The following is a 72,089-nucleotide window of genomic DNA, read 5'->3' as shown; positions in this document are numbered from 1 at the left end:
AGAAGAATTTTTCCTTTCCATAGCACTGTAAAAGCTTTACAGAAGCTCCTTCAGATTTTATGGGTGAAACTCTGAGTAGTGGGTACTTAATGTAAGTCACCCTAGACAGTGTTTAGTGGCTGTATTTCAAAGGAAGACAAATACTGATGATTCTGCTGAGGATTTCATGAACTATGTATGAATCTGTGCAGAGCACAGGTTTAGGTGCTCAGTTCCATCAGAGAACTCAGAAACAAAGTGATTCTTTCAGGAATGCTGCAAGAATATAAAGGGTTCATGCACAACTTGTGACTGACAAGCCAATACGTGAATTAAAATAAATGGAGATACAGTAAACCTTGGTGGAACAGATTAGTGTCAGGTAATCTTACTTTAAAACGCCATGACTAGTATCAATACACTGTTTGGATTAAGACATGATTTTTTTTAATATGCAGAGTGATGTCTGTATGTTTGTGGCTTTTTGAAGAAGATGAATAACAAGAAGAAAAGAGAGAAGAGAGAGGAAGAGGAAGGCAAAGTTGAAGTATCCTGCAATTGCATTGTGACCAGATATCTAAACTATAATGTTTCCTGCTTAAGGATTAAAAAATCCCCACTGTAGACTGTGGTGAAAGGCTACTATATGATTCTGATTTGGTAGGAGATACAAATAACAGTGTAGACAAATCTACACTGGATAGTATCACAACTAGTATCACAACTAAATAATGAGTGGAAATCAACTGGAAAGCAAACATATCTTACAAACAAATACATTTGGGGAAACATAATCTGAAACACATTAAATTCAACAGGAATGAATCACACTGAAAATGGAAAAGGACTATTTGCAGGGAAACAGCAATACCGAAAGGACTTCTGTAATAAAGGAGAGATATATTCTTTGTGTCAGCAAAGGCTTGATATGCGTACTTATACAAGATAGGCACTGTAAAGGGAGAACACAGCAAGATGGAAGTGGGGAGAGTCTCATGAAGGCTTACTACATTCATGAGATGTCTTTATGGGGGACATCTGCTCATCTGTCTACTGAATAAAGAAAGGATATCAACAGTCTGAAAAAATGAAAGACTAGAAAATCTAAAATTTTCTAAAATTTCTAAAATTTCTAAAATCTAAATTGTCTTCATCCCATTAATATCAGTAGTCTTCTGAAATCAATAACACAAATATCATGAGCAAGCCAGGCACAGTTAGACCTGTAAGGAGTATTTGTAAGTTAAACTTAGATTTTTTAGGTAATATGCTTTACTGAGTCACTGGACTGGGACTCAGAAATACTACTGATAATATTTCCAACTTCCTGCCTACAAAATCTTGAACATGCTCATTTCTCTGTGCACTTCCATCCCTTTTCTTTCTTATATGTTTAATTTGGAAGCCCTTTGAGACAGAAACTTATTCTGGCTGTGCAAACACGCATAGGCAAGGATAAAGGGACGTGGTTTTAAATGGAATTTTCTAGGTACAGTTAGCGCACGTCAATAAATCTTGAATATAAGCTTTTAAATATTAATTTGCAATATAGGTTACTTACCTATCATCAGTCAGGTCTAAACTCCATTCCTGTTAATTTGGGTCTTTTGGTTTTAGTCACAGAAATACAGTTTGAGAATCATGATGTTCATCCAAGAGGGATATTTTGTGATTGCCTGGGTTTGAGTAAAACACTGTAACTGTTCCACTTAGCCATAGCTGTAACTTTCCACTATAATTTTGTCTAATATTCTATTATCAGTTTGCTTATATAAATGAAATAGTATGCTAGTAGTAATGCCCTATCAATAATTACACAGAAACCAAACTTTCCCAGGAAGTTTATGAAGTGTAAGATTCTGTTAGGAATGTCCCTAAAATATTCCACTAATGCAATTCAAGTAAAACTTTTAAACCAGAATTACCACGTGGCCTTGGACAGCTGTGGTTAGCACAATGCGGCACAAAATACTGAATCCTGAAGGAGAAGATTGCTTTGTCAGCCAACTGTACAAAGCGTGAATTTCCACAGAGGCCCAACAATATACTGGATAATGGAAGATTAATCTTTCAGAACTGCAAGCCAACATATGCAGTCAGCATGCAGACTAGCATATATGTTGTAAGCACTGCAAAAGGAAAGAATTTTCAAAAAGCCTGTCCTTGGTTCTTTAAACACCATTTTTTGGGTAAAATCTTTTTGCAGCTTTTCTATCAAACAAGTTCGAGAAACATGTTGCAACTGGCATTTACAATGTCACTCACCATTGACAGCCACCTGATCAAATGGTGGATATTTGAAGATGCTTTTACTAAATGTCTCATGACACATTGAAATTGCATTGTTTGGGTGATGACAACTTTAGAAAAGTCAAGTTATCTTTTTAGTTATATTTGCAGTTTCAGTGAGTTTCTCTGGTAGTTGCTTAATTACCAAACAAAGTGGGCCATCTACTCCTTACTTGGAGTTATGCTGGGGCTCACACCCCACCAAAACCTCATTTAGGTCTGTTTTCTTCTCCTCTACCCGAAAATGACCCCATTAGTTCACAGAGCCTTACCCTTTCTGCACTAACTTTTCATCTGACCCAACTCCATCTAATCCAAGTTATGAGCTTGTCTCCACACCTCGCCTTCTAGCATTTCTCATTTCCACTTAAACAAAACATTTCCTAAACTGAACTGCTGGGGAGGGATTCTTTGTGCCATGCAAGAAGGCTGGAAGAGCATCAAAGGGCCCCAAACTATTGTATCTGATGAGCGATCTATTCCAGTGTTTAATCATCTTGAAGTTGGGAAGTCTTTCCTCATGTTTGAACTGAATTTCCCCTGCTGCAGTTTAAGCACATTATATTTTTTCTTGATCACCAATAAACATGAAGAGCAATTCCTTTCTACGCTTTTCACAGCAGTCTGAAGGTACTTAAAGGCTGCTCTTGTGTCTACCCTCAGATCCCTTTTCCCTAGACTAAACAATCCTCATCCTTTCAGTCTCAGGTCAGATTCTCTAGACTTCTCATCATCTTTGCTGCTTTGCTCTGGTTCATAGCTTTCTTAAAATGGGCAGCCCGACCTGAGCATGATGTTCCAGATGAGGTTTTGCCAGAGCTAGCTGGGAGAATTACGATGCACAATTCAAAGGTATGTCTTGAACACGTTATCGCATCCTTCATTATGATCTAAATCTCCTTGCCCTTTCGCTCACAAACGCCATCTAGCTGTTTGTTCTCCATCTTTCAAACCTGCAAGTAATTATTTTAAAGTGTACTACTTTGTGTTTGTCTTTACTGAAACAGAAGTTATTTATTTAGTATTTTATTATTAAAATATTTTTTTAGTCATCCAAGGCACTAGTAAAAACCACATAAATGCTGATTCACAAAAAGTTGTTTCTAAAGATGTATTTGTTATAATCATGTATTTTGACAGACAGGCATTAATAACTATCTTTTGAGTACAATTTTCTGACCAGTTTTCCATTCACCATGTATTAGATTTGCTTTACCATACATCCCCATGTGGCTTACCGTTTACTATTTCTCCAGTATCCACAAGGCCAATAGCCGATTTACAGAAGGAAGTTAGATTAGCGTGATGTAACTTGTTCTAGAATCACTGAATCATCTAGGTTGGAACAGATCTTCAGGATCATCAAGTCCAACCATCCACCTGACCTACTGAGTCCCATCACCAAACCATGTCCCTTAGTGCTACGTCCACGTGTCTCTTAAATACCTGCAGGGATGTTCAGTCTAAATTTGTTCTGGTATTCACTTATCAGCCTGCAGAGTTCTAGTATTTACAAAGACATTTTTAAAACCTGTTTTGATATTCTTCCAAGACACGAAGTTCAGCCAACCTATCTCTTTTTCAAAGAGCAACATCATGGTCCTTTTCTGTCAGACCGTGGAGCACAACCCAAGGCCCCCTTTGAGGACTTTTCTCGGCTTCCCTTGTTATAAGTCTTGGCAGCACCAGTACCACAGGTGGTGGCACAGGGGCACACTGCTACATGTTTTATGCAGACAGAAAACACATCACAGAAAATACACTTCATATTCCTGAGTTGCCCAGCTACGACTGAGCATACCTGAGAAGGCTGGACTACCCTGTCACTTGTATTCATAACCTAAGGGTCCTTCAAAGTTCCTCCACAGGTGCAGTGATCCTAACGAGAAGACCACTGCACATCGAGTTGCTGGTGAGCAGGCTCAGATGCTGCACGTGCCCCTTGCATGCAGAATAGGTGCGGCTGGCTACTTTTAGAAGAGAGGCCTGCAGGCAGCTCCTGCTTGGAGGTGGTGATGATGCCACCTGCGTGGCCTTGCCTAGATCTAAAACTGCAGTAACAAGTTCTCATGTGAACATCCTTTTATTTGACAGTAGAAATGATGAATAGAACTTTTTTTCTTTTATGAAATACAAGTAAGAGCTTGAATGACCTAAATGGGGACACCTTTCTATGGCTAGGATCTGTGCAGTGTGCTGTGCCCTGACTGGAGGCCTGGTCAATACTGCACAGCTAATGTTCCCAGCATGTGAATTGAGATAATATTACTTACACTATCCTCCTCTTTATAGCATTACCTCAGATAAATGGCATTTTAAGCAATAATTTATAGTGTCTGATTGTCTTTCCCAAGGGGATCCTAACAAACCAGCATCTCCCGGTGCAAAATACCGTGTACCAAGACAATATCCAAGTGCAAGTCATTTGTCCCTGTGCAGATGCTTAATGTCTCTTGTCTTACCCAGTTTTCTAACTCCCCAGCATGTCAGAATACATCTTTTATTGTGGTTTTGAGGCTACAGAGTAGCCTATCTTAGTTTAAGGATAACCCCAATAGTGGAGCAGACTAAGGCATTTATTTACCCCTTCACATGTCAAGGCCAGGCTGGATGCGGCTCTGGGCAGCCTGCTCTAGAGGTTGGCAACCCTGCCCAGAGCAGGGGGGTTGAAACTAGATGATCTTTAAGGTCCTTTTCAACCCAGGCCATTCTATGATTCCATGATTGATTCTATGATTTATTCATTTGCCCTTCTTCACAGATCCTCAGAGAGAGCAGAATGTTCTCTGTCTTAAGTTATAATTTATCCTCTTCAGTTTTGCATCCTTTCATAGGGGATTTCCCAGTTCTTCTTGTGTTTTTTGGTGGGGTTTGGTTCCAGGCTTTCCTAATCAAAGACTACTGAATTATCTATTAAGGGTATAAAATTTCAAATGTATGAGAAATATATTAATTAGTGTGCTAAGTTCTTTGCTACAACTATGTGCATGTGTAATGTGTTCCCATTGGCCTTGTTCTGTCATTTTTGTGTTGACAGAAAAAAGAAATTGAGCAACTGCACCTCTTCATTTGCAATCATTAAACTGCTCAGCTTTATGTCTGTATTGACATTGAGTGTCTAAAAAATGCAGACAAGGATTTGACGGATTGCTTGCAAAGGCAAGGCAACCTTTTCCAGTGCCCAGTACTGCAGGTTAGAAAATATACTCACCTGCATAAGGACTGCATGACCAGAATTATTGTATACCTGACTTAGCCTGTTGCCAAAATAACTCATCCTGCCTTACAATAAGCTGCATTAGGAAATCCTTAGAATGTTTAAAAAAAATTAAAACTGATACGAATCTGGTTTATAGACCTATCTAACACAAGCCACCAAATAGGAAGAACAGACATACATAACCCTATCTCTGTCGTTCGCATCAGCAGAAAATTGCATGCACAAGTAGAGTCTGTGAATGAGCCAGGTTCCTTCAGCCACCCTCTTCTCATGGGTTTGGGAAACTGTAGGATTGTTTGTTTCCAGAAATCTATAACAACATCTGCTTTATAAAAATTTTTTTCTTTTTTTTTCTCATTTTAATCACTTTCATTGCTTCTGCGAGAACTAGCAACCCAAACAACTAGCTGATTGAGCTTCCAAAGCTAAAACATATGAGTGAAAGGATCCTTCAGTGGCTTGTTGAAATTTGTTTTAAATATGTTGCAGAATGGCTCTTGAACCTTGCCTTCCTTGCCAGGCTTCTCGGAAGACTTCCTTGGGAGCATCTACCAGATTCTGGGAAGAGTGGTAATACCAATGGCAAAGGAGGGACTAAACATGAGAGGCAAGAGAAAAAGGGCAATGAAATGAGATCCAGGAGAGACAGGGAAGGCAATGACTATATCTAGACAGAGCTTCCTTTAAGCAACTGAACTCATGTTTTGGGATTAAGTACTAAAAAGCATGCTCATATCTTTTATCTTCTCACTAATCCATCAAGATAGCAACTGGCAGAGCTAAAAGTCCACTTCCCCGGCCTTTTGTGCCTTTTTTGTAATTCTTGACCTGTCTTTCTAATGGTCCTTTAAAAAGGTAAGGTGTAATTTCCAGAGAGATATACGCAGCATACTTCAAGTAATCCCCCCTTGCCCCCCCCCCCCAAAAAAAAAGAGACCACAGCACTGCTGCAGAACATGAATTGATATGAGAATAGACTACTTGGAAGCACATTTGCTCATGATTCTTGCTGATCTCAGGTTCGAGGACAAGGTGATGGGATGAGGGAAGCTCCAAGCTTTCCAAGCTGTTAATTTATTGTCTGTGAGCAATGCCAACAACTACGTGCCTGTGAGACTTCCACATGAATAAAGCATGATCGAGAGACACTCCCGATTCTCTCATTTTTTTCTCTGTGTAAGTATGAGAGTCCTGTTCTTGAGTGCTAATACAGTTTTTCCAGAGAGTCAGTGCACAAGCAGGGGCTCAAGAGCTAGAATAGACATTATAGGGGGTGCAGAACGATTTAAGACTTAGAGGCTGAGCCATCAACAACAACAAGCCAAGCTGGACAAAGAAAAAACGATGTTGCGGAAAGAAAGACAGAAAGACACAAAAAGAGAAGAAGGTGATGAGAGAGGAGCACTGAAGAAAATGCAAGTCATGAATATTCATGTGACTAAAGCAAATGCCTGGTGGTTCACACTTATGGGATCTATTGAAAGAAAGCTCTCCTAATGACCAACCTATCCTCTCCCCCCTTGTATCTGTGCAGATTCCCAGTGCTTTAATTCCCATTATACCACTTACCTGTATTACAGGCACGCCAAAGGGCTTTGAACAGTTGCAAGGAAAGTATCTGATGTGTGCCAAATATTATCATTATTAGAGGAGACTAAATGTCAAAGAGAATACTCATCCTTTTCCATTAGACAGTGTCCCTGCAAGTGCTCTGTGATCACGTCAGACTCACAAAAGACTCGCCCCACGGCCCGTCATTTCAACTGGCCTACAGCAGCTTTGTGGTTAAGGCACTCCAGCTCATCTCTGTCGCTGACTTCTCACAAAGCACAAATTTCTCAGTGCCTTAACTCCTCATTTGTAGAAAAGGAATGTTCTGAACAGGCACATCAGAAAGACCAGCCTATTTGTGATGTGCTCACGCAGTCCATGTAGTGTTGTACTTAGGGGGGAAAACTTCTGACCCTAAGCAACATCTCTGTGAGGCAGGCAAAACAGATTCTCAACCCTCTACTCCTGTCAAGTGCCTACATTCCCCATTACCAGCACAGATGATATCTGTATCTAAAATTTCATGGAAGTGCATTAGAAAAAACGTGGACAAGATTAACAAATACCACAGGCTGAAGTAATACACACAATTATCTTGTTGGAAAAGAAAAAATAAACACAATTATCTGAATAAAACCAGAACTTGCAATACTGAGATAGGAGGCATACCAATTTTGATTTGAACGAGTTACCAATTCAGCGCTCGTATATCTACTTAAGCTGTCAAAACATTACATGCTGTGGAATATATTATATATATTAGATGGGTCAGATTTAGGCCACTTCCTTCCCACATACAAAATAGGAGGTGGTTAAGTAGTGCACAGATTTTAAGCTTGTTCATGGCCTCCCATAATCCTACTCTCAGCAAGTCCTGTAGTAGGAGCCAAAAGAGGAACAGAAGGAATCAGAAGGAATAATTTACATTTTTCGTTATTACTGTCTATCATCCTGATGTTCTCAATGCTTTCCTCTGACAGAAGTCCTTAAACAGCCAGGAGTGCTGTGGAGCAGATGACTTAATCATTCGACCACGTGTCACGCTCTCCAGATGTTGCCTGAGATTCTCATGGACTTACTACACGCTGTTGCAGTCTTTCTGCCACTCTGTGACCCCGCACGCCAGAAGTATTAGGATCTGATCTACTGATCTGTAATCTGCAGACCAGCCGGCTCCTGTACGCGATGCTGGGAAGCAAATGCGAATTACATCTCAGCAGAGCTCAGTATTGAAAATAAGAATATAAGATATACCCTACTGTGCTGGACCAGTATTCTGCCCCCACCAGCGGCCGCAGGAAATGATAACTGGGAGAGCTTGCACTGTTGGCCACGATCCCCCTACTACTGCTCCTGTGTCCGCAGTCACCGGTTAAGCAATTCCTGCCTGGTTTTCCAGGCACTTCCAATTCCTTTTAGCATCTGCTGTCTGCCTCCAAAATTTGTGGCAACAAATGTCAGAACTTGACTGCCTGCTGTGTGAAAAAACATATACCTCCACCTGTTTTAAACCCATTTCCTACTAGTTTTAATGGGTGACACCTAGTTTTATACTGAGGGATTTGGTGAGTTAACAGCTCCACATCCACCTAATTGAATGCCTTCACATTTCTAACTGATCATTCCCCACCCAAAATCAAAGACTTAGACCTTTAAGTCTCTCCTTGCAATGCAGCTGCTTGAGAATCTCCATAATTTCTCATCTTTTTCTGCACCTTTTCAAATGTTACTCTGACTTTTGCAATGTGAGATCAAACTGCACACAGTACCCAAGACGTGAGTACAAGATTTTGTACTGCAGCAAAATGGTGCTTTCTGTTACGTTCTCAATGCCCTTTCTGATGATACTTGACTTGTGTGTGTGTGTGTGCATACTCTGGGGCTGATATTGTATCTTAAGGTGATGATTTCAGAGTATTGCCAGTGATGTCTGCAAGATCTCTTCCCTGAGCTGTACCTGCCAATTTCAAGCTCAGCATCCTACAAGCACACTTTAGACTATTTTTCTAAGATGAATTACTTCACTTTTTTAATTATTATTATTTTTTTAATGCTGAAGCTAATTAGACCTTTTTTTTGTCCACTCAGCTTTGTGAGGTCTTTCTAGGAACAGGCCCACCAAAAGGCACATTCCTCAACTGGAACATGCAACTGCAACTGCATGAGATCCCTCTTGTCACTGGGCCACTTCCAGCCCACAAAGCACTTTGCAAACACCCTGCAAAGATGTGACTCAGCACACAGGAGCATCGCTGCTACCTGAACAGTGGCTCTGAGGTGCTGGGAGACCAGGAAGTTGAAAACTGCACGCCTAGAAGGGATTGCTTATTTGCATGATGGTAAAACTGGTCTTCAGCCATTGCTGGAATGACTAAAACATAAAATGCTTGCATTTGCATCTAAGTAGTTATGAATTCATCTTTAGGATCAGAAAAGGAAAGAGTTTGCTTATCTGAACAGCTATGAGGACTCTGCAGCCTAGTGAGGAGTTCACATCCCTTCTCCTTCACTGGCTTCTATGCATTGACAGCTGGTCTGTCAGCTCCTTTGACCATCTGGTTTGTTTATTCAGTCCTTTGGGATGTATCTTTCATGTCAGGCTATTCCTGCCTCAGGGGCATCAGAAACACCAATCCCCCTGCTATGTCCAAGAGGAGTGAGAACACAGAAAACTAAAGAAAGCATCCTGGTTTTTGTAGTGTAGTACCAGGCAGGCAAATTAATTTAATGTCTAATGACAAAGCCAGACTGCCTCCCTGTTTTCAAAATTTCCCCAATATAAAATGGATTAGGCAATGACAAGTAGCAAATAAAGATCTGCCATGGGCCAGGGAAGACCTAAAGTCTGAATGTAGAGGGAATGTCTTGTGTTGTCTGTAAGCCTCCATCGAAGGGCTGTCATGAGTCAGAGAAGTGGACACCTTCAAATCTAAGAGCTAAAACTGTAGTATACAAACCAGTTCTTCTGATGGGCTGTGCTTTATGTGCTGCACAAAACTTGCTTCCATTTGTCTGTGCTTTGTTTCCAAAGCTTTTACTGAAACGATATGCTTCAGAATAATAATTCAGACAGACATACTTTGCAAACTATCTTTCAGTATTCAGTTCTGTACCTGAAAGACAGTTCAATCTTCTAGTGCTCTCCTACAATGTGAAAATTATTGGCTCATCATCTTCTTGGTGTTTGTCTTTAATTAAAAAAAACAAAAACACCACCATCACCACCACTACCACCACGACCGAAACACACAGACAAAAACCCCTACGAGAAAAATACACCATAAAAGACAGATCATACGTTCTGCCTCAGGTGGCCACTCCTAGAATGCCTCTTGCAGGATGACGTAGTCCATATCCTAAATTAGCTTTCCTTGGAAAAAAGGAGCTGCTTCCCCCGAGAGCCTGCCTCCACATGCCAGGAGCTTTCACTGAAACCTTTCTCAGCAGGACTGCCACCTGCTTCCAGGGCAGGCCCCTCAGGCAAACATCCGTCCTCCTAGAGGACAGCAGGCACCTAATCACAATTCCTGCAGCAACGAACAGGGAGAGGCTGACGGCTGGGCTGTTCAGCCTGGAGAAGGGAAGGCTCAGGGGGGGTCTTCTCAGTGTGAGTAACCCTATGATGGTGGGGAGGAAAGAAAACAGAGCCAGACTTCTCAGTGGTGCCCCATGGAAGGAAAAAACACAATGGGCACGTGTTGAAATACAGGAAATTCCATTTAAACATTAGAAAAAGCTTGCTTTTTTTTTTTTTTTTTAATTGTAAGTGTGAAACACAGGAGCAGGTTGCTGATGCAGGCTGTGGAGTCTCTCTGCCCTTGGAGATAATTCAAAACCCAACTGGACATGAGCCTGAGCAACCTGCTTCAGCTCTAGCTGGTAGGGCTGGAACTAGACAGGCAGTTCCTTCCAATCTCAGCCCTTCTGTGTGCTTTTCTGTGAACATCCACAGGTTTGAAAACGCTAACCTCACCGTTCTGCTTTCTTGCAGATTTGCCACAGGATACAAGGGTTTGAATGCAACTCTCGAGTGGGCATTTTTGGGATAGGATGGGTTTACACTGAGACAAGTCAGGAGAAGAAGAGTAATAAACTTGAAAGACATAATTATAATTTATGTTTGGACATCTGGCTCTGTCACGTGCTGTAGGGCTGACTCTCCATTAGGAAGTGAAAGGCAAAATCCACCTGAACCAGAACAATTAAAGAACATGACTCAGAAAAGAACTGGCGTCTGTATGTGCATACGGATTTTGGTGGAACTTGCTTAAGAACTTTGCTGAATCAGGACTGAAATCCGGTGATACTAACAGGGACTTCACCTTTGTAGGGTGACCTACTTAATTACACTAATACCTTATAAGAGATTTATTCCTCTCCTGAGGTATGCATTTTTTCTCTGGTGTTTTAGGAAAGCCTATGACAGCCACTATGATGTGTTAAGTGAACTGCTAAAGATTCAAAATAGTCCCAGACAACAAAGAACGCTTTTTCTTTAATGTGCTTTAGAGGAGTAAAGTAAATATATCTGGAAATTTAAGAGCACCAGCCGAAGTGTTTATGAAGTTGTACATGAGCTATTTGGTTGTAACAGCATTTAATTGTAATTCAGTGATCTTATTCACAACCTTTTTGTCTTTTTTATGACTTGTTTCTTATAGAACTAAGCAATTTACAGCACTGTGCCACTATAGGTTAGAGTGTCATGCTACAAAACAAGATCTACCTTTTGCTGTTTCATATGAAGGACCGTTTTCTCAGATAGTTTTAGGAATTGTTTTCCACGAGTACTGACAAATATCAGCCTCATTTACCCATCTTGAAGGAACATAAAGATTTTAGGCTGAGGGAAGTTCCTCTGAAGAGACTGCAATTGCAAACTATAGCTGTCAGCTACTCACTTCCAGAAGAATGAGGAGATGTAACCACGGTACAACTACTGCTAATAAACATGCCAGAGCTTCCTCCTCCCATCAGATAGCGTTGAAAACAGCTGCCCTTCTAGCATGCCCAAGGTTAGATGTGTTCAGCACCTGTTGCAGCAAAATGTGGTAACTGTTGAGCATGTTTTTCTAAAGCAGGTGTTGAACAACCCTGACCCTATTCGCATGAGCTGGACAAATGGACAATTGTTTTTCCTCAACAGAGAGTGCTTGTGTGATCATGACATACAGTCATCTCTGTGATTTTAAGAAAGCCTAAGAGCAATATCTGTTGTTTGCAGCTTAAAGTTTGAGAGCCATTTCAATAAATTGGGAACCAGCCCTGAACTGAACACCTTCTCCAACTTAAACTTGAACTTTAACAGGGTTGTGATTGATTAATTTAGATGATGTCTCCTGCTAGCTCTTATGCTCTCTACTGCAGCTCGTTTTTTCAGCCATCTGGAAACCTGTAGCTGACCTCTCCCTTAAACATCTCCAGATGCACTTGTTTTCAACCTCAGCTACTTCTGAAATCTTTGGCACCCTAACCCCTGTAACACCATTCAGCACAGAGACATTGCTTTCTGTAAGCTCTTTCCTGGACATTTATATTGGACAGGCTTTCCTTACTTCATACCAGGTCCATCAGGAAGTGCAAGTGAATTTGTCCCATTTTATAATGTGTTGGTAGTGTGATAGATAAAAACATACTGAGTAAGAAGATGTATCAGGGTAGATGTTTTTCTTCTGATTTAGGCCTTCGTTCCTCCCAAATTTTAATCATATTACCCTTTTCCACAGGGAAAATATACCATTCTATATAAAGTCTTTCAACTGAAGTTAATAACAGTGTTGTTCACAAGGCTTGGCCCTTTTATTTTTATTTTTGTGATTTTCAGCTGCTTGGCTTCAATGGACCGAACAATTTCAACTTGCATTTACAGAGAATCAAATTGTACTAGGAGAAAAAACAACAACAAAAAAAACACCTTTCAAAGCCCACAGTTGTATGTAATCATGGAATATTAATACTGTAACACATTTTCAAATCATTAAAAGACATTAGAATTTATATGCAAGTATGAAATTAGAAGAGCTGCAAAGTGTACAGCAGTGTATAGTAACGTTCATGTACAGATGTAATAAAAATACAGCTAAAGAGAAATGATTCTAAGATATTAAAAGAATAGAAACTCTGTTGCCAAAGCAAATAGTATTTTATGGAGTAAAACTAATTAATGCTCTCTTATTCTTATTCTTGTGTTCTCCATGCCCATAAGTAGCCACTTGAGATACACAAAGTAATTTTAATTTCTTTTATTAATTTCATGTATGTCCTCTGTGAGCCATATCTAAAAATCAGTTCCTTCAGAAAATTGGTTATCATGAGAAAGAAATTGCTGTTGTATTTTTCAGTAAGATGGGGTTTGAAGCTCGTTCAATATATGGGTTCTCTGTTCCTAGGATTTATCAAGCTGTATATCACATGAAAAACTGAAATTATTTCCTACTTTCCTTCTGTTCAGAAGCAAAGGGAGGAAAACAGCCTCATGCTTTGTATACTAACTTGGAATTAGGAATATCTATTTTCAGTTCCAAGTTTTGGGACTGGAAGACTCTTTTCTGCCACTGACTGATTTCATTCTAGTGTCTCAGTTCTTTGTTTCTAAATAGTAAATATACATAGATCAGGAAAATAAATAAATACAAGCCTGCATTGACTGTAATATGTTGACCACAGTCTTTGCAGGCAGTTTCTTAAGTGCTGACTCTAACACTTGTACATCCAATGCTGAATGTCTGCACACTGATATGTTGTCTGACTTTATCTCAGTATTAAGCAGCAGAGGTAAAACAAACCAACATTTTCATATTCTTAGCTCTATGAACATAATAAAATATTTTAACCTTGTTTTTCTCTTATTGAGCTTTTTTTCAGTATTGCTACACTGTTATAACAACCCAATGTGCTACGATTGGGTTAACATCGCTGATAGCTGATTGCATGTTGTGGTAAGAAAAAGATGAAAACGAAAACTTCTCAAGCAGCCTGCTCTGCTGGGCTGCTCCCACAAAGTGGTGGCTGCTGATTACATTCACAGCAATGCAGCCCCTGAATGGAGGTTTTTCTTTACCAGGCAATCCCCCTTGCTCTCTCCCTTTGCACCAGCTGGCGCACACAACTGGCAGACACAGCAACTTCTCTGCCCCAGCCAGTGCTCCCACTTCTGCAAGGGGTGAATTCAATATAGCATGTGCAAAATAAATACCTGCTTGATTTCACTCTTAACACTTGTGGACTGGAAAATATTACTATGCTGCCCCAAGAAAAACATATGTATTAGTCCTGCTTTTGCCCATTTTTTTTTTATTTTTTATTTTTGGCATCAAAACTGACTGTTTTGGAAGGCGGCTAATTTCTCTTTCATGATGTAGAACTAATTAAGAGGAACAACATTTCAAGTAGACTTGAAGTAGCCTACAAAAGGAAAGCACTGTATCTGTTAGTGTGGTGGATGCTGCTAATTTGTCATACAAGTTAGCTTGTTTCTTTCCTGGGAAAGTACCCTCTTTTTCCAGTACGTGGTTTTTACACACACATTGTGGTTCGCAGACGCATCGTGGTCTTCCTCCAGACGGTAGGAGCCAGGCTGCCGCACAGGCAGTCAGTCCACTCACCCTCCTCGTCCTCTCCTACCACATGGGCAGCGTGCCCTGGGCCTGGCCTTGCCACCAGACCTCCTCCGTTCAGGTCCAAGACCTGCACTCTCAGGGAGCAGCACCTCATACGTGGTGGCACCGAGGTCAGCCAGTTCTCATCTGTGGACCACACGAGCACCTCACATGGAAAATGTTTTAGTTGGTGGTAGAAAGGATAATACTTACGTATCCTTACAAAGCTAACTTGACCTCATGTGCTGCTGGGTGCATTTTTACTGTGAAACCACCTAACGTGTGGTCAGGTGGGGCTGAAGAGCAGTGCCATCAGTTCAGGACAGAAGTCAGTGGATCTTTTTACTAAGAAAAGAGGTTCTCAGAGCAAGAGGCTGTTCTGACCTTTCTTGCTCCACTACCGGACAATTCACTGACGTGTTAGTGAGGGTCTCCACCAGATATCAGTCCTAGCCCTTCAACGAAATGAACCTGTTCCTAACTCCCCAATAGGTCAGCGCTGAGCTCCCTCCTTCATCGCAGTGAAAATAGCCTTTTTTTTTCCCTGACTAAGGCATGCTTAGGACTCCTCCTGGGCATCTCTCTGAGAGGAAGTCCAGCTTCCATCCTAGCTGAAAAATTAGTCTTGGAAAAAAAAATCTTGACAGGATGAAATATGCAGATTTTTTTCCCATCTTTTGAAATTTGTGGCTGAAGGCTCATAAAGGGTCAGTCACCTCCACACAGATGGTCTCAGTGGTCACAGATGATGTTAAAACCTGTTAAGCCCCTGTAAGGCAGAGCAGCACAGTACGATCTGAATCTCCATCACAGCTCAGATGGTACTAGTGACCTCCCCTGTAGGAGGTTTTCATCTCTGCAATTGCAGAGCTGCCATCTGGACTTCATTCACCCTTTTTAATTGCACTACGCAAATATGGATACTTTCAGGCATGAGACTGCTCTGTCCTGAGAAAAAGAGTCCTTCGGTCTTGATCGATTTAAGGGACACCAGGGCACTTCTCCAGTTGTGCCGTGGTATGTTGGCGGTACTGCATGCAGTCACATACTTTGTAAACATGTGCTCAGATAAGCACTCAAAGAAAAAAAAAGACATTACTGGTAACTGGAATTTTTTCAAGCTCTGTTATCTGTGGGTGTACTTGCATCTTTCTCCTCAACATCTCTCTCCTGGGTCCCTGAAAATGTGCAGGATTTATGAAGGCAGGAGAGGCTTGGGGCCATAGCACTGCTAACAAGCATAGCCTTGCTTCTCGGGAGGGCAGGTGAGGGGGTGGAGGCACTGAACGCTGCTGCAGGTGCTGTTAGAGCAGAAAAATACACATGGCTGTGCCAAGCTGCAGGTACACAGGGTATCCTGATGCAGTGCAGCTACTGGTGAGCAGCTCCCCTGTTCTGGAAAAAGAGTCCAGCGCCACAAAGGTGATGTTGTGGACACCCCAGAAGTGCTCCTCGGGGTGCTGAGCTGCTGCCAGAAGCGCTCCTGGAGTGACTGCAAGCTGTGATGGGGCTCTCTCCAACAGGAGCATTCACTCCACTGTTTGCCAGCCTCTTTACAGCTCTGTGGTCTGAAATTACTCCAGTGTAGGTGAAGCTTTGCGTAACCTTCATTTTGCAATATAACATTTTGTTCCATTACAGCTTTATTATCAAGCCACAGGTTTTGTGTTTAGCTTGCATGAAGAATTTTGTACAGCAGTATGCTTAATGAATGTCAGCTACCTTTGAACTAAAGATTTATGTAAATAGCAGGCATAAGAGCTGCTTTGAAAATACAAGAAAAATAATTACCTAGAGGGGGACACGTAGAATTCTGCTCAAAAACAAAATAACCAAGAAATTAAAGTGCTGAAACTAAGGTCTCTCACAAGCATACAGCATCAAGTATTTGCTTTATTATTACTACATAAAGGACTTATAAAGGAAGCCTCAGTCAGAGCCTCAGCCAGTCCAAACTGGACCAGAAGCACGAGTTTAGGGAAGGCAGAAAGCATTTTCCATCTACTAACCTACACAACTCCTGCTACCCTAACAATTTAAACTGATAGAGCACCTGGTCCCTTCTGAGTCTCCATCTTATTAGAAACACATTGACTCTGATGGCTGCCTGGGAAGCCAAAAACCACATTCATCACTGGGGTATCTCATCTGACATCAGTGAGATCAGACTTTGGCTTTTATCCTCCAAACAGTGCACAATTTTTACACAGGAACTGTATGAAAATTAACCTTCAGTGCTGCACTAATTCTGTAGTATTTGGAGAAAGGCACAGAACGTCGCTCTTTGTTCAATACTTCTCTTAAAAGCATCCTTCATAGCATCAGCTATCTTCATGTGAAAAGCTTTCTGTCCACTGGTACAGAAGAAGGGAAAGTAGAGTTGCTGCTGCTTCAGCCTTGCTGCTTCAGCCTTGGGATGAAGGCAGTGCTCGTGGCACTGAGAGCCCGCAACAGGCACAGAATCGCCAGACCAGGCAGGCAGCAAGCTAGTTAAGAACAAAGACGCAGGAGACATGCGTAAGCCCCTCTTCCCAAAAAATACCTGTGCAGAGGTATGGAAACAGCCAGTATTCCTTAGCGGCGGCTGAGCTGTTAGTTTGCAGCAGCTGATAGGGCCAGGCCGTGCCGCCACGTGCTGTCAGGAACGCCGCGGCCTGGAGAACAGAAGAATGGAAACTCACTATATATTATTCGTTTTGTATGCTCTGATTTTGTTTTGGTTTCAGCTGCTGAATAGAAATAAGAAGACGGGAAGAAGTTCTGTTTAATGGACAGAAAGTGCATGAATCAAGAGGAGACGATGGAAAAAATAATTGTATAGGTGCTGATTGGGTAAAACTACTCTCTCCTCTTTTTTTTTTTTTAATCTAAAGATCTTTCAGAGAACCTTAATTATTAAGAGCCACTTTAAAATGAGGCAAAGGATTACTTTAGTAGGCTTTTTACAGCTACATTTTCATTTTAGCTGGATTTCAGATGAGAAATTATTTTTGTATTTGTAATATTTTAATGGTATTTTGCTAATTCTCTGTGGTATCAAAGTGCCTATAGTGCATTATTTGTCTCCTATGCTATGCTAAAATTCCGGTCTGTATGCATCAGAGATTTCAGTCACAGACTGTATTTTTAATACCCGATGCAGATGGCTTTTAGGTGTTTGCACTTTGAAAAGGTGGCTCTGATGAAGAAAGAGCTTAATTTTCGAAATGAACTTCCCTCTAAAAATCTTCTTAAGTGCCTTGAATCAGGCTAATCAGCCTCTTTCAAAAATTTAGGCTAGTACTGCCAATAAATTAAATCAGAGATTTCTATCTCAAACACAGGATAAAACCGCAAATGCTGGACATCCCTCTCCTTGTGCTTGTGTTTGTGCATGTGTGTGCATGCGTATATATATTGCTTAGACCAAAGTTACTGAGTTTTTCACAGCAAAGTCTCTTTAGCCACTTAATCATTTCTGTTGTTCCACAGACTGGGGGAGATATTTGCAGGGAGCTCTGCGCAAGTTGACTTTTACATAATTATCAAAAATCAGTTTTCTGGAATTTTTCTTGTGCGATAAGCATTGTTTAGAAAGTAGTTTTATGTCTATAAATAATTGGCTTTTATTTAACCTTCCTTTTCAATGGCATTTTTTTAAAAAGAAAAAACAAAGAAAACAAGGACACATTGGTAGAATTGATGGTATTTATGACAGATCTTTAAAAAATATTTTCATAAATGATTGAATAACGATACAAAGATTTAGATCCTGCACTCTAATTTGAGCTTACTGTAACGATCTTATCTATAAATGATTAGCAGGTTTATGGGATAGGAAAAAAAATGGATTTTGGGGGGGGTTTCAGTACGAATCATGCCCAGAACATGTTCTTTGGCATCCTGAAAACCAAAATAGAACAGGAATGTGTTTCTTAATATGAAATATTAATCTAAATTGGAGCATGTTCACCCTCTGGGGGTTCTATTCTGATTTTTAGTGATTGCCAAGTATCTTTATAGATGACTGATTTGGTGAGTCCTCTACCCAGCATTCAGCAGTGTAAGCACTAGAAATATGTAGTTGCGTAACATCACAGAGATGGGCTTTTGCCAATAAGACATGAGCACAAATTGCAAATAAGAAAAAAAAGATTTTTTTGCCTTGTTCTATGAAGAATGTAACTTATCACAAACCTTTTCTCCCACCACCACGTGCCATCCTAAACACAGGTAAACAGCCTAAAATAAAACAAGAAGCTGTCTTATCTTGTCTAAACGGTGTAAATTTGGAGCAACAGCCATTGTTGCCTTCTCTTCTTTCTTTATGATTTTGGAAATGGAAAACTGAGAGACTTGCACAGTTGAACAACTGCCTACAAAGCCTGAGGCACACAGCTCATTACCGCACTAATACTCTGGCCACTTCTCACAAGGCAGTCACTTGAGAAAGCCATCCATAGGTATGGAGCCAGATTGGTTTTTAAAGGAAGCAGAACCAAAGTTTCTGTTTGGCTTAAAAAAATCGGTACTGTTAAAGAAAAAAGTGCTACTTTATACTCAGATACTAGGAGCTTGACTGCTAGTAATATCAACAGTCTTAGATCACAGCCAAAAAGCAATAATTAAAATTTATGTTAACCTTATAGGTCTACTTTGTAGAGTAGGTACAACATATGTTAGCTCCTTATTCATGGATTTGGGATCATGCTCCTCCTATCCCTTTTTTTCAGGAAGCTATTAGCAGAAGTCCCTCTTAGGACTTTTAAAGCAATGAGGAGAGGTTCTGTGTTATGGCAGAGAGAAAGGAGCAGTTTACATGCCTGTGTTCAAATACTATGACAAAACATTGGTTTGCATATTACTATATTTTAAAAACAGAGCCTGTTTCTTACGTGAGACAAGGTACACGATATCTGACACAAATGTATATAACGATTACTGTAACTATACATGGAGCATAAGGAATTGCTCTGAGTGAAATCACTGACAGAAGCCTTAGTAGGTGCTAAGCCTTTTAGGCTTAGTGAAATTATAAGATATATAAAGGTTAAGAAGCTAATGTAAAACAAAAAATAGCATTTCGTTATGCTTTAATTTGGAAAAACATGTTGGTTTCTGTCAGTTTATATCTACAATTTTAGTTGCCTTAAGGTCTGAAAGAAGACTTTTTGAAAGCTAGTCCAAAAAAATAGGATTCCTTGTTAGAAATAATGAAAAATTCTGTATGTATATATGCAGACGAGAACACAGATGCCTTTATCTTTCCTAAATTGAGTGAAGGAAAGCTCAAATGGTGAATGAAGTAATTTTGGCAATTCCATGAAAGCTTGCAGTACACAGGCAGATCTGTCAGAGGCAGCGCCCTCAGCAACAATACTGGAGGGATAATTGGTAAGTGGTTATCCAAGAAACACTGGAAAAGACCACCAAGGCAAAAAAAATTGAAATCCTGCCATCACTCTATCACTTGCTCATATATGGATTGAACCCATTTAACACCAAAGTAGTTGGGCCTACAAGCTGCAGAGGAGCAGCGACTGCTTTATTTGCATGTGATCCGTAAAATCCCGTTTTAATTTACTAAGAATACACATCAGGATAGCACTTCAACATGCACAAAATAAGGTATTAACTGCAGGACTTTATGGTTGGGAGTCCTGTGGTTTATGGGCTCCATTAATTTCTTTGTGGGTTGACAAATGACTGTGGTGTGGAGCAACTTCTAATAACTCAGAACCTCCTCAGACTCCATTCGTTCTGTCCCTCTCTTACCAGCTCTTCGGTGTCTTTTAATCCTGTTACCAATTTAAAGCCAGCTACGATGCTGATGTTAAACAAAGCACAAATTACTTTACAGAGCCAGTTCTTGTTGACGCAGAAGGAACATTTCTCTGTTTCTGCTGGCAAGACTTGCAATGGCATTTCGCGGTTTTGGCGTGTTTCTCATCGGTAAAGGAAAGTTGCTTTACTTTGAAGCCATATATAGTACTGGTGGTACGTGATGACGCTTGTAAATAGCCACGCGAAAAGCAGACAAAAGTTAAGCTGCACCGACAGCTGTAAAATTCTCCTTCTCGCTTCAGGGCATGATAATTCTCAGTTCCTTAGGGAAAGGTCATCCTGTTGGCATGCCTTCTTAGGACACTTACACGCCATTCCTAAAAGGTTTCGGTTGCACAAGGCACAAACCAGGCTCTCTGCAGTGACAGATACCTCTGGGAGGTCTATCAGATACCTCCACAAGAGTGCAGCCCTGCTCACTGGGCACTAACCTTACAGAAACTTATATTGATCGGGCAGTAGAACGATCAGGCTGTCACCACTCACAGCTCCGTCAATAATGATGTGACTCTTTCTGGACCAAGGCTTTTCAATGCATTTTCCTGTAGTTGCTGCATATAAAATGCTGGGAATAGGATTTTCTGACCAGGGGAAAAAGTCTGTCTGAACTTAAAAAAATGCTGGAAAGGAATTTGCTCCAACTTTCTCCCCTCCTAGTATATATACAGAGTATTAATCTTCAGACAGGCAGAGGATGATAACTGGTGTGAGCAGGCATGCACTACAATCAACAATGATATAATTTCATTCCAGTTCTAACATTTAAAAACATTATCCCTTCCAAGTATCATCAATCAAGCCCTTGCTTAGGAAATACCAAATTAGTTGCTGTTGCTAAAAGGCCATCGATAGATTTTTATATTTAGGGGAACTATTCCACTATCCTTTTTTGCTCAGACTTGATTTCTGGCTATTATCTTTTCAACAGGAATGTTACAAAGGGCTTGCTCAGCACATCTCTATCTTCAGACTCGAGAGGGAAGGGAACCATCTGCAGAGCGTAAAGTATCCTTGGCACGACCGCGATCCTACAGGCAGCTGCTCTCCCGGCCGTGAGAGGGGGAGCTGGTTTCAGTGCCTCTGATTTCCCCGTGAATTATGTGAAGTTCATGTGGTTCAAACCAGTGACTGGGGTATTTTTGCATGTAAATAATCTCATTAAGTTTTGATCAGTAACTCGATAACTTTGTGGTTTTCTAAATGGTCCAGTGGGGAAAAAATAAATGGCTTTCATACCAAGAATGAATGAATAACAATAGGAGATGATTCTTCAGTTAGGAACTGAATTATTTAAATTTACCTTGCTGAGTTACTTCACTGGGCTCAGTGTAGCTTAGCAAGGAGAGGAGAGGAAAGGGAGGATTTGAGCCCATTTTCCCTCAGACCCGATCTACAGTTTATATACTTACACAGCCTACAGTCATTCTCTTTCACTTGTCATTTTACAGTTTACTTTTTTGTATAGATAACATTACTGTGTTTGCACAGATTGGGTTTCAGGCAGTTTCACTGCACATTCTGTGGCCTCCTACACTGTAGCATCCTGCAGTAAGCACCACGTGTCTGCACATCAGAGGAAAGAATCAATTAAATACAGACAAGGCATCACCATTTCAAAGTGTGGTCCTGTGCATAAGTAGCAGAAAACTCAATGAATATTTGAACAATTTTGTAAGATGAGTGCAATAGGCATGCGTGAGCAGCTGGTTAACCACTTCATGAAACGGCTGCTCCACTAAACTGATCTGAAATCACCACAATTTTCTCCAAAAACGTCCGATACCTGTTGCAAGCTACCTTTTTTGTGGCCTTATCGAAATGTTGAGAATCCAGTGGGCCACAGATTGCATCATATTTTTCTACATTAATGCTTCAGTCTGGTTTTATACTTACAGTCTAGTTTTATACTTACAGTCTAATTCAACACCTGTTTTCAAAGGAGAGAGCTTGAGGGACCCGAATAGGCAGTGAATATACAGAAACCCTAGAAAGTTCTTTACAGCAGCACTCACGTTAATCATACTCTTATTTCATTTAAGCATTGCAGTTTATTATCGTGTTGTGGTATAAAGCCACTAGTTAAGAAAGATTTGCAACATTCTTAGGAAATATATAGAAACTAAAAAATATCCACTAAACTCAAATGCAAATTAATTTTCCTGGGGCAATGAATCCAATTGATAGCAAAATCATAATCAGAAGCAGTACAGACACCTGCCTAAATCTCAAGGCTATAATAAAACTCTTTTGTCCCCAAATGCCTTTCTAAGTCAGTTTGTTCATCTATAACACTGAGGATTACTTTACAAAGCAAGGATTATATTGTGCCTTGTGTCTCTCTTCCTGTAATTGTGCCACTTAATACTGGTGTGTGCTCACATGCGTTTGGTGAGTGCTTTCCTGAAGGAGTGGTTTAGTGTGAATAGGTTCACGCAGAAAGTAAGTGTCAGTCACTGCAATCCAAGGTATAACCTAACTAGATTAGGAAGATAAATGGAAAACTTCTAATACATTTGGATGCATTTATATTGAAACTTCAGTGTATTTGTGCACAACAGGGTCATCTTTGGAGGAACTAACATGGGCATCCAGAAGAGGATTAGCTTTGCAGCAGCAGGTACCAGGGTAAAAAAAAAAAAAGTTGCTTTTACTATTTCTATAATATGCAAGTTGCTTTGCTATTTCTGTAATATGCAAAGAGTCTACAGTCCTGTAGGACTGTGATAGGATATGGATCACCTCATCCCTTTCTCCCCGCTTGACAGGTTAAGACAAGATGGGATTTCATTTTTTGGTTTATTTTGGGTTTGGAATTTAAAAAAATGTTCATCTACGCTTCTCTTCTGCATAGATAACACTTTTTGTCTACTCTTCTCCCCTTTGTCCCAATGTCTTCACATCCCTCCTTTCCCTTAGCATTCCCAAAATGTTTTTTTTCATTCTCTGTTCCTATTTCTTTCTGCTTTCATCAACAGTTAATTCAAGTCTCAAGTCAACTCTTCCTTCTTTCCCTGTTCCTCATATTTATGGACATTTGCTCCATCTCTAACCTCCCATACCTGTCCCTACTTTTTCCTGTTTTCTATTATACCAATTTTAACCTCACCTTCATAGCCCTCCCCCTTTCCTACACTTTTTCTTCCTGGTTCTACTGTCTTTGAAATCTCCCTTCCTCCTCTGAAATAGTGAATGGTTTCTGTTTCTTATTTTCAGTTTCCTTTTCCTTATCTGACATTGTTTCCCTGGTTCTCCCTTCTTTTAAGCTGTCTTTAGGCTGTCACGTCTATTCTGCCCCACTCTTCCTTGCTCTCACTTCTGGTTCTCCCTTCCATCCTTCCAAAAAGCTGCTCATCTCACACTCTTTCTGTGTGGCTGTCATCTCCTGTCAGTTCTGGTACGCATTGTGTGCTCTCACAACTGGCACATGTGGAAACTCAGACATTCTGTAGAGATTGCTGTGACTTGTTGCAGAGAACAGGCACAGGAAAGAGAGTGCAGCTTGTCCAGTGGATAAAAGACCTGGGCTGGATGTGACAGCTTGATTTAGTAACCGAGAAGAACAGGAACACATCCCATGAACGCACTGGTATGTTAGTGCTTTATTTCCCTGTCCTGCACAGTTTTGTCAACGTGTCAGTATTAAAGAATTTCCTAAGCCACCATCCTTACTCCAATCCTGCAAAATTTCAGAACAGAATCTAAGCCAGGTGCACACTGAAACAGTGCAGTAGGTGTCCTCATGCTTCCTATCCGTGAATTATGCTTCTGAATGACTGCTTGTTTGTGTAGAGCGATAGGTTTCCGAACCTTAAGTTGACAGATTTCTCTAGTGAGACCAACTATTACACTCATTGTTCTGACAAGCAATTTTTTTCAAACTTTCTGGCAGTCCTTAACTAAAGCGATTCAAGAAATATTGACCTCTTGGCGAAGCATCTAAGGTACATCCTTAAAAACAAAGACAATCTGAAGGCAGGGTATCTTTGCCTTTTGTTTTAAGGACTACATTGTACCAACTCGTACATCAGACTCTGCACATTGACAAGCCAGCCTTAGCCTGCGCAGTTTCCTTCTTTTGGCAGGAGCTTTTGCCTGCAGAAGACTTACTTAAATACAAAATACCTAATTTTGAATTACCGTATTTAAAGAATAATTCTGTTTCTCTTCTTTGATGAATGTATTTCCCTGGCGACAGGTCTGTGAGCATTCTATAAAAAGAAACGCAAAAGTGTGCATAGTCTCACCTAGTGATGTCCTTTTGTTAGTTAATACGGACAACGTATTCTGCCCATCTTTAACACATCTAGCAGAAAGCTGGAATTGCCACACAATGGCTTGGAAACACTGATATAAATAGTGGGTACAATTGTCCATGTTCTGCAGTAGGTGAAACTATTGCTTGTTATTTTGTGTCCTCAAAATATATTTAACACCACCTGCCAATTTTAAAAGTGGATTCCAGTTGTCCTAGCAAGGGAGACTTTTCTCAGCTGCTGGGACCTTCAAAAGTGAAGCACTTCCCTGCTGTACAGGACTGCCAGAACTGTTCTTCCCTGAAGCTGCTTCCTGGCTGAAGTTCTCATTCTAACAGATCTGTGGAGCATATTATGAGAAGAAAGGTCAGATAAGCACTGATACATTTTTCTAGTGTGCTTGAATGTACCACTAATAACTATGAGATTGTAACCTGGTGAGCCAGACTTTGTGTAGCTGCCAGATACCGGGAAGTTTGTCCTGTTCAACTTTTGTTTCATCTAATTCTTCTCTCTAGTTTTTAATGTAATCAACGTTGCTTTCTTTAACATAATCTTGTTCCACGTATTGTTAGTGAAGCTGGCTGCTCCAAAGAGATGTAAACGAACTTCTGACCTCTGGAGGTGAAAGAGGAAGGTGAAAGAAGGGAGTAAAAGGTATGTGGCCTGTAGCACTCAGCAGAAGATCAGAAACCAGAACGTTGCCAAGATGCTGGCTAGTTGCTACATAAAACAAGTCAAAAAAGTAGGGGACATGTCAGCCACAGGACCGGATACTGGCAGGTGTCAAGAGGAATTCTCTTTTACAGTGTCAACAGTTTTGTTTTACTTTGTAAAACTTTTTTACTTTTTTACTTTCCCTGCTGTACTGCAAGCAGCATTCTTAAAAACACATTTCCAAATGATATAAAGACTCACAGCTGGAGGTGGTTATTTCAATAAAATGTATTTCACTTAATTTGGACACACAGTTGGGACAGAAGCTTTATTGAAAAAGCTTTTAGAGAATTAATTCACGATAGTACATAGAAATGTCTGGGACTTAATTAGGACAGTAGTCACAAGTTTTCCTTAATGAGGTGTATTTGGCCACTGCCATGGACTCACATGGTGTTTAACCAGGTGTTAAATATATGTGAAACACTAAACTTCAATCTTTTCATAGAAACCTTGCCAAACGAAGATTTAAAAAAGACCAATAAATGAAATACAAGATTATTATTCTTATTTCCTTTAGCATTTCACTTCATTCTGAGCCTGATGCTCCTTTTTGTGTGGGTTTTAGTGCCAGGGCCAGGAAACAGAACAGATTTCCATTCATGTATGTGAATGTCAACACTATAAAAATGATAATTTCCTGAATAAGCAAGGAACCTGGAGGACAGCAGGCTTCCAGATCCTGAAAGGTCACGTGTACCATTTCGTTTATGTTTTTCTAACTGCAATGTCCCTTCAAAATGCTCTGGAGCCCAGGTACAGGGACTGAATTATTCAAAATTACTGAAACAGCATTGAAATAGCTTTTTTCTAGCAGTAGATGTCTTGGAGAGAGGGCAGCTTTGTATGAAGTAAAGTCAGCCCATAATTTCTTCCCCTGGTACCCAAAGGACAGGGACACTTTTGTTTGAGAGAGCTAGAAATAATCTTTTAAAACACAAAGTAGTACCGAAGAATGTGAGAAATGGGGCTTTTCCCTTCTTACTTATCTTGAGGAAGATACAAAACTTCAAAGGTCAACTTATTTTTTGCTCCTCACTTTGATACTCTCAGCTCCACAGAAACTTGCTCTACTGATTTAGAAGAGCGTTGGAATGAGGAGCTCCAGTTCTTTGCAGAGCAACGACCCTGAGAACAAATGTTTTCCTAATTCAGCTGCGACCAGAACTCAGGTAACCGGAGGAGAGAGCCATCAGTCACGGGATGCTTTGATATTTATCCTGCTTTGAAGTCTGGAAAATCTTCTTCTTGCAATAGTGGAAGAGAGAAAAAGGGAGCAAGCTTGTATGCGCTGTCTTCGCATGCACTCAGCTTTTCCAGGGACTGGAGAAAACAGCAAGCATTATTCTGGCCTGCTCTGTCGCCACATGAAGCTGAACTGTGTTTCTTGGGGGGTATAACTTGGGCAATTCCCTGGGGCATTGGGCTATAAACAGAGGAAAAGCAGGAAGCAGCTAGAGACACCAGCAGAGGACAGAGACCTGATCTCTACCCCTCTTCCAGGTGAAGCCAACTCTCTCCCCATAGCCATCATGGTATATCCATAGAAGAGCTTTCCATACACGTGACTAGGGGCCAGACTCAGCCATCTTTTTTTATTTTTCTAAGTTAGATCTGCAGCCTTCATCTCAGTTCATGTATAGAAAACATGACCCTTATAATGCCTTTCAAGCCAATACACAAAGCAGTTATATTTGGACAGCAGCATAACTGGAGAAATGTCCAACAAAGCATGTCAATAGAAGAACTCTAGCATATTTCCTATTTTAACAGTATGTAATTTGAGTGTTTGTTCTCTTGAGTGCCTTCAAATTATGCCAATTTCTGGAGATTAGAGTCTAGGCTAAGCACTCTCCATGAACAGATATACAGTGGATCTCTGTTTTAGTTGGAATAGCGTTTATATATGAACTGATTGCTTATTGCCTGAAAGAGCTATTCAGCTGGCTATAAAAATTGTGGTTTTGACATGGGAATGTTCTTGTGGCATTGTTTTACATAGCAGTGGTTGTATCTGAAACTTTAGATTCTCTTTGGACGCTTCAGCTGTGATGTGGTTTGAACTGGAGTACCCAAGACTTCTTTGATTCCCTACCAAGGGAAAAGTGAAACACTATTGCATGTTTTTGATGTCCAGAGACGTCTATGTTACTTTCTCTGCAGGATCGTCTTGTTACGTTGCAAGTATATTACCTTCCTGACAAGTAACACAGATTAATGCATTTTCTGGTGCGGGAAACCTAATTAAAAGAGTCGAATTTACAAACTTGGACTCAGTCTAAATCACTCACTGGAAAACATTTCTCTTTTCAGACAGAGCGGTGACTAAAGCTTAGTAAAAAAGTCTTTCATTAATCCCGTTTCATATACTGACTCAAAATGTAATCATGGGCATATCCCAAGACCTCATCTGCTTCAGGCAATCCGGCTAGAAATTAGGTTAAAAAATGAAGCATTGTGGAGTGCTGCGTACCATATCCAGCCTGAGCGTTCTTTGAACAACAACTTCAAAATTCTTCAAACCTGTAGATAAAATGAGGATGTATAACTAAAAAAATGTTGATGTGCACGGGTGGATTACCGCACTCCTTACAAAGCAAAGCTGTCTCCTGAGAGAAGAAAGGCAGCCCCTCATTTACATGAGCATCTACAACTGCAAAAAGACTAATGAAAAAGATGTAACAAAAGACTCTGCATTTTATAGCCTGGAACAGATGGACAAATCATAAAAAACAATTCATGATTTAATTCTTCTGACAAATAGACGGGTTGCTGATTCAGGGAGACCAATGGGGCGCAACTGCTGCTGCAGATTATGTTCAAAGGCAGCGAGCATTTCTCAGACTTACTCACCATTCCTTGCTGACAAATTAGCTTGATTTCAGCTAATTGGGAATTTTCTATTTATAAGGGTTCACCTCACATCTAATTAGAACTTTGTATGGAAGGAAATTTTGGTGTCTATTTTTAGCTGAATTTGTACATTTGCATTACATTTTAATTAGACATTTTTGAGCCGTGCATGAGCAGCAGTTGCAAAAAAAGGATGATCTGGATTTTTAAAGTACAGTGTGAAAAACATGGAGCTGCTAAACTCCATTTCTGACTGTTCTTACATGTATTTTGGGAAAGTTTCTTTTGGAGTTTTGTGCAAATTCTACAGAATTTGGCCTAGTAATGTCTGTCTTCAGTAAGAACAACAACGTAACCACGGTCTGGTCCTAGCCTGTCACAGCACAACCCACCTCTACAAACAAAGACCTACAATGTCAACTCCTGTACCCCGTACGAGTATTGACTTTAACTTTGCTTAGTCAAGAACATTATAAAAACAAAACTGAAAAAAAAATGCAGAGACATTAGAATGAAAAGGCTCAGTTGTTTAAAAATGACTTGGGTCCTATGTGACCATTTAAAAAAAGCTCTTACAGTCATATTTTTAAAAATAAAATAGCTCTACTGTGCAACTTTTGCTTTCTTCCAACAGAATCGTGTTGTGTTGAATTTCAGGGCTGACCCTGGAAAGCATCTTAGGTGGCAAAGCAAAGATCAAGGCCAATGTCAAATTTTTCTAATTTATATTTCTCCAATGCTTTCAGAGTCTGGAGGCACGACAAAGTCTGACTGGATTGTGGGTATTATATTCCCACATATGTCTCATGAAGAAATTTCTTGGGACCAAGAAAATCACAGAAGGAAAAATCCCTTATTCTTTTTGGCTTAGTGTAAGATATGCATATGTGAAGTGTAACTCAGGCAAGGCTTTTCAACATCTCTTGTTTCAGACTGCTATTTGTGACTGTGGCAGGTATCCCTGAATAATGAAATTGCTATCAGCAAATGGCCCTCTTCTCCAGGATCACATGAATGTCACTATACAGTGCTGAAAGAAGAAAATCAGGTCGTATTTCAGATAAAGAGAGAATGAAAGCTGGAAATGGTTTTGTATTTTTCCCCCATATTTTCTTTTCCACTCCCAGTCATATCTGCATGGCTGATGGTTAACAGGGTGCTTTGCTTCTATGTGTGAAAGCATTTGTTATTGCTTGCTCACCGCTTTCCATAGCAACACAATGTCTCTGTTTAAGATCCAGTGGAGATGAGCAAACAGAAGAGCCTTTAAGAAGCAGTTTGTGAAAGAAGATAAATTAAACTTAACTCTTTAACTGTGCAGTCAGTATTTATTATGGTATTGTGAAATGTCTTGCTGAGGCCAGAATGCCCTCCATCTTTAAGCATAAGAATAGCCATATTGGGCCAGATCCACTGTCCCCTTAGCACAGAAAGCTGTCTCTGCCAGGACTGGGTAGTGGATTCCTACAGAAGACCACAAAAGCAGGACAGGAATGACATGAGAAATCCTCTGCTATACTATACTCTTTCTGCCCTCCCTCAGTTCCTTCAAGCTGCAGCTGAGGAACTTCCTTGACTAAAGGAGGTGTCTATGCTTTTTTTTTTTTAGATGCGGGTATGTATGAAGTGGTTAGACTGCAAAGAATTCGATCCTTTATTCTCTTCACTAACAGCAAGAAACAAATCGTAGTCTCTCTGGTTGCACACTGCACTCAAGAGATATGTTAAGAACAAAAATGCACAAATCAGAGACTACTTGAAAGGTCCAAATAATTTACTGAACTTTTTAAAACCACAGAGTCAATAAAAAGGTATATAGCTTTAAAATATCTACCCCGAAGACCACATTTTGTTTCAAAAGAATTAGAAGAGCAAGTGAATAGTAAATTAAGACTCAAGTCAGGTTGTGAAAGATGAATATACTAGAAACACACTCAGCACATGGAAAAGGCTAAAAAACCTTGGTGAGAGCAAACACAACAAAGGATTTGTGCCCCAGCCTGGAAACTGAAATACGTCCAGGACAACATGCATATGTATTGCTCCTATAGTAGTATTTGTAGAAGCAGCAGCCATTTACAAGCAGAAATTCCTTAGAATCCTTTTCTCTACCACATACTACATTACCCACCTGGTGACAGCAATCATAGCTATGAACAACAGATAGGTAAAAAGTGTTAACTGGGCACACTTTCCTGTCACTGCAGCAGATTTTTAATTACCAGACTGTTCACTAGCACTGCCAACTCTCGTAATTGTAACTGTAAGCCCTTCTGTATATGAGGGGTGCTTTAAGCCCCTTAAGTCCTGGAGTCATTTGATACATCATAATGTCACTTTTACCTCCCTTTCCCTTATGTTTATATCCCCAGGATTACCCAGAAAACCTTGGCGACAGATACTCTGAAGCTTAAGAACATAACTGAACAAATAAAAAGAACCACCAATTTTCAACTCCCATGATTACCAAGTCAATTCTAGTTGACATGAATCTTGGTCAGGGGGACCTGACAGCATCTGCCAGAGCTGTTTGCTGCGACAGCCCCAGCTCAGCATCAACCTGGTCTTTCTTTTCCATATCTGTCCAGCCAAGGATGCTGTCATTACTTATACAATAGAAAACATCCTCAAGTTATCATTTAAGTTATCACTTACTCTTCAATTCAGTCAAAAAAAATAGCCAATACTTTGAAAATGACATTTATAGTAAATGTTAGTAAATCCCTGACTGCTCACCAGTAGCTCTTGGGTTTATAATGTTCATTTTCTATTCAATAGAGATAAATTTGGATTTAAAGCAACATGCTCCAGTATTTCTATTTTTAAAAATTGTTAGAAACCATATGGAGCTGGTTTGCAAATACTACTGAAACACGCACTGTGAGAGCAGCAGCAGTCTGGTGAAAAGGCCACTAAGTACATCAGGAAATAAGGAAGGGTAAAGACTGAATTTTACAAGCAAAAGCATATCTTTTTGTCAACCTTATCTGAATTGGCACAAGAATACCATTTTCTCTCTTTTCTGGTTTTAGTCAACATTACTTTCATGTTTTATTTCATCACCAGACACTCACAACAGAGTAGCAGCCATTTTACACATGACTTAGCGCTACTGTACTGTATCAAAGTATTTACGAAATATATTATAATTATGATTTTTCCTCTGCTACAGCAAAATCGTGGTTATGGACACTTTTAAATGTGATTATTCAATACGCCTAATGACAGAATTACATATATATATATAAAGTAACTCTGATTTTTTATTATTTTTTTTTTTTACCTCAAAAACATTAAGTGAATGGTAGCAACAGACTGATACAGAATAAGTAACAGCACCAAACAGAGCATGGAGAAAATAAAAATGCCTGGGAATGCAGCTCTTCAATTAAACACACCACAGCAGCAGAACAAAATCAATAGACACACTGACAAAGCACACTAAAATTTGTGTAAATAATTTCTGGTTTTCTCAATCTAATTTGATGGTTCAGCATATACACGGCTATTACAGACAGTTATTATGCCCAAGGGGTGCCTGTGCTGTGCAGGGCCACGCAGGCCAGTCCGCCACTGTCCCTCACTGCCCCCATAGCTAGTGAATAGTCACAGCATTTAAAAGGAGGTGAAGGAAAGGGGAATGTAGCGTGAATTCAAAACAGATTAAAAATAAAAAATCTTAAAGCTCTCACCAAAAGGATATCCCTGCATGGGCTCCTGCTTCTCCTTCTGAGGCTGCCAGGGCCTCCAGCTTCTTTCTTCTCCCTCAGCCAGGGGCTTGCTGCAGGCAGCGGGCAACCCCTAGATCCAGGCAGGCCCAGCCCAAACCTTCCAGAGCCTCGGTGGCACCACCCTGCCTTCCCCTCAGCTGCCTCTCTTAGCCAGACTGCTTCACAGCTGTCCCTGCTTGGCCTCAGTATTTAGGATGGGGCAAGTGATAAATACAGGCCCTCACTGAAACACAACCACAAAAGTAGGAGCTCTGAGAGGAAGTCCTCTGCTCTCCGTATCTCCTAGCTGCAGGCAGGCCTCCAGCAGCCTGAGCTCCTGCCACCATGCTGCCTCCTGGATCCCTGACAGACTTTTGTCCCTTTGTCTAAAGGTATTGCAAATATTTATGACCCTCTGGTTAGAACTGAAGTGTATGGTTTCAAAATGCTCAGCAGGCTGATCTAAAGCTTCTTGCTGCCAAATGGAGTATGTGCATCCACCTGCCTCGGCTTCTCTCCTTACCCTCAGGATGGTGCTGGCCCTGCCAGAGCCCTTCCTATGTGCCAATTCTATTAGCAAAAAACAGGGGAAAAAAAAACAAACACCAAACCCTGCAATGAAAAATTTGAATATCTCCTTGCCATATTAATGAGTGAAATTCGATCACAGAAGGGTCCAAAATGTGCCAGAGCTCGTGTGAGAAAGGAAGTCAGCAGGTGAGAGCAGGAGGGATGGTTTGAGGAAGGAGGGGAGATCGAGTCTTTTTTGTCCACATTTAATTTATTGGATTTCAATCTTTGTTTTATTTTAACTCTAAAACCCAAGTGTATGAGAAAGGAGGAAGCAGTCTGGCATTGTCAGCCCTTTCCCCTCAGTTACTGGTAGCTGCCAGTGGAGTGCTGCCGCCATTTTGGGGCCTGCTCACACTGACACGTCCAAGCAGCCAGCACTGTGATCCTCACTGCTCACACGAGCTATCAGCAACGAGTTTCCTCCTTTCTATGACAAAAAAAAAAATTCCTCTGTGCAAGCCAATGTGCTTATACAAATGCCTGCAGCTTTTCTGAAGTGGAATGTGAATATTTTTCCTGAAAATCACGCAAACGTGAGTAAAAGGCTGTGCAAAATAAAGCATTATAATTTGCATGTGGATTGATCTGATAACATGTTCCTGTTGGCATAATCTTGGCAAGTTCTCTTGGGTGTGATTAAAATTTAGAAAGTAATGAAACATACCTTTTTATTCTTCTCTTGGAAAACCAGAGAGCCAATCTATTGCTTTCTGGCCTGAATTCTATCCCTCTTCTAATCCCCTAGACAGAATAGTTTTTGTCAATGCTGAAGGTAGATTGAGCAGTTCCTACTATCAAGATACAGGCATAACAAAATGCAGTGGTTGAAGTTTAAGTCAGCAAATTTTAAACAGGAAAAATAAAACATTTTTAACACTTATAGAAATAACTACAGGAGCAGTTTACCACAGGTGTGGAAAACTCAGCATATTTTGCACTCCTTAAATTTGAATTAGCTCTCTTTATAAAAAGATGTTTTCTAATGAAGTTTTTGGGGTAACCATGGAAATTGCTGGATAGCATAGGCACTAGGTTAGGTCCAGCCAGGCCATTGTGATCGTTCCTGTTTTACTACAAAGCATGATTATCATCCTCAGATTCTGTCAGACCATAGGCTGATAGCCTTCCAGACAAGCAGTACATCTTCTAACAAAGCTGACTTGAAAGCTGAGTCAAGAGTGTTCCTTCCCTCATTACACTGAGGATCAGATGCCCCAAGAGCCTGCAGAGAGCTGCGAGTTTGAAGGATACTCTACAATTTACTTAGTGGCAAATACATCTAGCTCACCTTACATGACTACTGATTTTAGAGAAAATAAAGAACACAGGGTAAGGCAAGTGGTGTACAGTCATGCATCTTTGCTTTCCTGTTTTATTTAGTCACAAAGGGTATTTGGAATATCTATTTTTTTGCCAATATTGGCAATTTCCCCAATGTACAATGAAACAGATGTCATTGATTTTAATTTCACTAAGCACGTTCACTATAATCATCCACTAGCAGAGTATATATTGGAAAAAAAAAAGAAACATAACTTCAAAATAACCTGACAAGTGTCTAATCCTATTAACACTTGACTTGAATAGTTGCATTTGGTTTGGGATATTTCTTTTGTTTAATGTCCAGCTAATAATAAATGTTGAGGAGGATAATTTGATACCAAACAAACAGGAAAAAATAATTAGCTACAAATGCCAATACATAATATGAAACTATATAAGATTGCTTAGCAACAGTAATGCAGTTAAATCAATACTCTGGTATCAGTGCTATGCATTTTGAGATGACAAGCTTTGCTATTTTCCAGACCCTTCCACCTTATAGCTGCTCATTAATTACCTTCATTTGTCAGCTGGCAGTACAAACAGGGTACAAATGTTTAGTCTGCTGCTTGTGTTAATATCTACGAGTTGCAGTAGACAGAAGTTTTCCAGAACTCTGCCATATAACCACCCTATGAAATTTCTTAGCTCTGATGTTTGCTAGCACTACTAGCTTGTTTTCTTTTTCTTACAAATGAAATCACAGAAGAAAATGTCTGAAGCTAACACTATTTTGTTTGTATTCTTAACAAAGTCATTTCATAGCAAAGCAGAAATTCCTCTTCAACATCAGTTTTAGATGTGCTTGCTTACAAGTTACATTTAAGTGTTCAGTTTTAGGGCCAGACTGATTTACACAGCGGCATATTTGCATAAGCCACCTTGTATTCCCACCTCATGAATAATAGTGTAGGAAGAAGTGGAGGTAAAATCGTGTCCACAAAGCTTGCATGTCCTGTAGTCTTCCCAGGCAGAGAAGCAACAGAAGAATGAGGCAAAGAAGCATGCTGAGTGTTACTGCTGTGCTCCCACCAAGTGAAACAAACTCGATCCTAGGCATTGGCTCACTCAGTCACTTGTTGGGGCAGAAAGAGAGCCAGAGTATAAACATATATATGTAGAAGAGTTTTGCATTAAGCCTGGCATTGGACCAGGCTTCCTCACTGCTATGTAAGCCAGCCATGCATCATCAACACTTTGTCTAGAGATAGCATATCATTGCTTTTCTGAAGTACTTTTCTGAAGTACCATATTGAGGGAAATAGTAGCTCAAGGCAACAGGTAGGACCCTGTGTCTAGGCTTCTACCACTGCTTCATTAGGAGGTACCCGAAGCCAGTTTGTTGACCTGGCCAGGACTATAATCTTATCCATACTCCTCAGACTGGAGCTGTTCTATGAGCAGTGGCATCACCTGCTCTTAATGCTGCTTTGTGTGGAGCTTTTGTTTTTTTAAGCAGCTAGGAAGTTACTGAATAGATACAGGTGGGATTCAGCCCTGCTCCTTAAGAGGTTTTCCCAGAGCATGACAGCATGAATTTTTTGATTTACACTTGCTTTCTCAAGCTGTTTTTGCACTGCAGCTGCACAAAAGCTGTAATTCAATGACCTACTAACATTTTCCACATAAAAAGCCAGCAACATGTTAGCATAGTTCCTCGTATTGCAGTAGGCTGACATGGATGTAACAGACAGATCTCAGATAACCTGGGCTTACAATGTTTTATGGATGTGTTTATTTTTACCTAGCATCAATAGAGTTCTCGCACAGTTGAAATGAAACACAAGTTAATATTTTCAGGACTGTTGTTGAAGCCAGGTCCCATAAAGCTATATGGTCTGCAGGGAAGAGGGAATGTAAGCAGCTTCTGCTATCTATCCATGTGGAAAAACCTACTTCACTTTGTTTGCGAGAACTGCTGAAGACGGTAATAATGCCAGGTTACTTGCCTCTGTATGTTAATGGAATATACTGAAGATCTTTGTCTTCGGTGTTGTTGCTTCCAGCGCTTGCTGAGGCAGCCTGCAGGTTTATACAGCTGATCTTTCCTCTTTTATTTTATACGGATTCTTTTTGTCAATATAAACACAGATCAAAGCTAAAATGTTTTAAAAATGAAGCTAGAGACAAAAGACAGCAGCTGGTCCCCAGAGGGAGGGCTCCAGGTCGGAGAGACTGGGGAATTTCCTCCTTGTCTTTCAAAGGCTGTTGCTAAGGAGACCACTTTTGCCTCAGGAAGCCTGTGGGATGGTCCAGTTGACATATATGCAACACTTCTGCTCCTAAGGCAAAAGAGAAGAACAAGCTGTGGAGTCTTTTGTCAGGACAGAGCACAGAACTCCATTTGCAATGCCGTTTTCAACTACTATACTTGCTATTAAGAAGAGGCAGCAACCTCACGCCATTTTTTTTCCCTTTCCTTCGCAGTCATCTTCACTGCAGATGAGAAGAAAATGGCAAAGAAGATGGATCCTTCCTAGCAGCAGAAATCCAAGTAGAGCACAAGCTTTTCATCAGAATGGCTCTCCAGCTAGGCATAACCCTACCATTGCTATTTCAGCAGATAATCATTCTAAAATTGACACCATCTGTATATTCTCTAACAGTATTCTCCACCACTAACAGTAGGTAGTACAGATGAACCTGAGCTGGCTTTACTCCAGATAGTGCTACTGCATTACTAAATAGTTTCGGTGGTGATTTTAAGTAACACAAATAACTGACTTACTTAAGAACTTAAAATTACTATTTTTACATTTAACCTTCCAGCATTCCCAGCTTTGATAATTTTGTTTTTTTTTCACATTGACTTTTGTACCAACAAATTTGACATTCACATCAGTTGCGCAACATCAGCAGGAAAACTGAGGTCAGAAGACCTCAATTGTCCCATCTATTGTTTCCCTGTGACGATCTTTCTGCCAGATAAATTAATCTTGAAGGACATTTCCTAAAATGGAAGAAAAATAAGTTTCCACTGGATTATTAAGAATTAAAAGGTCATTCAAATCTGATATATATACTTTAAACAGTTTTACTGTTACTACTGTTTTGATTAGAAGTTTTACCAAAATAGTTGTATACAGGAAAGGCTGTTGGGTGGACACCCATATGTAAATGCATTACACTGAAATAGCTATTGCAGCTTCTAGAACAAGCTGTTTTTGGATAAGCATGTTCATCTGCAGTAAGGAACTTCTGTAAAACTGCGTAGCAGTAAAACTAATGCGGGTAGACCCCTCTAGCGATCTGTGGCTCATCTAGTAATTCCCTTTCCCTGCTCCCTGAACCTAACTTTATAAAACTGTTGTACAATACAGAGGGTAGCCATGCAATTTTCATCAATGATCTTCACTGTCTTACAAGGTAGAGTCAAAGTTATATTTTTCACTTGGCACCTGCTGCTTTAAATCAAAGATATAAAGTGGCTTGCAATAGGTATTTGAATGTCACAGATCTTTGACATTTAAGGAAAGTTTAAGCTTTTTAAGTAGGTGAATGGTAAAAGAGGATCCAGGAAGTCTTATTTCTTTTCAGTTAATTTAAGCTCTTTTATTTCAGTATAATAGACACATCGATACTCAAATATTCTTTAACACTCGATCTACAGAGAAGTAAAAGTAAGAATGGAGTATGGCAAGATAATGTAGAACCAACATGCTTTATTTCAATCATCTATTTATAATTCTTTGAAGAGAGATGAAAATAACTTATCTAAATAACCATTTTCATAAAACAAATACATGTATTGGTTTTATTTATATTTACATTTTACATTTTACATGAAGTTACATCTGTTTACTAGTTCTATTAGTGCAGTGTAGGCATTATTAATCTTGGTCTAAAAAGGAGGCGTAAACTATTTTATACCTTGATTCCTTTATGGTCTTTTGCTTTGCACTATTGTACTTTGAGAGAAGAAAACCAAAATATTGGAGGTGTAATAAGAAGGGTGTCAAACTGTGAAAAATGTGCCACCTCCTTACCAGCTACTATGCCTACCTCTGAGAAGGAGCAGCTTCCAGAGCTGGCAGGTGAGTGAGAGCTGGTGACAGCTGGAGAAAAAAGTAAGGCATCTTCTCTGTGGGGGTGGCTAGTTTCCCAAGCTCCAAAACTGTAGCAAGAAAACCAGGAAAAACTCTTCAAATGACTTAATGTAACAACATTTGCATGTCTTTTGTCTCTTGTAAAGTAAGAGGTAATTTTCCTCTTTATTTTCTGTTGTTACTTTTTATTCTGGGGGGAGGTATGATCATGTTCTGCAATACATTGTATTTTTATGGAGCATTGTTTCATAAAATCATCACCTCCTCAATGCTAAGCTAGGAGGAAAGAATGAAATTTCATTGTCATGTCACTTAGATCTATCACCAATCAACTCTGGTTTCTTCTCAGTTAATTACTCATCTCATCCTAAACTATTTATATCTTAGAAATACTTGCTTTATGTTTCACACTCAGAAGAAATGCAACCATAACAAATTGAAAACAAAAGGAAAAGCCCAAAGTTGCTTCAAAATGACTGAACATGAAGTTATTCTTCTGAAAACCCATGAGTTTTCTGATAAATTATGAACACTTAGCAAAGGAAAAAGCCTAAATCATCAGAGATTTAACTGCAGGCTTTCTGTGCTGAAACTTTTTCCTTTTTAAAGGTTTATAGTGAAAGCACTGTTTTGTTCACGATGCATTAGTTCTTACAACTTGTAGAAATGATTTTGGAAGGTAACATATTTTAAATAAGAGTTTCCAGTCATTTTTCCACATTATTTCTGCGCTTGTGGGTCTGTGCTTGCAGCCAGTAATATACAACAATGGCTTCGTTTCTTTCAAAGGTGGTATGTTTTACATTCTGAGTATGTTACTCAGTTTCTTTAGTGTAGTCTGGAGAACTTCTGCAATACATGAAGCTAGGGGCTTCCCACCACTAAATCAAATTGACTCATTAAGTTGTTTCCCGCACGTTTAAAGTTCCTAACACCTTAGCTGTTCCTGTGTTTTAAATGTGTGGGGAACTTTCTTTGCTAACATAATGTAATTTCAGCTGAGCTGTGACAATTTTCAGCAGCTGAGGACCTCTTACTCAGTTGTCACATATTGCTATAATTCACATTCTCTGCAATAATATTTGCATTACAACTATTAAAATCTGTTAGAAAATAAACCTTGTGCAGATTTTTTGGCTTTGCCAAAAAGAATAACAAATAGAAGCAGTGATACTATACCTTATGGTTAACATCCAGGCTATCTGGGCCCCAGGAAAGCCGATGAGGGTTTTGCCATTACTTTAAATGACACAAGCATTTCACCTGATTTTGAAACTAGATCTGTCTAAATACACTCAAGATTTTTTTTTTCCTCTTCACAAAGGCATGAAAAAATAAGATGAATTTTCTCAGAAAATGAGAATCAGCACGAAAGAACATATCCACACTACACATTCATAGTCACTGTTTCTAGGAGGGATGAATGAGGGCCACCTCTGTGGTATGCTTCCATTTCTCCCAGTCCTGAAGAAGACCCTCAGTGGTGGTTCAGCTCTGTCAGATTCCAGACTTCCAGACATCACAGAACTGGGAGACCCTGCAGCATCTTATCAATAAAGGGTGAGATGCATGAAAAACCTTGGAGATTTCATGCCACCATTCATGCCATAGTTCAGTTCCATCTTCTTACATGAGGATTTACTGGTGGCAGCAGCTTTGTGCTCCGTAACAGACCAGCAGAGAACCAACTGTGGCTGCAGGAGGGTAGGCAGCAAGGCAGCATGCAGTGCTAATAGTGGGTGGGTAGGATCCGCGTCTATGGGGTTTTCCTTTCAAATGCACACAGCATGACCCTCTAGCTTTCTACCAAAGCCAAATCAGTTGCTGGATTGAGAACAGCCAGCTGGAAGTGATGGGGACACAAAGTTGGCCTTGTAGCTAGAGGAATACCTGTGGAAAAAACATCTAATTCACACAAGTGCTTAATAACTCTTAGGTTCTTTCAAGAATTTCAGTGCTATTAGGTATCCATATAATGTCTGCTTGTGCCTAAGACTGAACTTCCCAGTCAGAAGCAGGCCTGACCACAGTGATCTGCAAGTTCAGGAATACAGGACTATGTTACTGTAACACTTAGCTAGGAATAAGAACAGGTAGGGTAATGTAGCCCCTAACAGGTTCACTGCATGGCAGGCTTTCTGCTTAGCAACAAAAGTCAGCACTGGCATCTTGCTTTGCTGTCATAGCAGCTTCCCATCCTGTGCAGGATGTGGGGAATTGGTAATGCTGATCCAGACCCCAGACTCTACCAGAGTCTTCCAGTACAGACTGGAAAGTCCGGGTTCTGGAGGAATCACTTTTCAGAAACTGCATGATCATCCACGTACAGGGAGGATGAACTTAAACTGGAATGTTTGCAGAAAGGAGCTGAGAGGGTCATTAGGGAATGAAAGGCCTTTTAAGAGATTTAAGTAGAGCAGCTTGTTTAGTCTAGCAAAATGAAGATCGAGGGAGAAAATGAATGCTGTCGACAAATATACTGCTGAAGAGGGGTAAACACTAGGAGGAAAAGCTATTTAGGGTGAAAGACAGCACTGGCACAAGGGTACAAACTGACCCGTAATGATTTTTGTCTGGAAAAACAAGGAAAAGATTGCTCTAAGAGTGAAATGCTGGAGTTATGACAGCAGCAGTGGAAACAAAGAGTTTAAGATGGAGCTTGACATATCTATAAAAGGGACTATATAACGTGACTAGCTGTGATGTGGGAGATTGGTCTTGATAACTGTGATACTTTAATGCAGTTTTATCTTTTTAAGACCTAGTCTCCAAACAAACATGTACTGAAATAACTCCATCCATTGCCTCTCCAGCTGCGAGCAGGACCTTCACACAGCAGCTGCATTCCACGAGAACAATGAAACGAGTCCAGGCTCCCTCACGAGCAAGAGAGACAGGGACTTGGCTTTGCTACAGTGGGAATGTCTTACTTGTAGAACTAGGGATAATCTTCAGAACTCACTGCATTCGTGACTAAATATAAAAATAATTTGCTTGATTTCCTACAGTAAGCTTTATAGGCACATAGTCACATTCAGACTTTATTGGCTTTTTACTTATTGCTACTGATATATACAATATATATACAGTTACATATATATTGGGGAAAGAGAGCAAGTGGGGAAAAGGTGTGGTCATGATTGTCGTTACTGCTATAAAATGATCATGTTTTAAACTATTTTTGAGAAGCATGGGCAGGTGTCTTAACTTTAATGAAGGATTCTTCACCATTTCCTTTGAGCAGCTTCTTCTAGGATATATGCTCTTAGACATCTTAGGAACTTAGAAAAATAATTTCAGAGCTATTTGAGTTTTGCTGTGCTGTATTAATAAATAACTTGGTAAAAAGAGACTTTGCCTTTACATATGAGCAAGCTTATGACTGTTCCTAGAATTTGGTGTTGTACAACACCCAGAGACTGTACATAACTGCCCAGACTCTCTTCATGGCCTTGAGTTCTCATGCTATTGATGCCATTTCTTCTAAAAATCTATTCAGAATAGATCAAAAAAGTGTCTAAAGACAGTCTGCCTTTTTTCTGCCCTATTACTGAAGAGAGACCCCGAGTTCCCCACAGGGCTGCAGCATTTCCATGCACAGCAGAGAGGCCTTCCTTGGATGGCCTTGGTCTGTCTTAAAATGACTGACTCCTCTTCACAGTTCTTAACCAGAGAGTTAGAAGTAAAGCATTCGAGCCAAGTCTCTTTACAATCAGGTTTAGATTTGCTTTTTTAAAATTCCTCACTGCATTTTGTCTGATGAGAAGAAACTGTTCATCTAGTACAGTAAGTGCTTGCAGGCGGCCTATAAAAGTATCAGTTATTCTCTCTTTCAGCATATTCAGCTAGTGGGTAATCTTACCCAAAGATCTGAACTATTTATTTATAAAACGCAATAAAAAATGATCTCTGGTGTAAAGCAGTTACTGTAGGGAGGATTTGGGCCAGTTGGATCTAGCACTGCAAATAAGAGAAGGGGAAAACAATCCTATAAATGGATGAGATTGAAAAGATTTATGAGATCATCTTGAAATTCCCCCAAGATAAATATCAGGAATAAGTTACCACAGAAAACAAGTGGTGACTATCCACAATTTCAAGAGATACCTGCTTGTTTCTGAGGAATATTGAATTATATTATTCCAGAGTAGGATCCTGTCATGGTTATTTTTCAGATCCGTGGTCTAAACTAGGCTGATTGGGAAGCTTCCAAGGCCACCTTCGTATTACTGGAAATGGAATTGGTGATTCTGTGGAGGATTTCCCAACTTAGTATTAATTTCTGCATACATCTGTTAGTCTCTACAGTGGCCAAGGGTTGATGGCCAGAAGAAGGTCTCTCAATACTTTGTTGTGGCCTTGTTGCCTGGGACTGGGAGGAGGAGGAAGGGGCCAAACCCAGAACCACTGGAGTAATATAAACTCATATAGCTTCCTGCAGAGAGCTCTATTTTCTGTTTATTTTCTGACAAGCACTCAGACCTATGAGGCAATTTTAAAGTGAAAATTCTTCATTTATTCCACAGGAACTAAGCCCTGCTTCACTATAAAAATGATTCAAAGAATATTCAACAAGAAAACTTCATGGAATACCATGGACTTCACTTTTCCTCAGGTCAGATCTACAGCTTTCAGTTTCTTAAGCAATTTTACAGTAAAGAAATCCTAAATTTATCAAGATTAATTGGTACTCTCCAAATCCCTAACATACATGTAAATGGTTACAGCTTTATGGTTGGATTTGAGATCTCTTTGTTTCTTTTCTTCTTTAACTAGCCCAGACATTACTGAGTAATGAACATACATGAAATCCTATTTAAACCAACATCTTACTTTGTGGAAAGAAGGAAATCCACAAAACTGTGTCATTTTTTTTTCAAGGTATTCTTTTGCAGTTGGAGTGATGAACACTTGGTTTATTCAAATCGAGTATCTAAGCAGATTTCCCAGTGACACAGTTTTCTAACTAACTGAGAAAAAACTTTTTAAATTTTTGAACTCTCCTACATCATATGCACATTTGTAACTAGAAAACCACTTTAACTGGACAGGAAAATAAGTACAAAAGAAAGGCAGATTAAATCAAGAAATGTGTCTGAATGGAATATTCGATGAGTTTTTGAAAGAAAATGTTGGAGTTCAATATTTCAGGTTAATGCATGTCCTTCCTACTCTGACTCCATCCTGTGCAGACTTTTTGCATACACAAATGAAAAGATTTGGTTGATCTGAAAAGGTGGCATGTATCAGGTAATGATTTTAATATAAATTACTGTTGGTAGGAAATACAATGCATATGAACAAGCAGGTATAGAATGCAAACAATAGTATATATCTGCCTCCCTTGAATGAAGACTAATGGAAGTTTGTCTCATCAATAGATTTTGCCCTAAAAGGAAACAGTTTACAGAACCCAAAAAATAGCCATGCACAAGCCCAATTGTACATATCTCTGCCTGACAATGATCAAGTTTTTATGAGATAGTTGAAGTGATATCTTTTAGACATTTCCTAAAAAGGAAGAGATAGAATTGTCCACAGAAGATTAAAAGATGTGTTAAGAAATAACGAACAAACAGTCCAAAATTGGACTGCATAGTATTTAAATTTATTTGAACTTAGCACACATCTGAATCTCAAAACACTACATTGAATTCAGCATCAATTTACACTTCACCTGACTTCATAGACTGCAGTGTGGAATACAACATAGTACACTATTAGCTTGTCTTTTTGCCACAAACACAAGTTTGTTTGCCACAAACTTGATGAAAATAAGCAGCTAGGGAGCAGAGAAAGACCCTTGTGTAGTACACCTGTATGCATCAAATGCAAAAAAGGCTGTATCATGAAAGGAGCCTTCTGAGGCTAAGACCTAAGGCAATCCACACAACAGGATTTCCCCCTTGTCCCAAAGACATAGAAGTTCTTAGAAACAATGATGCATTAGCAGTTCTGCTTTATTTCTATAATTGTGCATACTTATATCTTACTATTCCCATAAAGTTATAGACTGAGTTTTATCCTATATCGGAAAAAGATGCATTACCCAGTGGGTCAGCCACTAATTTATGTTCTTTTCTCAGATTTACCCCGTCATGATGCATTTTCTAGCATGCCAAGGGCTAAACAGTTATGATTTAATGTAGTAAGGAAGCTTTCAGATTGCACCTTGCAAATCCAAGTTAACAGGGGAGAGAGGGAGTTATTAGGGTTTTTAAATCCAAATTCAGTTTCCATAACTGCAGGAGGAGAACTACAAATGGAAAAGTGTGTAATTTATATTTTGCTTCCTGTCACGTTATACGATACACAGAAAGCAAGACACAATGGAAACACTCATTTGAGTGACGACTTGCAAGGTGCATGGTCCAGCACACATCCATTTTCCATTGTTATGTTCAGTTTTCAGGAGAAGGAACTGGACATATGGCCTTGAGTTGTGCCAGGGAAGGTTTAGATTGGATACCAGAAAGAGTTTCTTCATGGGGAGGGTGGACAAACTTTGGGAACGGGCTGCCCAGGCAAGTGGTGGAGTCATCGTCCCTGGAGGTATTTAAGAGATGCGTAAACGTGGCACTAAGGGACATGGTTTGGTGATAGGACTTGGTAGGTCTGGCTCATGGTTGAACTTGATGATCTGGGAGATCGATTCCAACCTAGGTGTTTCTGTGATCGTATGATACAAGCTAGGCATGCCCTAGCTAGGTCTTCGTGTTGTTCCACTGAAGGAGCTTAGCCTCAGCGTGCGCCTCCATAAGCTCAGTGCCAACACGGTCTGAACGAATGAATTGCTGAGGTAAGTGGAAAAGCCTACGGGGGTCTAAGCTGACATGAAGGCACGGAGACTTAGTAAGCAGCAGCACTTAGTAATCCTGCAGACAGAGGCACAGCCACACATTGGGCTTCAGCCATTACTTGTCACATGAGGTGCAAAGTGCAAGTGCACTTGCTATGACTCCTCCACTCTGGTAAAATGATCTGGTAAAAGAATGCTACCCCCTATGCAGACTACTTATAGTTTTCCTCCTTTAAATCAATAACAGGAGGGAAGGAAAATATCCTTTGATTACTGCCACATCAGGGAGCAATCCACAATATTGACAGCATAAAATATTTTTCATGATGCGGCAAAGATTAAAGAAAGATGTCTGTTTCTCTTGCTTGCTTGCTCTAGGAATAGTATCAGATACTCTGTGGCTACAGGGTGGTTTAAGGTTACAAATATCTCTGGGGTTGAGTGTCTCATGCTACATTTAGGACTTAACCAGGTAGGTGTTTCATGGTGGTCTGGTCACACCTGTTCACACTTAACTGGATCTGCACAGATTTGACCTCTCTGCTGACATGTCATGGCACAGTGAATCTCTGTCTGTTGCTGGCCATGTGTTACATTATTTCTTGAACTGTGGTGACAGCCAGGTTGTACTAAGTGCTTTGCAGACATAGGAAAAGACAGTCCTTGCCCCACAGCAGAGTTCTGAAAAGATAATAAGGAAACAAATAAATTAGAAGCCTTGCTGACAATCCCTGAATATTAGATTTCCTGAAGTCATCACTTGCCCTCTTTTCCAAGTCATGTAATCATATTGCCTTATGACTGATTGTATTTCAAGCTGAGAGTAAAGCCTAGATTTTTTTCTTCAAATGCTGTTTGGGAGCATTTTTTACATGGAGTTTTACATGGGTGTTTAAAGCAAAGGTGATTTTGAGGCATCTATCACTAAAAAAATATAAAATTTATTGAGCATACATATTTACAATACCATGTTGTATATAGTGTAGTAAAGCATCCTTAGTTTCATGTAACAGTACTTCTTAGATAAACCACCTCATGCCTTGTAGGCTAAGCGCTGTCCTCGGAACAATTTACCTACATTTTCTTTCATCTGAGTAGACAGAACAGACAAAAGTTGATAGAAGTACAGTGTTATCTTTCTTATTCTAGAGATGGAAGACTCAGCACTATGGAGAGATTAAATGATTTGCCAAAGTTCAGGCCCACAGCTGAAGTCTCTGCTGGAGCCAAGAGAGCCTAGAAGTTCATGTTAGTGCTGTGGTCACAAAGGAACCTTTCCCTTTCCGTTTTTTTTCCTTCCTATTAGGTAGATTTTCTGCCCTGGAAATGCTAGGGAAAACTCCCTTCACTGCACCAGTGCAAACGTGGCTATCAGTGTTGGAAAGCACGTCGCTTCCAGCAGGAGAAGTGGCATTCCTCAGCGTGCACGTCCTCAGTGCAGTTAGGATTTCCCCAGCGCTATCACAAGGATGTAGGGCTCACTATAGAATCCTGTTTAACATAATTGTGGCTTACATTCAAAACTCATTTCACGAGCCAAACACAGTGAAAGCTGTTGCAATCATGTGGATGTAGAAGGTCACCATTTACAGTCAGCTTGTTAAGTTGCTGTCTCCATCTGCATTTTTCTAGTGCGAGCTAGAGTTTGGATAAAACAACAAGTGACGTGAAGCTCTTCTGAATTTAGAAAATGCTTGATAATTAAACATAAATACGTAAACCATGAATGGCAGATATGTGTAAGTTATCTGCCAGGAGAGGAAATAGAAATATCATGAGTAAGTCCATTCTCACAATTTTTCCAACCCACCAGATATGGTTCGCTACAAATTAAGGTGGAGAAGGAGAATCTGTCCTCAGAAATTATTCTATCCAGATGTTCCTGTAGCAGACTGCTTTGTCAAAAAAGGAATAGGTAGAAGCCCTGGGAGAGACAGCTGACATCCTACAGTGTCATTCAGAAACAGAAAGTAATGGCTGGAATTCTGTTTCATATAAAGAAAATAAATATTAGAAAACAAACACCAGTTATAGCAGTGTAAAATAGATGGCAATGATAGCTGTTTGGGACTCCAAGTGTTTAAAATTCTATCTTCTGACTCTGATATTGCCACTAGACATGTGCCTAAAGAGCCAGGAGTAAACATTTTCAGTTAATGTGTGTTTTTTCCTCCCAGTTGCGTAAACATACAGAAGTTAGCATGGGTTTCTTGTATGATTGGTGCAAATTTTAGGTATTCACCGTATCTGTAGGCAGCTAATGAGTAACCTAGAGCTCATCCTATATATATAAAATTCAGGTAGATTATTTTGCAGTATTCCTGGCCACTGTTTACTAGGCTGACATATCTTATTGTTTTGAAGGAAGAAAAAAAAATAAAAATTGTTGTCTGCCTCTCCTGACTGCTTTTCATTGCTTGCCCAAGGTTGTCTTCTGCCCTAGCAACCCAGCCCCTTATTTCCACAGAAATGCAAGCAATGCTTGTCCGAAGAATGAAAAAAAAAAAAAAAGGTGGAAAAAAAAAAGGCAAGAGAGTATTTTTTTACTCATCGAGTTTTCTGGAAGTATCTGAGGGTACTGAAGGCACGTATAGATAGTGAACTGTAGAAGTGGGCAGGAGGCAGTTGCAGAGGCTGCTGAGTGAGTTGCACCTTACTTCTCATCACCTGCCTAGGCTCAGTCTTCCCTCTTTGACACTTCTGTGCCTTGATCTTCTCAGTGTCCCGTGATGCCTGAGAGCCCTCCAAGCTCAGCTCTGCATGCGGGACTCACGTGGGACTTCACATGGGACCTTGTGGGATCCGCACCCCTGTCCATGGGTTCGGGAGCCCCCCTTCCAGCTCAGCCCAGCACCTTCAGTCCCTGCCCCAGCGATGCTGTGGGAGCGCTGGCCTCCACCTCTGCCACAGCTACTGTGGCATCCTGACAGGATGTTCTCGTAGAAGATTCCTCAATATATAAATTTCTTAAGAAAAAAAGAAAATATAGCACAGGCTAAACGTTGCCCATCCACAAAGCTGAAGTACTCATTTCATTGTGCACAAGTTAAAAAAAAGAATGGCCTTAGACAATGATGAAAAGAAATGGCCTGAAGGATGTATAGGGTCATAATGGAATATTATTGTGAAAAAGAATATCTCTCGTGTAAATATTCTGGGAAATTTATTTCTCTCTGGTGGAAATCTGAATTCATGACTTTATTGGAGTGATGTTAATTTATACCAGAAGAAAATCAGTCCTTTTATAATCATTATAGGGAACATAATAGCTAACAATATTAAAAAGTAAACAAAGTATTAGGTGCTTTGTTGATTTCCTAGCACTTGTAAAATGCTAACTAGAGAGAAGCAGTTAGTGATGGATCCAGCCCTACATTTGGACTCAGGAACCGCCTTCAAAACACACAAAATGAAAGCATTTGTAGAAAACAGATGTACTTCATGCTCCTAGGAAAAGCCAATGAATGCAAGCAGAACAGAATTAGGTCGCTGCTAATTTAATTAATTCGCCTATAACAACTGTTAATTTCTTTCCTTAGAATAAAGTCTAGTGTGTATCTTTCTTAGCTTCCCCTTGCATCATCTGAACTTTATTTGGCCTCATTTTGCAGGGTCCAACAGCTTTCCTGCTAGGCTTGCATCTGGGTTATTTATATGTCACATATCAAAACAGCTGCTGCCGATTCTGGTCACGACTGACATTCTCGCAGAGGCAGCCATCTGAAGCGTCCCTTCTCTCACTAATTCTAGCAGGAATGAAAAAATGTTGAGCTGATATGCCTTCTACGAGTTAAGTCCTCCTGCGTTTTCCTGAAACTTGGCCTCAAACTATTCTTGTTGAGAATTTCCTGCACAAATCAGAGAATGTCCTTTCAGTCCTAACCCTGATAGCTAGCTTCCTTGTTAACACCAAGAAATGCAAAAAGGAAAAAGGACTATGAAGGAAGGAAGTGATTCTTAAACGATGTATTTTGTCACTCTTGAGACTTTTCTTTATATTTTCTTCCCTTTTCTGTCCTGTTCACATACTGTGCAGTTATTTATACCCCTTTCCCAGCAAATCCAGATGGCTCTGTTGCGTATATGCTTTGTAGTGGTATGGGGAAACAGGTGAAGCAAAGTGGAGACCTTCTGTATATGTAAGTTTGAGGAGCATGAATGCAAGCAAATGTCAATGACTGGCAAATTTTCCTAATGTATAGCTTGTCAACGTGGGGAAGAAAGTAAGATTGTTGTGGAAGTCAGTAGTTTCTTGTACCTATACAACAGACTTAAAAAAAAACAAAACTAAAAAACTAAAAAACTGTTTGGACTGCATCAAACCCCTGTCTTGAGGTTTCTGGCACCCTCATCAGGCTGTTTTCCACCCTTTGATTTGTGATTTGGCTTGGAGATTTATTTTGCTTTTCAGTTTCCTCTAAAGCTTTGGATTTGGTTCTCATTAGGAAAAAAAAAAGGGGGGGGGAAAGAAAAAAAGAGATCAATGTGGTCCCAGCATTTGGCTTGTTACCTCCCACTGACATTCTCAACACAATACTGATCATCCCAGTTAGGTTGGCAGGGGAACTGTGACATGGGTGGTTGATTTAGACGATATTGGACTTGCTGGTATGTTTGTGTATGGCATGGTGCATAGTCCAGTTTGTAGGATTGTACAAATGTGGAACTCAGCTAACACTGATGCAGAAACCAACCATATCTGGGTGGCTTGCTTTCTTCCTCGGGCACATTTAGATTACATCTTTAGGACTTCACTGGACTTTTTAGGGTAGTGCTCACAAAAAATTGATGTGATATCCAAGGCAACTCCTGCCAGTCGCTTGTTCCAAGGCCAATTTGCAGCAGTATCTCAGTTTTGAGGAAACCAGAGTAACGCTCCCTTGGAAAGTCAGCTTTCCATTTACAATTTTATCAAGGCTTCAGGAAGGCAGAACTTCTCACAAACCACAAATCCAAGGCTTTGATCTGGCATCTGGCAACCTGTATTGACAAGGGAGATGCCGGATCAGATTACACAGAGCACTGTTTTACAGAAGACCATGTCAAGACAGAAGCTGGGCACATTTTGACTCTGTCTCTCCTAAAGCTTTATGTGGAAGACTGATCAGATGTGAAAAATTCAGGGTTTCAGCTTCTAAAGGCAGTGACAAAAATGCTTTAAGAAAGATGAAGTTTATGTTGCCAGGGTAAAAATCCTGTTCTTACTTGAGCAAAGGCTCCTCCACAACACAGTGGTTCTTTCTGCCTGGAGTGATGATAATTTAACTCAGACCACCCACCATCATAGTAAGAGCTAAGGATTTACAAATTTAGAAGAGGAATCACATAGAAAGGATGATACAAACTGAAAACTCCTGAAGTGGCAAGACATTTTTCAGGAGCCAGGAAATCGAGTACAAAAAAATGACAAAGCAAAAATAACACAACTGCAATAGCAGCTGTAAGAATCTGTTTCTGCTTTCCAGAAAATACTTGGAGGAGTTCTGCAAGATACTGACTTTAATTAAACAAATACTTTGTTCTGTTCATGATAGCGAAGCTAGTCTACATAGAAAATGCCTAATTACTTATTTCCAAATTACCTATTACCCAAATTTCCCCTATGCTAATGACTGACAGGTTTTTCCAATGAAAGTTTTGGCCTAAATTCTCATTAGGTCCTAAACCCCAGATCCTATTAGAAACAAGTGGCCAAGCAGATCCTTGAACCTGCTTTCTAAAACACAAAACCCACTATAGTCACAGAAGTACCTTTCTTGTACCATGAATGCACTGGAAAATTAATGCAGGCTTATACACAGAGAATATGATGTCAAAAATTAAAAATTATCTTAAAAATAAGCACAGCTCTTAGGCATTGTACATCTCAGTTCCTCGTTTAAATGCAGAACATGGAAGACAGATGTCTCGTCAATACACACTAATACAATTGCTTGACCAGAAGCAGGAATAGTTACTGTCATGGGCAAAATTATTCCTAAAACACATGGAAGTAATGGAATTAGTTGACCTTGACTCCCTAGAAATTTTGATGAAGAAGATAATATATACTAAATCTTCCATGACTTATGTGCTCTGATCGGAAGATAGAGATGTAATGTGGTTTTTGACCCAAGACCGCTTTACAAACTGCATCAGGATTTTTACCTAAAGGCTTTACTGAAAGCTGCAGGAACTATGCCATTAACTTCACTGTGCCAAAGTATTGCTCTTTGCTTTCCTGTTACTTAACAAAAAAATCAACGTATATCCCTGAAGGTCCTACCTGCATGGAGTTTGCCCTTACGACCCCAGGAAGTATACTGGATTGCAGACGTCAAATTAATCGAGATAGTATCTCAATCTGATCTGCCCCCTGATCCCATATTTTTGCAACTCTACTGCAGTCTGTTTGTTGTAGCAGAAAACAAAACTTTGTATTTTGGTGAGGCTATGTACTGAATCACAAAGACATAGCGATTTAATTTTTTTATTGTATTGCACAAGATATCTATGCAATCCATGTACTGTATTAAAGGATCCACATTTCCCAAAACATCGGCTGTTGCAGCACACATCACAAGCGTTGTGAATAACCAGTGCCTTCTTGAAAAGTTAAAATAATCGGTTGCAAGTTTAAGCATGTGTGGCAATAAATGAAGAAAAAAAGCAAGGAATATCAATACATATTTCTTTTCAAACACACAAATATACAATTTTCAGAAGAGCACCAATAATGTCAAGCAACTATTTTGATGAGATACTGTATGTGTAGGCTCTGCAGTAAAAAGCCAAGATACACACAAAAAATATATTTCAACTTTTAAAATAATTTAACCATAATATCTTGCATGTGTCACCTGTTTACAACATACCATTTCATATACAATATCAGGCCCAAAGCCTCAACTTGTGTAAATTTTTGCATACTCATTTAAAACAGCCAAGACTCTGGACCAGGTGTTCAAGCTGAAAAAAGCCTTCAAATTGTTCACATCTGAATATAGAGCGGTAGTATAAGACTGCAGAAATAGTTACTGTGAAGGTATAACAGAAATGGTACTAGGGAAAAAAAAAACACAACAATCAAGACCTCCCCGCACAAGGTTCTAGAAAGAGGCCTACATGTAACATGGTGTTGTAATAGTCTGTAACAGTGAATAATACCAATCTCCTTTCTGACACTTACAGAGTCTCATATATTCAGAAGCCTGTAGAAGTGAACTAACCAAATGTCACAATCAGTATCATCCTCAAACTCTGTTTCTTAAGTTTCTGATCATTATACTGGTACTTAAAAACATTTTATGTTTGCTGAAAATTGTTATTAAAATTTACCTTCCTGATATGAGAATTTAGTGTAATAAAAATCATGAAAAACAATAGGTAAAAAAATAGTACTTTATGAATATTTTTAGAAAACCCGTCAAACAACTGCAAATACAGCTGATTTTTAAGTGTCTCTACTCTTGAATGGTGTTTGTTGTTGTTGTTGGTTTTGTTTAAGTGAATCACTTACAAGAAAGCAAGGAGTACCAGTTCTAAGATTTATTCTTGTCCATTACATTGAGGACCTCATCCAAAAGTGAAGGTCCCAAGTCAAGCTGTAATGAGAGAAGAGAGCCTGCAAGATCTGAAAGGGATTCTTCTGACTTTGTCTTGGTTAGTTCACACGAAAGTTGACTGTCATCAAATAAATCAACTGTTTGCCAATCAGTGCATCGTTCAGAAAAGCTGGATGAGTGACTGTCTCTACCATTAGAAAAATGTGATGAAGAACCATTTTGCTCCCATAAGTCATCTTTGTATGATTCTCCATCTTCCATCTGTTTACTTTTCTCCTGCAACTTTTCTTCAATTACTGGCTCACAGCTAAGCCTAGGATTTCTTGATGACTTGATGGATTCTTGTTTTGAATTAAATGTCACTGGTGACAGTAAGGGCAACGTAAGAGCTTGAGAACCCCCAATGGCAGGAAGGGAAATAGCATTTTTGAGCACTGGTGATGGAGTTTCTGTAAACATGGATTCAGAAGTGCTGTTTGCCCTTAAGAATTCACTGTGGCCATCAGATTGGCTACCTCTAGTTTCTCCTTCATTTCCAGGCAATAGCTCATAGTTGCCCTGCAAAAAGGAGATGTCTCCAAAAACATCATGTTGTCCCTCTTTTCCAATGTGTATGGTGTGACGAAAATCTCCAAGTGGCGGACTGATCATATCTGGAGACAAGATATCCCTTAGTTTGAATTTCTTCCCTTTCTTGTTGTTAGCGGCTTTCAAGTAGATGGGTGTCTTGGCTGGCATCTTGCTTGTAGATACTGAAAGGGGGAGTTATCAAAAAAAAAAAAAGGCGGGGGAGAGGAGGATGAAGGAGAAGCCTCTTACAGAGTCAGTTCTTCTCAGGAGGCCTTCAGTGTCACTTATGTTACATTGTCACCTTGTACCACTCTCACACATCAAGTCCTTTTCTTCTGAGGCAGAAAACTACAGGGTATGTGAAGGTGAATGGCTCCCACTGCAGATCTTTCCAAGGTGGAGCATAAGTTCCAGGTCAGTTAGCAACCAAACGTCCTGCTACTTCCAGAACTTGAGAAAACCTGCATGGGATACAAAATCAGGTTATTAATTTTTTATGGTTCATTCAGCCCTGTTTTTACAAAAAAAATAATAAAATTAGTAATGGTACTGACAGTTCCAGCCTGCAGATTAGCTTTATGATGTTGCTTCCCTTCATTAAGCAGGATAAAAGGGCTTAGATTAACAAAGGCTAGCTAACCTTTCTCTGACTTCATGGCTTGTTTTGAAGTCAGAGTTTCTTAGACACGGTTGCTGAGCACAGTTCATTTGATAAACATCACTATCTGAATCTTTCTCCTTATTCTGGCATCAGAATGTTTTTCTTCAAGAGCATATGCAGAAATAAAACTATACCATTCAACAACATTAAGATTTTGGTAGACCCAGGAAGACCGACTAAATCATTCAGGCAATCTTTTTTGAAATGGAGAAGACCACCTTGGATTTGAGAACTTCATGTATTCTCATTTAGTGCTGGAACACACTGTCAAAAATAACATTTCTGATCAATGCGCCCACTTAAAAGGACAATTTTAGGCATCTGAAGAAAGTATTGGGCCAGGTCTCTACTTCGAAACACCCAAATGTAGGTGTTTTGGAAGAGACTAGCTCTTGTGACTACAGTGTTTGAACTACAGGAATTCTTCATAGCAATTAGTAGCTCATGAACTATGTAAGCCATGAGGCCATGGTGACTTGGAGTTGCTCTGTGCACCCAAATGAAACAACATTTTAAAACTAAGTCTCTCTCGTAGAATGTGGTCTCTGAAAAGTTTGATAAGCAGCCCACAAAGGCTAACAGGCTAGTGAGTCAACAAGTTATGGAAAAATACTCTCTATTAATGCCTTAATGATGTGTTTCATTCTTAATGTACCAGTTCCTGTTTCCTGAGCAATCTCAGAATAAAAGCATTTTTATCCTGGCCATCTTTGTAACTTCCCCTATTCAGTCCATGGAGCAGAGCATCACAGGTCGTTTCTGAATTATTTACACCAGAATACTCAGTCCCAAATCCCTCACATTGTCCTTTTCCATGCTCCCCCTGTAACTGAGCTGGCGGTTTTTTCACAGAAAAATGGCTGTGTGCAATACACCAAGGAAAGCTGTCTGTACTTTGGCTTCCTTTTATGCATGTCCCTGTAGAGGTATTCCTTGATCAAATTAAGCTCAGCAAGAATCATCAGTTGTAAAGCTTTGTACTGGCTATACAGCCAGATTGCCAAGAAGTATTCAAGCGTTTTCACAAATCCTTTAACCTGAATAATTAGTTTCTTCAGTGGGGTATTTAACTGTGTGTCACAAGGGGAGCTGGGAATCTAGCCAGGTTAGCATTTTGTTTTTTGATTCCCACAAGATACCTACTGCACTTCAGATATTGCTGAAAGTCACTCGCCACAAAAGTACAACTGTCACACAAAATAAGCTCAATGTTCTATAAATTAAGAAGGCATTATGTACTTTTAAGCTCAATTTTGAAACTACAGTTGCTTGCATTTCTATGCAGCTTCCTTCTACACAGCAAAATGGTAACTCATTAGGATCTACAGAATGCTAGGAGATTCCCATTACGTATCAAAAGTTCATTGATGTAACTCCCTTTTGTATCTTACAATACTACAATGAAGATCTCTGCTTGCGCCACACATTGTGGGAATAGAACTGATTAGACAACTCTGTTACCTTTCAGATGAAAACTACTACTAATAATATCACTGCATTGTTTTGTGCCTCCCCCCACCCCAATCATCATTCTAAACTTGTTACCCATTTAGCTAAACACAACATCCTCAACTCGACAACTGTATTCTTGGCAAACAAAACCGAATGGTGAGGTTGCTTTATGTTTAGCCAGAGAACTCAGCTGTCTCACTCCCCAGGAATAACAGAGAATTGCCTCTATTCCTAATCCCCCATTCTTTCAGATTTTTTTTAATCCGTGGAATGTAGTTTTAATACATGGAACGTAGTGCTCCTGTGGTCGAAAATCAAGCCTAATGGTCCCTAGTTTAAAAATGAAAGACCAATTCCTAGGTCATTCCAAGCTTCCACCAGTTTGGATCTGTATCAAAGACCATTATCACCGAACTCCACAAGGAGTTTTCAAACAAACCCTAAGAACACAATGAAACATCAAGAAATATTAAAATTAACTGTAAAACAACTATTATAAATTATGCATTTTGATACACAGAAGAGTACTATATGTTACTTAACTCATACCTTGGGGAAAAAATGCAACAGAACCCCAAAACAAAACAAATAAACCCCACAACCCAAACCCCTGAAATAGAGCAAACTCTTGGGCATCCAGTAGCTTTTAGTTCTTGCACTATGAGAGAATCCCAGTAAGGGGCAGTGTAAAACCACACTGCTTCAGAGGATGCTGCAAGAGACTCCTGTGCCAGGAATTATAATTATAATCCCTCTCTATACTGCAGCCCCTGCACTTGTTTGGGCAGTGCCAAAAAGGTTTTGCATATGAAGAGGAGAACATTCAAAATCTTACGCTTACTGCAAGCATCATTTGGTCTGCTAAAAGCAAAGGCTACCCTTGCTGCAAATTTCACTAGCCACCCTACTGAAAAACCCCAAGATTACAATTGGTAAATAGAAGGTAAGGGCTCCCTTCTCAACAGAGGGTCTTTCACCATACAGCATAATGCAGGCTTCAGAGCAACTGTACTTCCTTTCTGCATACCTATCCTCTTTGTCAGCTACTGCCCAAAGTGGTACAGATTTTAAGCCTCTCTGAACAGCTGAAATACATCGTCAATTTGGAAACACTCAGCTTAAAATACTGTTGTCACTCATATTTCCTTTATAGTTAAATAAGGAAGAACCTATATCAGTATTTAACGTGTTTTTAAAAAAAGTAGTCTTTGGTTAAAAAAAAAAGTTTAAAATTAGACTTTGGCAAACGAAGAAAGGCTTAAAAAGACAAAGCTTCCAACCCAACTCCTGAAAAACTAAAAAAAAAAAAATCAGTCCACAAATTTTCACAAGAACCTCACACACTCCCTACATTCAACAAGGTTTAATGAAATCACCTGTACACGCTGGTTCGGAGAAAGGCCAGAACATGCTCCAATCTTGATATCAGGCTACACAGTAAAGTTGCACCTTCTTCTGATCTAGCTGTTTTAGAAGAGCCTATTTTTGACTAAATTAATTTCAGAAACTAAATGATGGTTAGCCAAACTTAAAAGCTGAATGAGAAGTTACCAGAAAACCAGATGAATAATCAAAAAGCTACAGTCCCTGACTGACAGCCTACAGCAGAAGACCTTCACTTAAGAGAATAATGTGAGAGGATTTTTCTTCCAGTTTAGGGAAGAAAACAAGGTCTGAGCATGAGCTAAGACAGAAACTCCAGCCCAGTGAAAATTAGTTTTAGTCTGGCTGCAGCTCACGCTATTCTTCATTCCTATCGCTTCACACTCTCATATAAGTGTTTTGCTTGGTAACAAAGGCTGATGTTTTCAGGGGCACTTCTCAGTCTGCCTCATGAACCTTCTGTCCACTCTGCAATCATCACCTTCCACACAGCTCAAAGTTTTCAATGGATGCCTCAGTTTATTCCACAGACTATCAGCAAGTATCTCAACAGCTAAGCGTACAAAGCCAGAGACAAATAAAGGTCAAGGAACAAAATTTTACTTGTGCACAGATCCCAAGATCCTTAAGCAGTGTCCCAGGCAAAGAATTGATAGATAAAAAATCCCGTTTCCACAGAGCAAGACCAGAAGCAAGTGTGTGCTCTTGGAAGACTACAGGCTTTCTACAGGACAATCCTTTGCAAGTATTCTGCCTTATACATCACTGGTTAAAAACATTCAAACTTTACAGGAAACCATTTCCAGCTTATCATGCAAAAGCAGCAAATTATCTTGTAGAGCAAGTCACTATGAGAAAAGACGATCTGTTTATTATTTACATATCCAAATAAGAAGACAGTAACACAGCAAAACACAGAGAGACACTATGCAATAAACTGGTGAAACTTTTCTACCCAACACAATATCTGCAAGCATAAGCCAATCAGGCTTTAGGGGTTCATTTTCGATTTTAGCTATCAGTAGCCATCGCCAGTACAAACTGTTGAGAACCTCCTGGCAATGCTGATACTTCCAATACACCTGAAATGACATCAGTGCAAACCACATTTGTTTAAACAAAGGCTTGTCCTCATGCAGTCACAATTCCTGAATGTGAGTAAAACCAACTCCCAGTATAACTAAGTCTTCAGATACAAGAAATGCAACAGATGGTGCACAAGGGAACCTTACCTCTCACGTTCCTACAGACTTGGGCGTCTGTGCCAACTGGCAGCCTCTCCAGGTGAGGCCACAAGTCCATCTACTTCCAGACCAGGCCACCACCGAGCCTCTGCTTATACAGCCACCACTTTCTGAGTAGCTTTAACCAAATCAGGTGGTGGTAACACTTCCCCTACAGATTGTTCATCTAAGTCTACCTTGTTTATTAGAGGCCCAGCCTTTGAATTCATCTGTATTAAAGCCATCCTCCCTGATTGGATTAAAAGTCATCACCCCTTTGTTTCTCCCTCCTTCAAAGAATTTGCGCCTTTCTGATTAAAGCTACAGATTTAATTACTCTATAAAAACAATGAGGCTAATCACCCTTCAGTACAACTAATCTTCTCAAACTGTACTCACCCTAGTTTCCAAGATCAAATCTAACCTATTTTATCTCATCTGCACATACACTTTTTAGAAACCGAAGGGAAAAGCACAACAACAGTTCTGCCCAGACCTGTAGACACACAGGTCAAGAGGGGATCCCCCTGTGCAGTTCATTCATTTCTCCATCCTCCTGCAAAGGCCGAGATGGCCTTCTGCTAGTCCCAGAAGATGTTTGTCCACCATCCTCTTAAAAATCCCTACAAGTGCAGACTGCCCACATTAATTTACTCTACACAGGCAAATCCTCAGGGAAAACGCACCTACAGTCCTCCCTGCTCTAATTTGTGCCCTAAATACAGTTCATTCTTTTATGCTCTGCAACTCCTTTCAGCCTTGTTTTCTACAGGCTAAACACCACAAATATTTCAATGTTCCAACACGGGTCATGTTTTCTGCAGCTCAAATAGCTTTCCCTCAACCTCCTTTTAATGCTCTTCTTCCCTTGGAAGGGCAGCACTTTCAGTGTGCCCAAAAGTAGATACAATATTCAAGCTGCAATTTCAATTTCTCTCTTAACAGAGTGGCTGCATTTTTCTTTCAGCATCACAGCGCTGTTGGCTTATGTTTAGTTTGTGGTCCACTAAAGACCTAGCTCCTTTAGTGAAGAGCTGTTGCCTAGCCAGTTATTCTACATCTCATTCATGACTACTGCCACTGCAGCAAAGCCTTCGTACTCACTGCACTGCATTTTATTAATTGCAAACACTTTAAACCGTCAGGATCACTTTGAATTTTAATCTTGGCCTCTTCAGCATGTGGGTTTAGCATCACCTACAGATATAATAAGCATATATTCAAATCATTCATGAAAACACTGTGTTGCAACATCGATGGAAGATAGTCAAAGATAGACCTAGAGTTCCACCTGGTATGTCTTCGCAGATTAGTAGTGGTTCAATAATCCAAATTACTACTACTTGAAGTAGTTTGAATTTTTGAAACAAATGTCTCCTCAGGGGTAAGTGAAGAGGGCGGGGTGGGTGAGGAAATAGGAGTATGTTCCATAATACAGATCTACTAATGAATGACAAGGAAGGCTTGGAAAACTTCAGCTGTAAAAATAAATATAAAAAAGCAGTGGAATTTATTATCAGCCATAGTTCCCTCTTACTTCCCCTTTCAAAGGGAAGAAAATCATATGAGTACACATTTTCATCTCCCTTTCTATAAACACTTTTCCCCATGTAAATTGTAAGAATAAGTAACACACTCGCAATGAGCAGCCCTCCTGAAGAGGTATGGATTGTCATGTAATGTAAACACCGATGGGGCAGACTGAATACAATGTCTTTTCCTCCAGGTATCATAGAATCATAGAATCATAGAATATCCTGAGTTGGAAGGGACCCTTAAGGATCATCAAGTCCAACTCTTGATACCGCACAGGTCTACCCAAAAGTTCAGACCATGTGACTAAGTGCACAGTCCAATCTCTTCTTAAATTCAGACAGGCTCGGTGCAGTGACCACTTCCCTGGGGAGCCTGTTCCAGTGTGCAACCACCCTCTCTGTGAAGAACCCCCTCCTGATGTCGAGCCTAAATTTCCCCTGCCTCAGCTTAACCCCGTTCCCGCGGGTCCTGTCACTGCTGTTAATGGAGAAAAGGTCTCCTGCCTCTCGACACCCCCTTACGAGGAAGTTGTAGACTGTGATGAGGTCTCCCCTCAGCCTCCTCTTCCCCAGGCTGAACAGGCCCAGTGACCTCAGCCGTTCCTCGTACGTCTTCCCCTCCAGGCCTTTCACCATCTTCGTAGCCCTCCTCTGGACACTCTCCAACAGTTTCATGTCCTTTTTATACTGTGGTGCCCAGAACTGCACACAGTACTCGAGGTGAGGCCGCACCAGCGCAGAGTAGAGCGGGACAATCACCTCCCTTGACCTACTAGCGATGCCGTGCTTGATGCACCCCAGGACACGGTTGGCCCTCCTGGCCGCCAGGGCACACTGCTGGCTCATATTCAACTTGCTGTCAACCACGACCCCCAGATCCCTCTCTTCTAGGCTGCTTTCTAGCGTCTCATCGCCCAGTCTGTACGTGCAGCCAGGGTTTCCCCGTCCCAGGTGCAGGACCCGGCACTTGCTCTTATTGAACTTCATGCGGTTGGTGATCGCCCAGCTCTCTAACCTATCCAGATCCCTCTGCAAGGCCTTTCCACCCTCATTCGAGTCCACAACTCCTCCAAGTTTGGTGTCATCAGCAAACTTGCTCAAAATACCTTCTATTCCTACATCCAGATCGTTTATAAAAATATTGAAAAGTACCGGCCCTAAAATGGAGCCTTGAGGGACACCACTGGTGACCGCCCGCCAGCCTGACGCAGCCCCATTTACTATAACCCTTTGGGCCCTGCCCGTTAGCCAATTGCTCACCCATCGTATGATGTTTTTATTTAGCTGTATGGTGGACATTTTGTCCAGTAGGATCCTATGGGAAACCGTGTCAAAAGCCTTGCTGAAGTCCAAAAAAATCACATCAGCTGGTTTCCCTTGGTCCATCATACGGGTGATCTTATCATAAAAGGAAATCAGGTTAGTTAGGCAGGACCTGCCCTTCACAAACCCATGCTGGCTGGGACCAATGACTGCTTTGTCCCCCAGGTGAGCCTCAATAAGTTCGAGAACCATCTTCTCCATGATTTTACCAGGCACTGACGTGAGACTGACAGGCCTGTAATTGCTAGGGTCTTCTTTCTGACCCTTCTTGTAAATCGGCACAACATTTGCCAGCTTCCAGTCTACTGGGACCTCTCCAAATTCCCAGGAACGTTGAAAAATAATTGAGAGAGGTTCCGCGATGACGTCCGCCAGCTCTTTCAGCACCCGGGGATGAATCCCATCCGGACCCATGGACTTGTAGGGATCCAGGTGGAGTAGCAAATCCCGCACACGTTCAGGGTCGGTTGGGAGTTTGTCATCCCCACCGTCCCAGTCCTCTAGCTCAGGGCACCCTGGGTCCCGAAGCCCATCATCGGCATTGAAGACAGAGGCGAAGAAGGCGTTAAGCGTCTCTGCTTTGCCTATGTCATTGTCTGTGAGGAGACCTTCCCTATCAAGGAGCGGCCCTATGTATTCTTTAGTTCTCCTTTTTCCATTCACATATCTGAAAAAGCCCTTTTTATTTTCTCTCACAGACACAATCTTCCTTTTCTCCAGTGTCGTCCCCCCCACTGCCCATCTTTATGAATGAAAAGAACCCATTATTTTCAGCTGTTGACTGCCTTAAATCTTGCAACTATTCCCTGTATAATATCCTTTCAAATGGATCAAGCCAGAGTAAATCATATTAAGCAGGAAGCACCTTTAAACTTTAAACCATTCTACCGAAATGAGTGAGGTATTTCACGTTTAAGAGTTTTTATTTCATCTTGTAAAAAAAAGAAGTAAACAAAGCCAACCTGGCTTGAAATAACCGAAGCGTACACTGAAGTGCGAAAACAAACAGCTGTACCAGCACAGCTAGAAGGGGCTGCTGAAGTCACCTAGTTTGGGGCTGTTCTCTAATTTAAGCAACTGGCCCCAGTCTCCAGTTAATATTTTGTTGTGTATCAGTCTGAGATTACAAAGGCCCTTTATCAACCAGTAACCTTCATCCCTGTTAAGGTACTTGAATATTAACCAAGTCATTTCTCAGTAGTTTTTTTTGATCGAAGTGAGCAGGGGGAATTCCTCATGTGGTGATGGTGGGGGAGTAATTTTAAGCCTTGAAGTATTGCACTCGATCTCCTTTGAACCCTCTCCAATCTTCCAACATCCTTTTCAGATCAGATCAGAATTAGTGACAACATTCTGATATCGCTCTCCCTAACAGCATACACTAAGATAAAAATCACTTCTTCCTTCCCATCATTGCTCCTTGTTTATAAACAAGATCGTATTTCTGCTTTTATCCTCACCATCTTACGACAGTTTTTTCTGTATTTACAGGCTGTTTGATGTAGCGTTTTATCACCAACCCTTTAAGAGCTCATGCTAGTATAACAAAAACCAGTTCTCCAAGCAGAATAATCTATATTAGCAGAACTAGCAATTTGTTATGCATATACTTATCTAATCAACAAATTCTACAGCACAGCCAATGGCAATGCTCATATTACATGATTTGTCCAGCATGGCTCTACTCTTTAGAAAAAAAAAACTATGACTTTCCAAGCTATTGTTCTCCAGCAAATAAGCTGGATTTATGTGCTTTAGGATAAAATGCAAGGCCATGCTTCAGAAAGAGAAAACATTTTATTTGAGTGTGCTCGAGCATCTTGCTCATCACTATACTTCCTCCACCTCCATCACCTGCAAATTTGTACCACAACAATTTTACACTTATTTGCAGGCTGCTCATGGAAACACTATAAAGCCCAGCGCTGTATAAAAAGATCTTTGCATAATTTCAATAGAAATACATTCCTCTTTGATGCCAACGTCCTTCTGACATTTACTCTGAGATTCTCAATGCGTTTAATGCGTGTTTTGTTGACACTACAGAGGAGTAATGTTTTAAAAATTTGGCTGTGAGGCAATATGAAATCAAATACCTTACACAGTCTGTTTTTGCAGTTGTGCTTTTGACCACTCATTTGAATGTTTTAAATAATACCCAGTTTTTTTTCACTAAGCAATTGTTTTTTTACCTTTCAACAAACTTTAGCCACAGCCTTCTTTTAACTTGGAAACATTTGCATCTTTTCTAGAACAATAAAAGCCTTTTGTGTTTTCTTCACCAGAGACAGGCTTTTAATGAGCTCACTGTATTCTGTTCTTCAGCTCCATGGACTGAAACAGGTCTCTCTCTATTGTCTCCTTGGCTTTGCTGGCTGGTACAATCATATACACAGATTTAATACCATATAGTTTGGTTTCATCATTAGCTTTCAAAAACTGGGCAAGTGCAAGACCACGCAGGTTTAGACACAGGTACATATCAGTACAAAGTCTAGCACCTTAACTCGCACAGCCTGTGAAGGTGAGGTTGTGCTAAATCAGCCAGATTGTGCACTGAAGCACTGGCTCATTTCCTCCTACCACTAGATGAGCAAACAGCTGGGAATGACCAACTCATACACCACAAGATGAAGAAGCTTAAGAACTTGTCCATCAGTTCTCTTAGAACTACAAAACCCCATGGTGAAATGGGATAAAAAACAAACAAATAAAAAACACAGATAAAAAAGCAAAAAAGCAACCCACTCCTACAACCCAGTTGAGATGCTGCTTATAAAGATTGGGTAACTGCTCTAGCTAAAACCTCACCTGCAAAGGGAGAAGGAAGGGTTAGTCTTGAGCCAGATCAGCGCCCTGATGCAGCTTGAGACATGCTCAGGTAAGTGCTGGCATTGCCACGCAGGAGAATTATTAGGGAAGGTGGACTGAGGCCGGCAGGACTGCCCCTTCTGATGTCAGCCAGCGTCAGTATCAGTTTAAGGATTATGAATCCACACCCTTTCTAATTTTAAGCAGGTTACACGGATAGCTTTCTCTTTTAACACACAGGGTGTAGTTCCCCAGCCAAGCTCTGCTCTCAGAGCTGGTTTAAGAAGTTCCCCCTCGATTCCCCAACTCCTCGCTGTTGTTCCCAGTTCTGCGCTGTGGTTCCTCGTACTCTCAGCAGCAGGCAGACCTGCAAGCCACACTGCGAACTGGTCATGGCAGCAGTCCTCCCCGCTGACTCAGTTTACAGCAAGGGCTTACAAACAGCTGCAGCGTGACCGCTGGTAACGCTTCCAGAGAGAGTTCAAGCCCAATATAACTGTTGCTGTCAGAAAGGCATTCTCCCCTTCCCCCTCTTCTGTGCGCACTCACTTGACCCCCTCCTAAGCCAGTTCAGCACACTGAACTGGGTGAAAACTAACTAGGAAAAGGGTTTAAGGTCACATGGCTAGGAGTGGGACTGCTACTTTCAGCTGCAGCAAGTTATTTGAGCAGCTCAGAGTTCTGGCAGAAGGGATCGGCAATTCTTAACTCTTCTGCAAGATAAAATTTCCACAGAATTGCATACAGACTTTATTCACTTCTGATGCAAAAATGGCTTGCTAGCTTCACTAGCTTCTGGCTTAGGGTTCCCAAGGTTGGTATCATCTCAAAATGATTTTTTTTTCCAGCGATAATCAAGAGTTTATTATCACTTTTTAAAAAAGTCCCTATTTTACTATTTCCTTAACTAGCAGCTCCTGACAAAAAACAACCTAAAATAAAAGCATCTTGCAAGATCCCACTCAAACTCCAACCCTTAACCCACCCCTCCTCCAATTCTCAAATACCCTTCATCTCCAAGACAAATATTCTTTATCATCTCCTTGAAACACGTAAGTGACGTAGGCATATCATAATCACCAGTTCTGCTATTATTCAATTCTCAAAGTGTTTCTCGTGAAATAAGTATTTACCATCTTGAAATGGCTGATAAACTAGTTTCAACTCAACCTGAAGGCCAGAGAACCCTCTATATGCAAAGGCTAATGATGAGGTAGAGGTACAGAGCTACAGAAAAATATAAATTTCACAGGCCTTGTTTGTTTTATTGCCTAGAGAAGGATGAATCCTCTGCTCTGCTGCCCTTCTTAGGCCTCCTCCAGAGAGCTGCATGGTCATCAAGATGAGATCAAAGAGCTTGGGGCTGGAGTAGATGGAAGGAAGGAAATTTGTCAGTGAATTAATTACAAAAATCTTTTGTGATTTTTAATCACCGAATTTCTTTTTTTTGGTCCACCTCATGCCCTCTCTAAGGACTGGGGGAGAAATCATGGAGTAAATAGGACTTTTAAAAATTGATTATCCACATGCGATTTGAAGTAGATTGTTAACACAACTGAAGTAAGTGTTTTTGTTTTACCATTCTTATATGAAACAAAAGGAAAAACGTGAAAAATTACATCTTCACCATGAGTTTAAGCTACGCTCCTAACAATACAGCTCCTCTACTTGAAGGTACCATTTCAGCAGAGGTAGGAGTCTGGCAGAGTAAGTTACAGCTGAAAGACGTGTAATATTCCAGCTCTGCTCTGCAGCTTGTCAGTGACACCTGCGGCTTGCCCCGGCTGACAGGGCTGCATCACGCTGCACGGCAGTTCGGTGCTCCCCACTTCCTCCTGCCATCTCTTTTTGACAGGCTCTCAGTTCTGTCAACTCGGGTTGCTTATACTGTATCGATTAGGCTTTTTTTCTCCTGGAATGTACCAAATACTACTGGAGTGCATTCGCTGTCTGTGCCAACAGCCGCACTTCACATACTCCTCTTAAAACCTGGCAGAGCTGAACAGTCTGATTTGAGAGAAACAAATATACTCAGCACTTGCTTTTTTCATGTTTGGAAGCACTACAGAGGTATACTGACACAATATTCAGAGTGACACAGTGGCAGTTCAGTACTAAAACTAGTTTACTGATTAACAGCTGATATTTCTTTCAATCACTAAACCCCAGGCATTTAATTAAGCTAAAATACTTCAGTCTCAGGTCCCAGTAAAGCTACCTTCTCGACACTCAGGGTTTTACTTCAGCCACTACTCGACACCTATCTTCCCATTACTGCAGCCATATTTCAAAAGATAAGTACAGATGTACGGCACAGCTTAAGCCAAATGGTGTATGGGATGACAGCATCTGTATAGAGAGAAGCCTGGACCTCAAGCTTGCATGTGCAGGCAGCATGACAGAATAATTAAACGGCTCAGGGAAAGATGCTGTATCCACTGAACCCGAGCAGACCTAATGTACTGCAAGTCAAGTCCTGTCCTTTGCAGCTTTCTGGAAAAGCATTTTGAACACGTTCTTGTTCTCTCTGCACTCTGCAGGGGCTCCTGCTCAGAGTTTTGCCTTGAGACTGTACGAGAACATAAATCTTCGTGTTTAAAGGTCAATATTTCAAAGTGCTCCAAAACGCACATGTTGTTTTTAGAAGTAACGTCAAGGGAAAGAGTATTGGCGGCAAAAAGCAAACTTCTAGTAGGCAGTCGCATTAGGGTAATGTAATCATGACTCATGCTCCTCACCCATTTCCTGACTAGGGTTGTGCATGATCAAAAGAAAGCCAGCCACAGCAATGCAGCCTCTCGTTAATGTTAGCTAGCCTGAAAGGATTACAGACTACCAGCAAACAAACTCGTTGCAGAGTATCCTATTTAAAGCCTGGCGTAAATTGACACTGACAAATGCAGTGGCGTAATACCATGCTCAACCAAAACAACAACTCGCCTTTGTTGCGAGAAACAAGTTACAACTTTTTATGATGAGCTTTATCTATACCAAACTTCTCACACACCTTAAAAGACTGTAAATCCTTTGGGTGCACAGGGAGAGGGAGGGGAACACCCAGTTGTTTGTTAGCCTGCAAGGAAATACACGATGCGCAGCCCTTTTGAAGAGGATCACAACAAACTCAAGACTGCTATAAAACAGCTACCACCTCCCCAGAAAGACTGTACGCAAACACACACACGAAGCCAAAGCACAAGCTGGGCACGAGCAGCTCTCACCTTTTAAGAGAGGTCCTGCAAGAAGCAATCCCTGTCTCAAGGCCCAATCCTGCTGAGCAGCATGAATGAAGCGTGCCCTTAATTATGTAAATTGGCCTTCATTTATATAAAGAGCTCTTCAGTTGAAAACAAATTTCAGATCCTCGTTGGGACTTTGGTCACGTTTAATTTGTTCAAAACCCACATGAATGAAAAACCCCAAATTAATCATCTGTTTCCATAGAAACGAGGCTAGACTTCAGGTAGCACCGATGACACCACCCCGCTGCACCCCTCTGCAGTCCTCCTGGCCCAACGGGGCCGAGTTCCCTCTTCTCCCTCCCTCCCACCTCAGAGGCAGCGCCCTGCATTTGCAGGTCCCTCTCGCTCCCCTTTACAAATGCCAGCTAAGTGCTAAAAACGCTCCTCGGCACCAGCCCCCATGTTCCTTACGCAGCTTCAGGCAAAGGTTATCAAGGGGGACAGAGTCTAAAGCTGACTGTTAATTGAATTATCCACTGCCAAAACCACTGTCCATAGAATTAAGCCTGAGCAGCAGGGGCATCCCACTTCCAGCATATTGAGAAGGCTTGTACCAGGTTTCTGACAGCCAAATTCCACCTGAATTAAACAGCACCCAGGCTTTTCTTAATGCCTTGGCTTGACTCTCACAAGTATCCAACAGTTTGCTCCTCACAGGATGCAGAGTACTGTGCTGACAGGTCGGAGAAAATCGGTCAGTTGCTCAAGGCAGAAGTTACATTTAGGTCTGGCAAAGCAGACACCAGCCATATATACTAAGCCTATGCTTTATCTAGGTTGCGCTAATTAGTTCAGAGTTGAGAGAAGCTCATTCTGAAGCAGAGCACACATACACCAAGGCCTTACATGGCATTGCGACACTTGCTGGGAGACTGTTAAAACTCTGCTTGGTCATCAGGTGTCTCGTTTAGACAACTGTAACAGCACCCAAATGAGGAGCAGCGATCCCTGTGGGCATGGATGCACCTCTCTCTTGAACCAAGCCTGAGACATTACCACATGCTGCAAGTAGTCCATGTACCAATTCACATGCCTGGCATGGAAGGCAGTGGGGTGTAGACAAACAAATAAAAGAATATTATTCCGAGACCTACTTTACCATGTAAAGGGCACTTTTATTTGCTTAATCCTTTAATAAGTAGGTAAGATGAACTTCTGCTTTTACTGACAGCTATTTAAAAGAAATTTCTAATGGCTCTTGCAAGCTCCAGGGAGTCAGAAGTCAAGTCGTGGGGGGAGGAATGATACGTTGCTTAGTTGCATGGTTCACCATTCATCTGAAGAAAACGTGACGTGCTCTAGAGCCTAGGACAGACACCCAGACAAAAACTGCTGCTCAAACACTGGAGGAAAAAAAAACAAACCTCAGAAAATAAAAGCAATGTAAAGATGGTGACAATCCAAGCCACAGAAGTAAATGCTCAGGTATTCCCGATCTCCTTCGTGTTGGCAAGCAGAGCAGAAATTGAGGTTAATTTCTTTGCCCTGAGAGCAAGCAGAAGCCATATCCAGGCAAGATATCCTCCACTGAATACTGCAGTAATGCAACAGGATTGTCTTAATTTAAGGCACAGCATGCCTTTCTTCTCTTGTAAAAGTCCATACTGCTTCTTTTAACAGATAGAGCCCCCGTAGAAACACAGGGAACTTACACAATTCAGCTCCCTGAATTACAAAAGAGCGCACAGCCAACAGAGACAGCATGCTGAAGAAATTCAAGAGAAAACTTCCATCTGAGGACGGCATCAACATCTCAGTGTTGCTGCTTCAGTACTGGATGGGAAGAAATCCACGGATAATGTAGAGACTGGTCCGCAGAGTCACTGGATATAGCTCATGTGGGAAGGAACAGAAATACCATAACCAAAATTCTGTGAAACACATTGCCAGTAAAAGACACATACAGTAACTTCAAGAAGAAAGTTGTTTTAACAAAGCTGTCATCCCTTCTTTTCAGCTTTGTATGGGTACTGCCCGGATTTACTAGGCTCTGATTTATACTGGAGGAAATCATTAAATTGTTCACCAACAGCTACAAAGATCCATCTTAGATGTTAGGGATGTTCATCACGTTAGGAATGTTCATCAACATCCCTACTGCTATAGTCCTACGCTTCTTAAATTGAACTACATCCATAACCATTACTGCTTTATTGGTCTAACGAACAGCATTCCCTTAAAATAAGAAAGAAAACATACATACCTATCTGCTCATCCTCCAACATAAAATTTAATGTAAGGGATGTTTTGAATCCAAAAGTAAGAGGAAGACTGCAGATCACTAAGTTCTCTTTACTATTGATGTTCTATATGTCTGTTTCCTAATGCCTCCTTTACCATCAGTGTATTTTCTACTCTACACAGGAACATGGGATTTTCTTTTGGTTTTTAAATTCTCCCAGAACACAAAACACTCTAAATACAGGTTATCCTGTAGTAACTCAAATTAAATATAGCTATTTCTTTATGAGATTTCCTGCCACAGGCGTCGCTGTAAAACTTCTGCCATTCCTGAAAAGACCATAAGCCATTCACTTTAGAGAAGGAAAACAGGAAGGTGGAGACAATTGAGGATGGAAAGAGAAGAAAGACCCAAATAACAGTGGGAAAAAATATTTGCACCTAACTGGTAAACCAAACCTCCAAATTCAACACATCAGCAGTTTGCTGTAAAGCAGCTAATTTTTAGCAGTCGCCAGGCTCCAAGGTTGGCCTCTGCTGCCGTGATTATGAAAGCTCACACCTCCCGGGGTGCTTCAAACTGCCTGCACAGGGCAGGCAATATCACCCAGTCCGCCAACACAGGTTGAAAGAGCATTACTTGGTAAAATGAAATCTCAATTTTAACAGCCTGTATCCAGACAGACTTTTAATCTACCTTGAATTTTGGCTGTTGTGCTCTACTGACTTATTATGCAACAATATGAACTAAAAGTGCTGTTTTAGAACTTGACTAAGCCTAATAAATCATGAAACTCCCTTTACACCTCTTGCTATTTACCTTTCTCGTGTAGAAGATACAGAAAGTTTTCCTGTGTGTTTTTCCAGACACCAAAATACTCATCTTGGACTTTCCATCAAAAGGCTGTCATTTATGGTCATTTGGAAACAGCCATGTGCTCCTTCTTCGGACCTAGCATTCATATCCTCAGCAGAGTGCAGGGAAGAGTTTACCAACACAAGAAACATCTTAGTTCACACGCTGCATTTGGAAAGCAACAACTCCCCACTCCATGAATGACAATGAGCTCCTATTTCTGTTCTTTTTGCAAATGCAAGAAGCAACAAGGAAACCAAATTAGCATTTTGAAACACTGTACCAGATGGCAGCTACTGATGACGCTTTTCAGATAGCTTGAAAGACAACCAGATTGACTTTTTGAGCCACTTAGTCCACATCTTCTCTCTGTTAGCAGTAATTAAATGCATGTAATCGTTGGAGGCTATAACCACTGTAAATCACATCAGAATTGGGATTCTTGTTTCACTAAATAGATGACAAGATAACAAAACCAATACAACTGCAATGGGAAAAGGATAGGTCTAAATAACATACAACATACACAGCTCCTCTTCTATCCAGTGCACCTACTCAAAGTACAAAATATTTTTTTCCCCCATCATGGTATCTCAGAGCAGACCAATTACAACTTCTTATACACCAGCTTAATACGCTGGATTTCATAGGAATTTCTACCCATCTGTACACAGTAAAAGGTAATGTCACTGGCAGTCAGACTGACTAAAGATGTTACAAATCGGAGTTGGGGCATTTCCTTCCACTATGGATGTCTTGACTTGAGTGCGCATTCTGCTCAGCAGGAGGACTTTCAACCTGCCTTACCAGTGGCTGCTCTTTAACTCTTTTCCCTTTCATTTATCCATTTCACTTGGGGAGTTACTCGAAAATGACCTGTACTGGGGGATGGGAGAGCAGGGAAAGGTGAGGAAAATCAACTGGTAGATAATAAGAATGAGAGAAAGAGGGATCTTGATTCTCTGATACATGAACATCAGCAAGATGCTCAGATTTTAACAGTAGCCAAAGTCACAAATTCAAGACTAAAATTTAAGACCAAATCACACAGGCCACACTTTCAGGATAGAAGATTGTGCTCAGAAATGGTAATAAGAGTTCTGCAGGTCAAAAGAGATAAGCAGCTCAACCAGATCTTCTTGTGCTAAGGTCAAAAGGGGCTACTGCAATGCCCTGCTGCATAAGAGCACTGACGAGGGACAGGAAAGTTCCCCTAATTCTGCATTTGGCCATCATCCGGCCTGCTCCGGTAGCCACAATTCCAGGAGGATGTCACTAAACAAAGGAGGGGTTTCAGAAGGGCCATGAGACTGATTAATGGACTAGGTAATTTACAGAAACAGACACATGGAGAATTGAATCTGTTTAGCTACTTAGAGAATGAAGCAATGAGTTGATCATGGGCTGTAATTAATGCATATGGAAAAAAATATAATCATAGAGGGCATCCTGCTCCCAGCCACTGAATCATGATTTTTTTTTTCATGCTATTCCTTATATTTGCTAGCATAAAGCTAGAGAAAGCAAGGGAAGGAAAATATATCTTCTCTGAACAGTAAGGAAAATCAAAGGCTTGTGGTGGATTCTCTGTTAATTTGGACTTTTTTAAACATTTTTTTTTCCCCAAAAAAACTGTCCACGGTCTAATTCAAACAATTCAGGCAGATCCAGGAACCATACTGAGCCAGAACTGGGTAACAATTCAAGAAAGGCCTAAAACCTGTGATAGACAGGCTCCTGATAGGTCTGGCTTTTATCATTCAGGGTATGAACAGTATTTTCCCTTGACTGAACACATTAACTTTCTCTTAAGAATTAAATATTTTGGAAAGAATTTTCATCTAGGGAAAGCCACACTAAATTTTTAGAACCCTTTTGTCCACAAATTATGTTTTCTTGGCCATAAAGATAATTATGAAGACTGAAAGGGTGAATTTCCTGAAAGTTATCAAAACAGAGTTCTCATTCAAACTGTTGTGCTTGGAAAGTTTTAGTCTTTCAGCACAAAGTAGAAAAGAAAAATAGCTATCTACATTTGACACTACTTCAAATCCTGCACAGAAAATTAAATAAATTCTTTGCTGTCAAATTGTCATGAACAGTTTGAGATCTGCAGCCTTTAAAAGCTGTTTCTCCTCTGATGCTGTACAAGCAGAAGGGCGCACATTTCACAACAGCTTAGCCCATTCAAAGTGAACAAGGGAAATTAAACATCTTGAAGTACAACTTCCAAAAAAGAGATCTCTCAAATCCGTGACCAAATAGAATTCAACATCCAACTTTAGATACTCAGTTCTGGAGAAAATAACAATGAAAAATGAGCTGTGACTTGAATTTTGACAACACACCAGAAATGCCATTTATTTTCATGCCACATCCCCTATATATAGATACTGCTGTAAAATTTGACTTCAGGAGCACATTTATCCTTTAAGGATATTAAGCCGAGAACTACAAACTTGGAAATTCTGACAGCTCAGTTACTACTGACGACTCCCTCATCAGACGGACTGAAAGAACACACTGAACTGAAGGATCAGAAAAATCACCTGGTACCACTTCAAACAAGAAACC

At 40.4% G+C, this 72,089-nt stretch overlaps 1 protein-coding gene and 1 long non-coding RNA gene across 2 annotated transcripts; both read right to left on the bottom strand.

The window, feature by feature from the left end:
- Positions 1-16,563: 16,563 nt before the first annotated feature.
- On the bottom strand, positions 16,564-32,115 carry LOC310896310. Its single transcript, XR_014581378.1, has 2 exons — positions 31,976-32,115; positions 16,564-17,291 (listed from the first exon to the last, which is right to left on the bottom strand). It is a non-coding gene; the product is annotated as an uncharacterized lncRNA (long non-coding RNA).
- Positions 32,116-51,189: 19,074 nt separating this feature from the next.
- On the bottom strand, positions 51,190-53,016 carry CDC42EP3 (CDC42 effector protein 3; the record flags this gene model as incomplete). The annotated part of the gene is made up of 1 exon (XM_083828466.1): positions 51,190-53,016. One exon carries the CDS (start codon positions 53,014-53,016, stop codon positions 52,255-52,257), a length of 762 nt encoding a protein of 253 aa, XP_083684592.1. The 3' UTR covers positions 51,190-52,254.
- Between the last annotated feature and the right edge of the window lie 19,073 nt (positions 53,017-72,089).

Source organism: Anser anser (assembly GCF_964211835.1).
Source record: "Anser anser genome assembly, chromosome: 3".
Classification (NCBI taxonomy): domain Eukaryota; kingdom Metazoa; phylum Chordata; class Aves; order Anseriformes; family Anatidae; genus Anser; species Anser anser.
Note: the sequence above shows the minus strand (reverse complement) of the source record. Positions and strands in the feature narration are given on the sequence as shown.